This window comes from Equus przewalskii, chromosome 15 (genome assembly GCF_037783145.1).
Source record: "Equus przewalskii isolate Varuska chromosome 15, EquPr2, whole genome shotgun sequence".
NCBI classification, from domain to species: domain Eukaryota; kingdom Metazoa; phylum Chordata; class Mammalia; order Perissodactyla; family Equidae; genus Equus; species Equus przewalskii.
Window position 1 is genome coordinate 53,224,474 of NC_091845.1, and position 60,948 is coordinate 53,285,421.

The following is a 60,948-nucleotide window of genomic DNA, read 5'->3' on the forward strand; positions in this document are numbered from 1 at the left end:
CAATCTTCCTCTATCTTATGTGGGATGCTGCCACAGCGTGGTTTGATGAGCAGTGCTAGGTCTGTGCCCAGGATCCAAACCTGCGAACCTGAGCTGCTGAAGCAGAGTGTGCAAACTTAACCACTATGCCACCGGGCCAGCCCCACATCATTTTCTAAGAAGGTTCTGAGCTTCTGAACAAGCTTACCATTACATTATAGGAGGTTGCATAATTGTAGAAAACTAGTGGACATAGGATGTACCCAGCTGAGGAGAAACAGCAGGGTAGAGGGGATGGTACACAGACAGGAGAGGGATATTTTTTAACTACGTCCCATTTTATATGGGCTCAATAAATGTTTATTTGAGTTGAAAAGAAAGCCTGGATGGAACAAGGCTTTGTGAGGCCCTAAGAATAGGGTGATCCAGGACTGTCCAGATTACACCTGTCATCCCTGTGTAACTATTAATAGCATCCTCTTTCATTCTCAAAAGTGCCCTGGTTTGGAATAAATTATATGGACACACAACCGAAGAGTGACAGTTTAAGGAGGCAACTGACGTGCTTAGCACTGTCTATATATGTATCTCCGGGGTAGCTTTTACTGCTCACTGTCGGCCCAGTTCTGCGAGCGCATCCAGAAATCACTCAGCCTTTTACTCCTGATGTCTTGCAAATGACGGGTGTATGAAGACGTTGGTTGAAGGGATGGGAGGAAGCTCTCCCTGCTGATGGTAATTGGGCCCTAGGATCATAGAGTTAGAATGGGAAGAGACCTTCAAACTCATCTTATTTTGTAGGTGAGGAACTCAGCCTGAGAACTGTGAAGTAGCTTGCTGACTTAAGGTCTCAAGACTATTACTACTCAACGTGTGGTCCGTGGACTAGTAGCACCAGAGGTACCTGGTAGGGCTTGTTAGAAAGGTAGAATCTCAGGTCCCTTCCAAGACCTGCATCAAGGTCCATGAAAGACCGAAGATTTTACTGTGCTCGCAAGCCTGTTACTGTTTCGTTGACATTGACAGAGAGCATAAGACTCATGGGTCAGGTACAAAGGATTTTACTACTCATGGCACAGCAAGCAGCATGAACCTGATGCTGGTTTGCACCCATTCCTCATGCCTCCCAAGTCCCACAGGGAAGAGGTGGAGAGGTCCAGGTGATACTGTTTGCATCACAGCTGAGGAGCACTGAGCTTGGAGAATTCACTGCTTTTATAGTAAGCAGTGAGCAAGCCTGCTTTTTTGGTCTTTTTTGGGGGGGCTGGGGAGAAATGTTACTTCATTCCTCAATGTTGCTCACTGCAAAAACAACCCTAAGAAAAGGCCCAGCTAACAAATGGTCAAGGCCTTGCATTCTTGGCATACCCAGCAAGACCCTGCAGGGACACTCAGGGCCCATGGTGCACTGCTTCTCCCAACAACCTACTGAATCCGAAACTGCATTTTAACAAGATCCCTTGGAGATGTATTTGTACATTAAAGTTTGAGACGTGCTGCCCTGGACTGCTTGTCCAGAGAATCTGGCGTTAGTAAATAAGCCGTCACATACATACAATCAGTCTAGGATCACCGCCATTGTTAGAATTCGCGCCTCTTCCTCTCCCATCCCTAAGGTGGTGTCTTGCCTTTCAGTTACTCTTTTTCTGGTCATGTCAGCCTTCGTTATACATTTCCATCAGATCTGATTTTATAGTATGACAATATGGGGGAGGTGGAAAGGGGAAGAATAAAGAGTGGAGAAGAAAAAGTGGAGCACACACAGTAAGTCCCAAATAGGGAATTATTTTTCTCATATGTCAAGAAGTCCAGAGGCACATAGTTCAAGATTAATATGGAAAGTCCACAATGCCATTCGGAACCCAGATCTCTTGCATCTTTCTGCTATTGCATCCTTACCATTTGGCTTTCCTCCTGTTGGCCAGGGAAACGACTGCTGCACCTCCAGGCATGACATCAGTAATCAAAAAAGGAAGCCAGAAGGGAAAAATCCAGGGTATTGGATGAGTCTTTCCCTTTCTATCACTAAAATAATAATGTTGCTATCTATTTTGCATTCTGTCATTAAAACAATACTTTAGCCCCATCCAGCAGTCTTCTGTCCAAATCCCCCTGGCCAGGTATGGGTCACATGGCCTGCCCCAAGCTATAAGGGAGACTGGGAGACCGTACATTTTAAAGGACACATTGCCCCTGAGACAAAATTGCAGTTTTGTTAATAAGGAAGAAGAGAGGAGTGGGTATTAGACAACGAGCAGCTCACTCCAGAGAGCCCACCCAAGCAGGTTGGGAACAGGGAGGGAGGGTAGGTATGTGGTCCCAAAGCTTCCCAAGGTTTATCACAGGGAGCAAAGAGGGCCACTGATTTTGACCTTACAGCCACAAAGAGCCTCACATTTTGTCTTTTGACCTTAGTCTTTATGACCTATGTTCAATCATTGCACTTTGTATACATGTTAACATAGGCATTTATTAAAAATAAATATTTAAGATACATAGTGCATTTTTTACAATTCTCTTTTGACTTTTCTTCGCTGAAAACAATGTTACCAGAAATTTAATACATTGAAGTAGCCCAGGTCTCTCTCATTATTTGATTCTGTTGCAACGGCTTAACTAGTAAAAATGGGTAGTTTTGGAATGGAAACTTGGGCCCCCACATACAACAGAAAGAATTACCCTCTGTGATCTGGGGAATTCTGTTGGGCTAAGTAGGAGCAAAGCAAAGCAAGAGATGTTTGATGCTGTGGTTTTGGTTTTTCCCATGGGTGGCATGGTAGTTATTTTAGGACCAGGGGCTATTTTGATGGCCCTGACCCTACCCAAGGGACTTCCACAGGCACTTCTCAAAGCAGTGCAAAGTTAAATTCCTGCCTCAATATAGTCAAGGTCTGTCCTCTCAAGTACAATAGACAATAAACTGAATTTTGAATGAACACCATGACATCCCAGGGTGCCCCCTTTCCCCTGACTGCTCTCACTCCTCCTTTCTCAGCTCTCTCCTTTAGGAAATCTCAGTCTGTCTGCATCCAGGGCAGATGTTCTGAAAGGAAAAGCTGCTGTAGCAGGTTCAGTTGAAGCAAACTGTGCATTCAGCTTCAGCCAGTTCCTACTCGCTCCAAACCCAGACACCAAAGGCGCTCCTAGCCCATAGATCCCTGTGTAATACTCTGGCTGCATTAGCCGTTATCCTCCGACTGTTGGAGAAAACACTAGTAATGTTGGGAATGATGCTTTAGGCGCTTCTACTTGAAGTGCAGTCCAGAGACTAGCATTATCTGAGAACTTGTTAGAAATGCACAATTTCCATCTTGACCTCTGATATTCTGAATAGGAATCTGCATTTTAACAAGATCCCCAGTGATTCAAATGCACCTTGAAGTTTGAGAAGTTTACCCTTAACTATTAGCCCCTTAAGTCAGAAATCACGCTCTCTTTGCTCATTCATTCAGCATGTTATGGCTATAATTTGGCTGCTACAGAAACACCTATCCCAACATCCTGTTCCTGGCCTTCTTAATAACAGAACCACAATTTCTTTTCTTTTCTTTTGAGGAAGATTAGCCCTGAGCTAACATCTGCCGCCAATCCTCCTCTTTTTGCTGAGGAAGACTGGCCCTGAGCTAACATCCGTACCCATCTTCCTCTACCTTATATGTGGGACACCTACTACAGCACGGCTTGACAAGCAGTGCCATGTCCGCACCTGGGATCCGAACCAGCCGAACCCCGGGCCACTGAGAAGCGGAACATGTAAACTTAACCGCTGTGCCACCAGGCCAGCCTCAGAACCACAATTTCACCTGGGGCTGCAATGCACCTGCCAAAAGGAACACACTTCCCTACTGCCCTTGCAGCTGGATGAGGCTCTGGGACTAGATTCTCACTAATGAAGCGTAAGTGGAAATGTTCACGGGACTAATGGGGAGTCTCCTAAAAAACACGTGGTATATCCTTCTTTCCCTTTTTCTCCTAACTGCTGCCTGGGACGGGGACTCATGACTGGCCTTTAGCAGTCATCTTGGACCATCAGGTGACCCTAAGAGTGGGAGTCACAGGCTGAGGATGGCAGAATGGAAAGAGAAAAGCTTATTTCCCAGATGGCACATTGAAACTGCTACCTCAGCTTGAAGTTGCATATGTCCAGACTTCTTTTGTGGGAAGGAGAAAGTTCTTCTATCGTATTTAAGCCACTGTAATTTAAGTTTTCTGATATCTATAGCTATTATTTGTGTACGTGTCTAGAACCTACTGGCAGGAAAAAAAGCAAATGTTCACCCCCTCAGCAGTTAAATCTCTCCTTGTAAATTAATAAAGTAAGATTCTGATTTATACGTCAGTCTCTCTGAACTGTGATAATGTGACTCTGTCCCTGAGAAATGACCTGGTGACTAAATGTTGCAGGAAGGACAATAAGGGTGCCAGCGGAGGAGGACCATCAAGTGGCCAGCTGGTCTCTTTCCAGGCAGCACTCCTCACTCTTGCCTTTCACTTTCTTCTAACCTTAATATGTACTATTAGTCAAAAAAGAAAGGCGGGGTGGGGGGGGTGGAATAAAAGGCTTAAATAATTCCAGACTGAATAATCCATTGTTTAATCTCTAAGAATCTATTGATTTAGAAACTGTTTTCTGAGTAATGGAAAGTGAATTGGTCCTTGTATATTTTGTATACACATCAATGTTCTAGACAGACCATTCATCTCTTTTGAACACTATGTTCTAGTCTTATTATTAAGCATGGAGAATTTCACTATAAGTACGACATCTTAAATTATTTTCCAAAATACAGTGATGAGTGATAATAATTAATATTTGTATACTTTCTACCTTACAAAGCTCTTTCACCTACTTAGTTTTACTCAGTCCTCAACAGCCCTGTGAGTGGGTATTCAACCCATCTATTTATAGATGACATAACTAAGACTCAGAGAGGTTAAGTAATGTGCCCAAAGTCACACAGCTAGGAAGTGGTAGAGTTATTCCACCAGGCTCCTTGCCACCGTGCCACACTGCTCTAACCCTGTGCAGGGACTCACTTAATGGGGCCAGAGGATTTGTGGAGGGGATATATTGGAGAAGTGGCACATGGCATCCTCTTCAATCACACCACATGGACTTTGCATATTTATATGCGCAACTGTCTTCTTACAGCTGCAGGTTACACACTGGCTGCAAGCTGTTTTAATTTTTCCTTTGTTTCAGAGCTAGAAGGGACCTGAGATTATCTATTACTACCCACCTCATCCCTCAAAGGAAGACTCCAAGACCCAGAGAAGTGAGACAATTTATTCCAAATCTTAGAGTGAGTTAGTTACAAGTCCTAGACTGTACCCCCAAACCCCTTACCTCCAGGAGCATAAATACTTCTCCTAAAACAGCACCATGATTCTCAGTAAATTCTGAGTAGGTCATGTTATCACAGCAATGTTTTGACCAAAATAAGGAAGTATCCCTGGCTTAGTGTATCAAGATGCAACTCTGGCCGCTAGTTAGATCTGGCCCAGACTTCCATTGATTAACACCAAAATCAATCACTGCTGTTCTGGGACCTGCATTATTAGGACAGGAATTAGTCCACTTAGAAGCCACAGCTTGCATAGCAGTCATGGTCTTAAATTAGCACGCAATCACCTTTGAACTACCTTGAACTGATATTTGAAAGAAGCCTGAAATCAATCACTATGTAGTTGTAGACATAAATATGATTCCTACGGAGCTATGGAAACAAAACCAGTTTTCTATGTAAGCCCAAAACAGCCAGCTTTTCTTGAAGAGAACAGCCAGCTGTTTCTTCAACTGAGCACCAAAGTAGCTGACTTGCATTTAGACTTATGTTGTAGGAAAGAAATCCATACCTCTAGTACTAGAAGCACATTCAGTGTGACAAGACGTCCCCACCATGAGAGGAGGTAAGCAGTGATGTGCTGGTAAGCCGGCTCTCTGAAAAATAAACCAGCCCAATTTGTAGCATTTGCTGATATCCACGGTGCAAATACTCCCACCATAGCAATTTCAGGCTATCAATGTGATGTCACTGAACACAGAGTTGGGAAGAGATGCGGATGTGGGCTCCAGCACTCCACTGAGAGGCATGGACTGAGATTAACTTAGAAATCACTAGATTGACATCTCCCAATTCCCTTTCCTTAGGACATATGCTTCATGTCCAGAACATCAGACACAACTGGCTGCACTATTTAATATTTTTGTTCTTTTTGCATTTAGTTTTTTGGGCAAATGCATTCAATTGAGTTAATGTGAATGAATTGTACCTCTGATTTTTCTCTCCCTTAGTTGGGAAATGTAAAAATCCTATACATTTTCATGCTCAAAGAAAGCTGATCAGTTGGATGATATTCACACATGTCACCTGTGATCCAAAGGGTTCTTGTGATGCCCAGGTGCAACTTATAAACAAAGAAGAAAGTGTTCTCCCGTGCCCACCTCAGCCTCTGCAATACTCCCAGATACTTTGCTGTCTTGGTCTCTCTGGGCAAACAGGATGCGAAGCCAAGTCCCTGCTGGCAGCAATTTTAGTATCTCCTACCTACACAAATGTGTGGATGTTAAACCTTTATTTTCTATCACTTTTTATTTTTATTACATTGGTAGATATTATTTATGCAAGGGAATAGAATAAAATTTCATTAGCTGTATCACACCAAATAACAATTAGAATTAGTGTAAAAGCATTTTATTTTTGACAAGAAGCATATTCTTGACCTTTTTATTGAGATTTATATGCATATATTAACATGTATGATGTACATTAATCTTAAATATACAGCTTGATCAATTTTTACCTAGGTACACACACATAAGATAACCACCAACCAGATCAGGAACTAGGACATTTCCAGCATCCCAGAAGGCTTCCTCCTGTCTCTTCCCAATGTGTGCGCCCATCCCCCACTACCCGCCCCCCTGCTCCAGGCATTTTAATGTGTGTGTGTGTGTGAGGAAGATTGGCCCTGAGCTAACATCTGTTGCCAATCTTCCTCTTCTTGCTTGAGGAAGATGGTCGCTGAGCTAACATCTGTGCCAATCTTCTTCCATTTTATGTGGGATGCCACCACAGTGTGGCTTGACGAGCTAGGTCTACACCTGGGATCCGAACCAGGAACCCTGGGCCGCTGAAGCAGAGCACGCAAACTTAACCCCTACGCCACTGGGCCAGCCCCTTAATGTTGTTTTTTAAAAAGAGTTCTTAATCATAGACTCATAAAATGGTAGAACTGATCCAAAATGCTTACTGTACTGATGAGGCAATGGAAGCTTAGAGGCCAAATGACCCTCCCAAGGTCATCAATTTGTTGTCTGGGTTAAGTCTAGGACCCAGGACCTAATTCTAGTCCAGTGATTCTTTTTTTTTTTTTGAGGAAGATTAGCCCTGAGCTAACATCTGCCGCCAATCCTCCTCTTTTTGCTGAGGAAGACTGGCCCTGAGCTAACATCTGTGCCCATCTTCCTCAACTTTATACATGGGACGCCTACCACAGCATGGCTTGCCAAGGGGTGCCATGTCCACACCCGGGATTCGAACCGGTGAACCCCAGGCCACCAAAGTGGAACACGCGAACTTAACCGCTATGCCACCGGACTGGCCCAGACAGAATAGTTTTAAGCGGTACTTAGGAAGTATAGATGTCCATCTATACTATTTAATCAGTAAAAGATACCCGCTAGTAGCATGGTGTGGAAAAAGAACATGGACTTAGTTCTGCCATTCATTAGCTATGCAGTGTGGGTAAGACACTCAATCTCTTTGAGCTCTAGTTATTTTCAAGTGTAAAATGATTGCTCAAGGATGTTAGCTCCTGGATTGGAGCTAGACTGCACTTGTATTTTGTTTGATGTGCCCAGAGATTTTGCTGGTTTGTCTGATTGTTTGTTTTGAATTAGTTGTTATAATAGGAGCAATTAGTGGTCATCAAATATCAACTGCTCCCCTTCATTTCCTTGCCTTCTTTGGGATCAAGCAACTCCATCTGATCAATGGACTGTGAATAGAAATGATATGTGTCATTTCCTGGCCAAGGCACTTAAGAGCTGGTGTGCATCTTCCATCTCTTTCTTCCCTTGCAGTAGTGATCTTGGAAACTATATGCTGAGGTGGCAGCATCACAAGATAAAGATATCTTGGTTCCTTGAGTCGCCAGATGGAGAAGAACCATGCTGACATGCACCTGACTTTGCCCAAGGGGCTAACCAGTGATATTTGGGGGTTTATCTGTTACTACAGCATAGCCTAGTCTATCCTAATACAGTTGATGACATTTAAAGATTGGGAAATTTTACATGAAAAATCTGGATTCCTGACTTGTCTTAAGAGAGAGAAGATCTAGCAAAGTTATGCTCAATTTTTAAATGGCAACACTTGTCTAGAGCTGAGTGATGCTTCCCCATCTTGGTGGGCATGCACTCTATTTCACCACAGTCCTCACCATTCCCTGTAGTAACCCTTGACAATACAGCTGAATGTCAGTTGCCACTTGACATCACTCTCATGTAGTTCTTTTCTTAGAATCAAGAGGAAAGGGAAATATCTCTGTATGCACATCCCTAACAAAAATGGGAAAATTAAATATAGATCATGAGGGCTATGTGTTTAAAGAAAATTATAAGAGAATAGTGTTCTTTGTGGAAGCGAAGAATATTTCTAAATGTTTAACGTGCAAAGTGGGGTCTATGTCAAAAGAAGACAATGTAACAAGCTATTCTGAAGTGGCCCATAGGAAGAGCTATGACAGGTGTAGAGCAAAGAAGCTTGCAGAAAAACTTATTAACTGAAAAATGGGGCCTAAAAATTTCAACAGAGGCTCCTTTTGATTGTGAATAAAAGAAATAGTACTACGGTAAAATGCAATTACATCCAAAGTGAGAAAATTATATCCCACTCACTTCACTCATTTGTCTGCCTAGTCTCCAGATGCATTTGATCTGCAAGGATTCAAAGAGACAAGGTATGCAGAATACCTAATATGGTATGAAGAATATCTAGCTTGGTGCCTGGCATGTAGTTGATTCCAAAAATGTTAGTTTCCTTTCACTTAGTTTATTTATCTTGATCCCAGAAAAGGATATTGGAACCTGTGTATTTCCAACTTTACTCTGAAGCCCAACAGTTCAATATATACACAGAATCAAGAAGGCCAACAAAATGGGTCACATTTAACAAGGTGAGTTGACCAGAAGGGAAATTAATATTTCCCTATCCCATGGATGTTGGGCTTGGCCATGTGGCTTGTTTTAGCCAATGGAATGTACCCTCTGGACACCTCTAACCTCCACCAGGAGAAGAACATGGCCCAGGTGGCCACCATCCCTCAGTCTGGACCACAAAATGAGCCCCGTGGAGCAGACCCGCAGTCTGGAACCAGTTCCAGCTGACCTGCAGACCTATAGCAATAAATCCATGCTTAGTGGTGTATGCCACTGAGTTTTGGGGTGCCTTTTTATGCAGCATTATTGCAGCAAAAGCTGACCACTATGGAAGGTATATCTGATGAAGAACTTTTCTAATTCTCCAAATGCCAGGACTAGGCATCCAGATATTGCTCTATATACAACTTCAAAAGATTTTGGCACCTCTTCTTTAAAGCCCCCATTCTTACTCTAGACATCCCTTCCCTATACTGTCCCCAATTGTTGGTTTCAATCATACACTGTGGGTAGATTTTCCCCATCTCATTATTCTCTGAAAATGAGCTGTCCTTTGGGCCGTTCCTCCAGGGTTTTGTTTTCTCTCTAGTGGTAATCATAATTAAGGCTAATAAGAAATAGCACTTTCTATGTGGCAGGCACTGTTCTAAGTACCTGACAAAGTTTAACTCATTTAATCTTTACAACCACCCTATGTGGTAAGTATTATTAATACCTCCATTTTATAGATGAAGAATCTTAGACACATAGAAGTTAAGTAACGGCCCCAAATAACAGAGTTAGTAAGTGGAGAAGTGAGGCTGCAACTCAGGTAGTTTGACCCTAGACTTCAAGCTCTTCCCCCATTGTCTTCTCCTTGATAGCAATGGGTTAAATGGATAAACTAATCTACATTAACATTAATTTGTTATCCAATATTAGTTTATTGTTTCCTCAGATACATAATAATTCATTACATGTGTACAGGGCCCTGAGGAAATGAATCTAACGATGGAATTTTGCTCTTACGACAAGCCACTAAGGAGATAATTTGAAGGTGATATTTTTTCTCATGTCTCTCAGATCACAAACACTCTAATTTCAAGGAAGGCAAGAATTAGCAAACTCAAAACTTGAAGGAAGAAATTTTGGGGGAAAAGTGCGTGAATCCTGTGTTTTGATGTGTGTACTCCACATGGGGAACATGCAAATCAGACGGCTGTCAATGAAAACCCAAAAATCACTTAGGGGCTTTCCTACCCTTAAAGGTTTAGGAAACTTGGCTTAAATTCTCCTTCCTGAGGCTGGGCAGCTCCAGCTCCTCTCCAGGGTTTCAGACTCCACTTCCTCTTGCCTGTTTGGATCCTGGCTCCAGTGGTTACAAGGTAGCTTTGGTTTTATCATCCTTTCATCAGGTCTGGATACAAAACCACCTCCTTAGTGGTTCCTGCAGAAATATCAACGAGACCAAACGTGATTGTTTCCCATTTTCACTAAAAACATGTTCAGACACACAGGAGGGGATCCCATCACAGATATGCAGCCATCTGCCATCTCATGAGGCCCCAACCAGTTCCTCAGGTCACACCCCTTTCAGAAACCATTACACCCTCCAAACACGGACAGTCCCTGGGTGGGCAGTCCCCCACCTCTGGCTGTTTGTCTCAAAAGGAGCAGTCCCACCAAGCCATCTGTTTCTCTAGCTCTCAGCCACCCTTTCCCCTAGAATTCTGATAAATCCAAATTTCTCTATCTTGTTACAGAAAGAAATATTAAGGAAAAGGCTGAGCCAAGATAACCTGATCACCATTCCCCTGCAAGAGAATCTGCTTACAGATAAGTTATCGCAATGAAGAAGATAGTTCAGCAAAATTGGTGGATACAGGATCAATATAAAACATCAACAGCATGCCAATACACCAGCAACCAACAATTATATAGCCTTAACTTATTATTACTACATTAGTAAATAACAATGAGTAATAAATCAGTAAATTAAAAATGAATCAACACATATTTACACAGATGTCATTTAGCCTATTTGCAAAAACAATAAGGTACTTAGTGATAAATCTAACATAGCAATTAAAACGAATGATCCAAGTCTACCTATATATCTGCATGGCTTAATCTTGAAAAGGTAATATTGAGTGAAAAAAAGCAACTTGAAAAATGTACACATAGTATATAATTTACGTAAAAATGTAAAAGATACAAAACAATTGACTGTATGAATATATATCTACATGAGAATGAAATTAACCTATTTTTGAGATTAAACACTATCTCCAAGGAAAAAAGGATTGGAAAAGGATGGGAGTAGAGTGGGTTTTCTTTAAAAAATTCTAAGAGGGGGCCGGCTGGGTGGTGCAGCAGTTAAGTGTGCATGTTCCGCTTCGGTGGCCTGGGGTTTGCCAATTCGGATCCCAGGTGCGGACATGGCACCACTTGGCAAGCCATGCTGTGGTAGGCGTCCCACGTATAAAGCAGAGGAAGATGGGAACTGATGTTAGCTCAGGGCCAGTTTTCCTCAGCAAAAAGAGGAGGATTGGCAGATGTTAGCTCAGGGCTAATCTTCCTCGGAAAAAAAAAAAGAAAAGAAAAAATTCTAAGAGGATTGCACATCTTAAATTTACACGATGTTATGTCAAATTTATTCAATTAAAATTCTAAGAGGGAAAGACTTTCTATGGTGGTATTACATTACTTTTATATAATGTATATATTATATTATTAATGTATATTAATATGTCAATAGCTATATACGATTTTTTTTTTTGATATTTACATATTTGAAATATTTTCTCTTTTTTTTGGTGAGGAAGATTCAGCCTGAGCTAACATCTCTGCTGATCTTCCTCTATTTCGTATGTGGGTTGTTGCCACAGCATGGCCACCAATGAATGGTGTACGTCCACACCAGGAACCAAACCCAGGCAGACAAAGCAGAACGTGCCAAATTTAACCACTAGACCACGGGGCTGGCTGCTGTAATATTTTATAATTTGAAATTGAAATAAAAATTTTATATAAATTCAAGAAGGACTTCAATGAGATAACATAGAAAAGCCTTTCATCTTCAACACCTTTTTTCCCCTTCTAATCATGTATATTTCTAAATGTCCAAGACCAAAAAAAAAAGAAAGAAAGCTTAGCCCTTAGCAGGAAATCAGAGAGACTAACCAATGTTGTAAAATGAGAGATCAAACTCTTTGATGGAAATTTTACCATCTTAGAAAGGTCAGATTAGATCTGCAATAATTTGCCCTTATTCTGAGAGGTTTTTAGGTCATCATGAGACAAGGCAAGTCACTTAACATCCCTGCCCATAAGTTTTCATATCTAGTGGCTGAACGAGGAAGGCCTTTCCAGATCTAAAAGTTGTATGAGGTCCTAGAACTCGAAGTTCTTTGTGAGAACTTAGAACTCACATCAGCTTGCCAGGAGTGGCTGCTCCTGGCAAACGTTGAAAGCAGTCTCCTCTGTCAACTGGAGAGAATTAAGCAGGGAAGGCTTGGGATACAGAGGACAATGAGGAGAGGAAATTGTCACCTAGACTTGGCGGACCAGTTAGGAGCCAGCTGGAGCAGTGAGAGGAGGGATGCTGAGAATGCCAGGCCTGCAGATAAGATGATGATTGTTCTGCCCTCTCTGACAACAGCATATTTAGGGAACAAGTGTATTTACTTCATTCTTAAGCATTGTTCTATTTTGAATTCTACTTTAACATGCATAGCTCATTACCTGTAGTAAAAATTGGGTGATAATTTAAATATATATTATAAACTCAATAGTTGCACTTTTGTTTGAAATGATTATTATAATGGTATAATGGTTATTTTTTTAAGAAAAAGAGTCTTGGGGCCGGCCCAGTGGTGCAGCACTTAAGTGCGCACGTTCCACTTCGGAGGCCCGGGGTTTGCCGGTTTAGATCCCCGGTGCGGACATGGCACTGCTTGGCATGCCATGCTGTGGTAGGTGTCCCACACATAAAGTAGAGGAAGATGGGCAGGGATGTTAGCTCAGAGCCAGTCTTCCTCAGCAAAAAGAGGAGAGCTGGCAGCAGATGTTAGCTCAGGGCTGATCTTCCTCAAAAAAAACAGAAAAAAAGAAAAAGAGTCTTTATTTTTTAAAGATACATATTGAAATATTTACGGATGAAATAATACCATGTCTTGGATTTGCTTTAAAATAATTCAGAGATGGAGGAAGAGGGTGGGAATCAAACTAAAATAAGACTGGCCCTGTCCTCATTACCACTGAGGCTGAGCGAGGGGCATGTGGGGTTCATTATACCTTCTCTCTATTACAATGTTTGTTTGAAATTTTCCACACTCAAAAAAGGTAAAAATAATACTAATAAAATAAAATCCTTCATGAGCTAGCTTCTTTTCTCAGTTATCTACAATTGCGGAAATCCTACCTACTCTGACTTTAGGCCTCACCACTTGCCTGGGGCATTTTCCCCATCTGTTCTCATGACATCTGGTATGAACTGATTTGCTTATCAAGCAATGACAAATTTTTAAATCAATATTGAAGCTGATTTCATAATGAACGAATTCTAAGAAGTTTTCAAAGAAAATTAAAATTTTCAGCTCTTTCAAGAAGGGAAACTATGGGAGACGTCGGTGGCCGAGTGGTTGGGTTCACGTGCTCCACTTTGGCAGCATGGGGTTTCGCCAGTTGGGATCCTGGGTGAGGACCTGGCACCACTCATCAGGCCATGCTGGGGTGGTGTCCCACACAGCAGAGCCAGAAGGACCTATAACTAGAATACACAGCTATGTCCTGGGGGGCTTTGGGGAGAAGAAGAGGAGGAAAAAAAAGAAGATTGGCAAGAGATGTTAGCTCAGGTGTCAATCTTTAAAAAAAAAGAAAAAGAAGGCAAACTATCAAAATCTCCCATACTGGATGGACCAGTAAAGCTCTTCTTATAGAAAAACTGAACTTAGATTTGTTAAGCGCCTACAATATGCCAGGTATTGTTTGAGTACACTATTTTTTATTTAACGAAAATTGATTTAATTAGAAATACACATTATTATATCCATCTTGGAGATGAGGAAGCTTGACCTTGCCAAGGTCACATTGCTAATATGTTTGGAGCCAGGATTCCACTCCATAGACGGATAAATCCAAAGCCTGTGTTGTTTCTACTACATAACCTTGGTTTGTGGTCCAGCAGTATGGATATCCACCCGGAAGCTTGTGAGAGATGCAGACCCTCAGGTTCCACTCCAGTCCCACTAAATCTGAATCTGTATTTCCACAAGGTTCCCAGGGAATCCATGTGCACATTTAAACCATTGAAACATTGAGAAACCCTGTGCTACGAAACACCTTATAAATTTATCTTAAATAAAAATAACAGTAAACATTTCTGCTAATATTTATTGAGGCCTCACTATATGTCAGATTTTATTTGTTTTCTCCTCACAACAACTCTATCAGGAAACTGAGGAAACTGAGGCTTCAGAGCTTAAACAACTCCAAGGTCACACAGTCCATAAGTGGCAGAGTCTAGATTTGAACTCAAATTGATCTGATTCTGGAGTCTGGACTGTAATCCATTACCCCATGCACCTCACTCCAAATGTTGAACCCAAACATTTTATTTCATCTGAATGATACAAATTAGCTGTCTGTATTATTTGATTTATAATTAACGTAGTTTAATCTAATACTTAGGTTTGATGGTGTGGACAGAGTCTAAAATGTCAGACTCAATATAATATTGCTGCTACTTAAAATAAAATTTTAAACCATGAGATCATATGCCTAATATACTTCTTAGACTAGAGCCAGTGTATCCCCATCCAAAAATCTATCAGGGTGAAAATTCTAGTGGGTTATCTGGCTGTCCCTCATTTACCAACGGATACACTGAAATATGAGGTTGACTCTTGAAAGCAATCCTAAGATTTCCTGGGGAAGGATCAGAAAGGACATTCTGCTCCTCGATTTCACTTTTACATTACTAGGCAACTCTACGTTTTCTAGCAGTAAAAAGTCTAGGGTCATTAGAATCTCCTTAAACATCTTCAAAAAACAACTTTTTTTATCTTACGTGGTGTAAAATAACTGATCCATTTTGCTTATAAGAAATTTCCCACTGGGCAACTCTTTCATCTTCTTTCCCACGTGGGGAAAAAGAAACATGTTTTTCTTGGTACAGAATATAATAGGTTATATTTCTAGGCTTACTTTAGCAAAAGCAACAAGAAACCACAATTAGCTCTAGACCAAAGTAGACTAAATTGTTATGAATATGAAATCACCTGCAGCTACAAAAGAGAGCACATTTCTAAAGATACCAGGGAATTTTACATTTTTTCCATTTGGCCTCATGTAGAGGCCCCAACGCAGAAAAACTGAATGACATCTATGACCCAGTGTTGGCAGATCTCAATCTATAAACTCAGTTATTAGACATCTTCTCCTTCAGGAAGTAAGGAGGGTGGCAGAGTGTAAGACTGGAAATCTAAGAAGTAACCGGCATTAAAATCACTACTTTTTAAAAAAGGTAATGGACTTGAACTTCAGAGTATTTGATTACAAAAAAATGAGATTGTCCAAAATATGCGTAATAAATATCCAGCCAACCATATACTAATCAGCGAACCTTTTTCTTTCTTCTTTTCAGTGGTAAAGAACAGATTAAAACAACGATGACAACTAAGCATTCTAAAAATCCTATCTATTCTGTATTTAAAATTATGTAAGTAGACAATTAAAACACTGAGATGAAGAATAAACATTGTTCCAGCCTAAAAGATAAGTTTCTTTCTCTTCCCTGTGCATTTCACTGATTGTCTACTCAATGTGAATGTGAACTGATTTATAGGTTGTTACCCTTTCATTCATCACCTATTGTCCAGGAATGGATATGGATATTATGATGAGGAGCTCAGTCTGAAATGAAAAGACACTTCTAATCGTTACCTTATCCTGGAACTTAAAAAATGTTCAAGGGGTATTATCATTATTATTATTTTATTGAGTTCATAATCGTTTGTACCATTGTGAAATTCCACTTGTACATTATTTCTTGTCTGTCACCAAATAAGTGCTCCCCTTCACCCAGGGGGTATTATTTTTCAATGATATATTTCTAAGCAAATGAAAAAGTTTTTCTTTTTGAACAATTTAATCCTAAAGTATGCTTGCATACACAAGAATTAATTTTTTTAAAAAGCATGCGGGGTGGATTTCACTTTAGACCTAGAGAAAGAAGAGAGTCTTTTTCTAGTGTTTTCTATGAAGGAAAACCAAAACAAAACCACCAAGAAATACTCCTGTCAGCTATTTCCCTATCTCTTTCTTTGTCTAAAATAGGAAGTTCTGTGCGGGCTCACCTGATAAAAATCCTTGGTGAGTAGTAGGAGAGAGGTTAGGTCTGTAATTAGAGGGACTGGTAACTGAAAACAAATTAGACACCATCATTTCATTCATTCTAAGGAGGTACTTAGAATGAAATAAACATGACTCAGAGGAAAGCAAAAATAAGCAACATTGGGCATCTGCTTTCCCTCTAATTGGATCCTTGGATCTCCTGCTGGGAGACCTTGTAAGCAAGGACTCTGCCAATTCATTTCGTCTCAAATGTCAAGCATGTTACAAAAAAAAAAAAAAAAGATTCATATATTCAAATAGGGGAGGGGACTATTTAACCTCTGAAGTTCTTTCCAACAGTATTATTTGAGTTGCTCACAGAGTCAGACTTTAAGGGTCCACTCATCTCCTTGCCCATTTCCTTTTTCTTTTGGTTTTGGCTTTTCAGCTGGTATTAATATCAACTGTAATTGCCAGCATTTGGCGCAGTGGGTGCAGCAAGCCTTAGCTGAAAATCTGCCAGAGGCAGCCTGTGGAAGCTGGTACAACAGGAAGTAGCTCGAGGGGTAGCTGCCGTGTCCCAGTTCTCAAATACAGAGAGAGTCATCCGCGACAGAAGGAGGAAGTGGTCTGTATCCCCCACCTCAGCCCTACAGAAGCTTCCCCTCCCAAACTAATTTTCTGCAGAGCTCTTTTGCCTGCCAAATGATCACTTTTCTTGATATAAAGAAATACCCAACTGTGGCCTTGAGGAAGCTGATGAGTAAGCAGGGGATGATTCATTGACAGAGAGAAAAGAGAGCTAGATAGCATCTGGGAGATGGAAAGCTGGAAAGAGGAGGAGCTGTCTCTTTTCTGTCTGGTGTCCCATTTCCCACTTCCAGGCCCTGAGGCTCAGCTGAATTAGAAATCAAACTAAAAAAAGACATCTCGGGTATACCCTGGGGCTTCCCAGCAGGATCTAAACACTTCCCCATATAATAGCAGGGTACTATTATTGATGAATCTAAGGAAGCCCAGAGCCTCCAGGAAAAGGTAAATCTGTATTCACATAACCTGTTAAAGTAGCAAGAGAATGTGTAATGTATTTTAGAAGGATTTATATCAAAATAGATAAAATATCATAAAAGAGAGCTCCTGCTTCCAAATGTTGAAGAATTTTTTTGTCCCCCTTGGCCTCTTAAAACACACACACATCATCATCATCATAATCATCATCCTGAAATTTTAGACCCCTGGTGACAAGGAGAAAATCTGTTCACTTATACATACCTTCAACAAATCTTTACTGAATGTCTGCTATGTTCTAGGCACAAAGTGCTTGGGGTACATTAGTGAAGCCATCACAGAGCTTAAGTTCTAATAAATAAGTAAATTCTATACTATGTTAGAAGGTAATAAGCGTTATGGAAAATAAAAGGGCAAGCAAGATAAGAAGAATCTGGAATTCCAGGGGTGAAGGTTCAAGTTGCAGTGTTAAATGGGGTAGTCAGGACAGAAGCTGAGAACTGAGCAAAGACATTGCAGAAGGCGAGGGAGTTAGCCAAGTGGCTAACTGGGGGAAGATATTGGCTTGGACAGCTCCTTACCTTCTTCAAGGCAGAGGGAACAGCTAAAGCAAAGGGATAGACAATCTGTTTAAAGAACAGCAGTGGGGCCAATGTGGCTAAATGGGAGAAATTGAGGGAGAGAGGGGAGCAGAACAGTTCAAAGAGGCAATGGGGGCCAGATCCTGTATAGCCTTGTGGGTCACTGTAAGAACTTTGGCTTTTACTCTGATTAAAATGAGAAGCCACTATAGGGTTTTCAGTAAAGGAGTAACATGAAAAATATCAAACTGACTTATATTTTTAAAGGATCCCTCTAGCTTCCATGTTGAAAAATCTTTTATAGTATTTCAGGCAAGAGATGATAGCTCAGACCAAGATGGTATCATTGGATGAGTGATAAGAAATTGGATTGTGGGTATATTTTAAAGGTAAAGACTAAAGGATTCTTAATGGATTCAATATGGGGTGTGAGAGAAATAAAGAAGTCAAGAATGACTTGGGCAACAAGGAGTTGCTACCTAGTGGCGAAAGCCATGGGCAGAGGAGATTTTTGGGGGAAGGTCAGAAGTTCAGTTTGGAGCATCTTGAGTTTGAGATGTGCTATTAGAAATCCAAGTGGAGATGTTGAATAAGCAGTTGGGTGTGTTAATCTGGAGTTCCAGAAGGAGCTCTGGGCTGGAGAGATAAATTTGGGAGATTTTATCATATTGATAGGTGAGATCACCAGGGAGTGAGCTTAGACAGAGAAGAGGAACAAAGACTGAGCCCTGGAGTCCTCTAACATTAAGTGGTCAGGAAAATGAGGAAAAGGTGAAGGAGACTGAGAAGGAGCAGCTAGTGAGACAGGAAAACAAAACACCCAAGAGAACACGGTGATCTGGAAGCCACATGAAGGATATCCAGAAGGAGTGATCTGCTGTATCATGTGCTGCTGATGGGTCAAGAAAGACAAGATGGAGAATTTACCATTGGATTTAGCAACAAGAAGGTCATTGATGACAAGGATAAGGGCAGTTTCTGTGGAGTTATAGGTGTAAAAGTCTGATTGAAGTGCATTATAAGGACAAGGGGGAAGAGGAATTGAAGGCAGCAAATAAAGACCACTATTTTAAATGGGGCCAGCCCCATGGCTGAGTGGTTAAGTTCATGTGCTCTGCTTCAGTAGCCCAGGGTTTGCCGGTTCGGATCCTGGGTGCAGACCTATGCAGTGCTCATCAAGCCATGCTATGGTGGCATCCCACATAGAAGAACTAGAATGACCTACAACCAGGATGTAAAACTATGTACTGGGGCTTTGGGGAAGGAAAAAAAAAAAAGAGGAAGATTGGCAACAGATGTTAGCTCAGGGCCAATCTTCCTCACCAAAAAAGCATACCTGAAAAAAAAAGACAACTATTTTAAAGAGCTTTGCTGTTAAAGGGAGGACAGAAATGTAGCAGTAGCTGGTGAAGATGGAGGGTTAAGATAAATTTTCTTTCTTTCTTTTTTTTTTAAGATGGGAAAATTAATATCATGTTTGTATGCTAATGGAAATGATCCAGAAGAGATCAATAAATAATTATACAGAGGAAGAGGGGGGACCATTGTTGGAGCAGTGTCCTTGAGTTGAGGAGAGGAGATGGAATCTAGTGCATGAATGGAGAGATTGCTTTAGTCTAAGAGTATGGATTATTCTTCTATGATAAGTGGCAGGATATTTGGTGTGAAAGTACAGATAGTGGATGGGTGGTAAATGTGTTAGTGGAAGTTCTCAAGGCCTCGAAGGAGGGAAAAAAATAACACATAACAAAGGATTAGGAATCAGAATGGCTTTACATTTCTCACTGGTAACAGCAGAATCTAGCAGACAAGTGCTCAAGGCCTTTAAAAATCTAAGGGAAGTTAATTTGCAATCTAATAATTCTATATCCAGCCAAACTATCACTAAGGAGTACAGACTAAATGCATTTTCAAATGTACAAGTGTGCTGGATATCTTCTGTTTGTGTTTCCAGATCCACTTTCCACTCTTCTCTATCTTTCTTTGTGCTCAGGGAAGAAGACTTGAATGGACTGCTTCACTTGAGTTCTCTTGCCCTCTGGCTTCTGGTTGGGTTTGGCCAATGTGAGACACTGGTAGGACACCAGGGAGCAGAAAGAGAGAGGTCAGTGTTGTCTTCCTTTACTGAAAGCCACAGATTTTGCTGGGCAGCCCTTTCCTATGGCTGCAGCTTTCTCTGGTTTCCAGTAAATACTTCTTACTCTTTCCCCTTCAGGCCTAAATCTTTAGGCTGTTGCTTGCCCCATCTCTTAATATTGTTCACATCTTTGTAAACAGTTTCTTTGTTAAGCTTTCATCTAGCACCCCCCAAGAATGCCATTTTTTCCCTGGCTGGACCTTGTCTGGATACACAGGTCTCTAAAAATGTATCCATACACCCTTTCTCATAAAACTATTGTAGGAAGTTCTCCACTAAAATAAGAAGAAAAAAGAAGACACAGGAATGAGGCAAAAGGAATCCAGAACGATGGTGAAAGGAGATCCCAGGATGAAAGTTTTGTATCAGGAGTACAGAACAACCAATTCAAATTGGAGCAGGCTAGAATGTTCTTAAAGATGTCTTTAAGAAGATTAAATTTTTAGAATACCTAATGAGGAGTTTTACATAACTGGGACAAGAATTTGAGACTGAATTAGAGTAAAGGACATAGAAATCTAAGCAAATAAAAATCAAAGCAGTTGTTACTTTTAGAGATAACAGAGTTGGGCATGAAATCATAGTATAGGAAATAGCTCAACTGTAAACAGCATTTTAGCAACAAAAATTTTAAGGGACTGATGAATTCTTTCCTTTTATAGACTTCCTTATAATACACAGGTTCTCTATTTTTGTTATGTATAGATTTCCATAGACGGTATTTATCGTAACAGCATCTAAAGTTGCCAGGACAAATATACACAATGGAATACTACTCAGCCATTAAAAAGGATGAAAGCTGGCCATTTGTGACAACATGGATGGACCTTGAGTGTATTATGCTAAGCAAAATAAGGCAGAGGGAGAAAGTCAAATACCGTATGATCTCATTCATAAATAGAAGATAAAAACAACAAACAAACACATAGAGACAGAGATTGGATTGGTGGTTACCAGAGGGGAAGTGGGGAGGGAGGACGGTGAAAGGGGTGATTAGGCACATGTGTGTGGTGATGGATTGTAATTAATCTTTGGGTGGTGAACATGATGTAATCTACACAGAAATCAAAATATAAGGATGAAAAAAAACCCTGAAATATCTCACTATATGCTCTTATACAGTTTCCCTACAAAATATGATTATGTTGACATAATATTTATAAATAAATATATTACAATCTTATGTAAATATTACATTTCATTCATTGTCCATGTTATTATAGAGTATTATATACAAATAAATATATAACTGATTAAAAAATAAATAAAGTTGCCAAGACATTTATTCTAACATGATTTGACCCACGATTTGACAGAGTGGAAAGTCAAAATCTCAGTTTATCACTTGTGTGACCTGGGGTAAGTTACTCAATTTCACTGATCCCTTTCGAACTATGAGGATTGCAAATCACAACACGTAGAGTGCCTGGCAGATAGTGGGCACTCATAAATGACCTTTTGTCAGCCATCTTAATGGAGCAATGCTGGACAGAGATATTTTAAAACCACAAAGAATACAACTTTGACCTCAATATAAGTGGGCAGTCGAGCATCTAGAAGTCATGGGACATTAGACACTATTATAAAGTGTTATAATACGGTGTTATAAAGTTATAAAGCCTGACACTATTATAAAGTAAATATTTTCCAAAGTAAATATGATACAGAACTGACAACTCTGTACATAAGCCAAATTGAAGAAAAAATGCTCTGAAGGTGAAAGATGACTGAGGGAACAAAGTACAGAGAGTGAATCAACACTTAGAAGGGCCAAATGCAGTATACAGCTCTCCTCTACAGCAGTGACTTAAAGATCCAGTTTCCCCTTGGAGTCCCTGTCCTGCTCGTCATCATACAAAGCCTGGGATCCCAAGACAGGGTTCTGGTCCCTTTCCTAACCAGATAAACAAGATATGAAAAGATTTAGCTGCAGGATTTCATTAGGTCTGTCAATTTCAGGGGTTGGTCAGATCCGAATGTTTTGAAAGGTAAAGGAAAACATGAGTCAGTAATAAACATATATCGAGCACTTAAGATTTGTCAGTCACTGTTCTAAGCCATTTTACATGAATTATCCCATTTAGTCTTCATAACAATTCTAAGTCCTTTTATCCCCATTTTACAGATAAGGAAACTGAGACTCAGAGAGGTAAAGAAAATTCTCTAAGGTTACATAGCCAGTAAACTGAATGAGCTGGATCTAAACTCAGATTTGCCAGCCTCCAAAGCCTTCTAACCGCAATGTTAATGTATAGCAAATACAGCCTTTAGCTATGGATTTTCTCACTAGCCTAACAGCATTGATCAGGTCATATATTAGCAAGTGATCTTCAAATATGAAACGATAGCAACAATGTTGCCAGCCCTGCAGTCTAGTGGTTAAGACTTGCTGTTCTCATCTCTCCTCGCTGTGGCCTGTTCGGTTCCCAGTCAGGGAACCACACCACTGATCTGTCAGTTGTCACACTGTGGTGGCTCTGTAATGCTGAAAGCTATGTCACCGGTACTTTAAATATCAGCAGGGTCATCCGTGGTGGACAAGTTTCAGAAGAGCTTCCAGACCAAGCAGACTAGGAAGAAGGACTTGGCCATCCTCTCCATGGGCCATGGAAACCCTATGAATAGCAGCAGAGCATTGTCTGATACAGCCCTGGAAGATGAGACGATGGCACAAAAGACCCAGCAGGGTTCTACTCTGCTGTACACAGGGCCACTAGGAGTTGGAAGAGATTCCACAGGCACTAACAGCAAAGTGATAATGTACAAAGGCCAGACTATTTTAAGCAACTGCTCGTACAAGGTGTACTAGGATAGAAGCTTAAAACCATCAACTCTTTCTGGACGTGGAGCTCAGACATTCAAACATATTTATATATTTAAATATATATAGTAAAGTTCTGATAGAAAAGAAGCTATTTTAGGGCTATCTGAGGTCCGTTCTTTTCCATCTGTGTATTCCCAGTGCCATAACATAGTTAAGTGTTGAATAAGCATCTGTTGACGGGATGGACGGATGAATGGATGGACGAATGATTCACCTAGTGGGTGATTTTAAATCTCACGCGGAGTCTCATACAAAACATCTAGACCCTTAAAACAAGCCCCGTCAACACTCTTTGTCAGGCAGCTGCTCAGAGGCTGGGGGAACCTATTTCTGATGTGGGACCAAGGTTTGAGGAACACGTCATCACCTGAGAAGGCAAAAAGCCCAGAAATCCAGGACTACAGTAACACTTCAGACCGGGGCTGCACAGCACCCTCTTGCAGCGCGGCGGCCCATTTCCATCTTGGAGCCGATAAGGCGTCGGTGTAGGCGAGGGAGTGGCGCTCAGCCTGAATGCTAGTGGGACGGCAATGACAGCGCAGGAATTCCACGGTGGCTGCGGGTTTTGTGGACCCAACTGAAGAGTGGGAGGGAGCACTATTCACCGGACACACCCCAACCTGCCCTGCTGCAGCCCAGGGCTGCGGGTGGGGCGGCGGGAAGCGCTTCAACAGGTTCAGCTCAAGAAGCCTGGAGCCGCAGAAGAGTAGCCTGCGCGGCCGCCCACGCATGCGCACGCGCATCCTCCCCCCCCCCGACAACGCGCTCCCGCCAGCCTGTAGCGCACGCGCAGTCCGTCCTCGCTCGCTCTGTCAGTCCCTGCAGGGCCCGGGGCGTCACCCCCGCAGAGCCCGCCCCGCTCCCGTGCGCCGAACGCTCCATATCCGGGTTCCCGCCGCCCCGCTGCCGCCGCCGCCGCCGCCGCCGCCGCCTCTCTCATTCAGCCTTGCCGGGAGTGGTGTGGTTCCCCAACAAGATGGCGGCCGTGGGGCGAGTCGGCTCTTTCGGTTCCTCTCCGGCGGGATTAGCCTCGACTTACACGGGCGGCCCCTTGGCCAACGAGCTCACATCGGGCAACGGCGGCGCCGCAGCCGGCGACGACGAGGACGGGCAGAACCTTTGGTAACGACCCCACCCCTCCCTGGGTCCCCGCGGGCACTCCCGGCCTTGCAGACCCCTCGGGATCCCGTACCCGCCGGAGCTCGGCGCCGGGCCCAGGCCACTGCGCTCTCGGCAGCCCCCTCCCGGGCGCGTCGAGGCCGGCTCCGTCCCTCCCGCGCTGCGGCCCCGGCCCCCGTCTCAGCGTGCGCCTTGCTCCCCGTTAGGTCCTGCATCCTCAGCGAGGTCTCCACCCGCTCGCGCTCCAAGCTCCCCGCCGGGAAGAACGTACTGCTGCTGGGTAAGTGTCCCCCGCCTCGCTCCGCCCCGCCCCGGCCGGCCCACACCCCGGCCCGGGTCCTGGCCCGCCCGCCCGCTTTGTGCCGACAGCGGGTCCTGCCCCGCCCCGCTGCCCGGCTCGTCGCTGACAGCTGGGGAGGAAGGGGAACGGGGACCCCTGCCCCGGGACCTGCAGGGACCTGCCCTCCCCAGAGCCCTTTCTCCTCCCCTGGATGTGGGGGTGGCCCCGACAGCCTTCCCAGAGAAGGACCGAGTGCAGGAGCCCATCTGAGGGATTCCTGTGGTTTGGGGTTTACGTAGAAAAGGACACTTTTTCTTTCACGACAAAAATTGATATCAGAAGGCTCTTCTCAAGAGCTCCAGTGCAAATGGCATGCTATTAATATTTAATAGCTGATTCTGTATAGTTGACAGAGAAGCTAGAAATGAGACCTGGTAGTCGTGATAAATGTTCTTGTTTGATTCAGCTTTTTCGGTTACAGTGGGCTCGTGTTGCAGCTGCCTTTTTAACTGTCACTTATAATTCTGAAATTTGTGAAGGGCAGTGGAACACCTTTCTAGTTCAATCCCTTCAGCCAAATGGATGTAATAAGGGGAAATTGTCTAACGTCTCATTTCTCCTGATTGTTCTGTATCCCCTTCTGCTCTCTGGAAGTTATGTATTTTGTTTCTTTAGTGATTCTGAGGGCGGGCGTAAAGCGCGGGGAGGGAGAGCAATTCACAGGTTCACATTTTTGCAGGCTTAGCTCCTGAGTCATTTAGAGGAGAGATTTCTTCCATATTCTTTAAATGTGAGAGATTGAAGTTTGACTTAGAAGATGATGGTTAAATTTTAAAACTTCAGTGTTGGTGTCTCAAGACTATTTTTGTTATGTACATCTAAAAACATAAGGAAACAAAGAAGTCAAGTGCTACTTGACAGCGTCTACTTTTAATAGGAGTGTTTCGATAGAAACAAATTACTTTTTTTGCATGAACTGCTCCCAATCTAGAATATATGATTCTTGAGTTTCTTTAAAGTTACATGGAGCTAGTTGAAAAATTAGTTTTTGCCTTTGTTTTTAATGTGATTAAAAGCATCTGCTGCAGCTTGACCTGGGTTCAGTCATGGCTCTGTAACATACTAGCCGTGTGATCATAAGTGAGTTCCTTGACATCTGTAAGCCTCAGTTTCTTCATCTTTAAAATGGATATTATAGAAATAATAATGTCTGCCTCCTAGGGTGTGGGGAGGACTGAATGAGATGATGTTTGTAAAGTGATAATAGCACAGTGACTTTTTGTGATAGATTTCTTTTAACTGGATTAGAAAATAGTTTTTTATCAGAACTTTTTAAAAATTGAATTACTGGGGCCGGCCCGGTGGCCGAGTGGTTAAGTTCGCGCCCTCCGCTTCGGCCGCCCAGGGTTTCACTGGTTCGGATCCCTGGCGCGGACATGGCACCACTCATCAGGCCATGCTGAGGCGGCATCCCACCTGCCACAACTAAAAGGACCCACACTAAAAATATAGAGCTATGTACTGGGGGACTTTGGGGAGAAAAAGGAAAAAATAAAATCTTTAAAAAAAAATTGAATTACTGCCTACATAAGTGATATTTATAGGGCAGAGATAAGCAAAAAATTTTTCAGAAAATGTTTTAAGTTTACTAATTTAAACAAATTACTATTACTCACTAAACTAAAATAAACTTAAGACAGTGTGACCTCCTTGAAGTGGATTATATTTTAATTAATCTAAGTTAAATAACATTCTTTTCAAATACTGTCATTGTAAAGATAAGATTCCATAACTTTGTTCTCATTTTATAAGTTCCTCCCAGTTATTCATGTGCATTAGATATTGCTTAGATGATTCTGTTTGTAGTGAAACAAAAGTGACAGTTTTCTTCATTTCTTGATGTTCCTGATCTGCACTGAGGTCGCACCACACTTTTTTTGTCCCCCCCCCCCCCCCTTTTTAACCTTCTTTTGACACTGGGTCAGTGCTTGCGACTGAATATACTTAGAGGCCCCAGGCTCTTCCAACCTTTCATACTTAGAATAGATTAAATTTCTTTTTTTATGAGCTTAATAGTTCATAAATCTTCATCTGGTATCAAGCTATATGAGCTTGAAATTTAAAATTTTTCTTTGAGTACTATTAGGATTTTTATCAAAGTTCTTTTCAGCTGTGGAAGACTAATAGCAGATTTTTATACTGGTTACATAAATAGGATTAATTTTCTGAAATACTTCTAAAGATTGCTTAAAGACATTTTATCACACATTATGGCGGCATTCAATCTATGCTGGTGGAGGGAAGAAACAGAAATAGGGATTGTAGTTTTCTTTGTTATGAGTTTGAAGGTGCTAGGCAGGAAGATGCTTGGCTCTAACGTGTCTTTCATGAATTATGGTCATCTCTGGAGTCCTGTATTTAAAAAACCAAGTCTGAGAATATAACAAACTTTTGCATTTCTGGAGACAACCTAGAATAGGAATGATGATTAAGGCTTATGTACCCTGGACAGAAATTGCCGTTTAACCTTTGCTTGCTGCATGGCCTGCTCTGCCACTGTTTATGGGAGAAAAGGGTAGGGACTAGCAATGTATGCATGTGTATGAGCCATTCTCAAAGCATTTTCTTCGAAATCTTAGTGCCCCCTCCTCAAGTCTGGGAGGTAGATGTTAGCACCAATTTATAGATAGGTAATAAATTTTTGAGACCTGTTAAGTGAGTTTTCCAAGGTTACACAGCTATAAGGGCCCCATGTTTTGTGATTCTGACATGACTTTCCAACTTGTTAGAAGTCCCTGCAAGGGAGAGTGCGCCATATACTCTTCCTACTGCATAACTTTTTAAGAAGGCTATCTTTGAGTCAAAGTACTAGGAATTGCTTTAAAGTAAAACCGGAATATTTGTTGGATTCTAGGATGTAACGTATTGAGGGACACCACTGTGGTCACAGCACTTATGTTTGAGCAGTCATTTAATCTACCTAGGCCTGACCCCTGGTGAAACCCAGAAACACTGTGACATTAGTGTTTAACCATTCTCTTTCTTGAAAGATCTTGAGAATGAGCTTCAGTAAAGTTTATGTTTAATATTAAAGGCAAAACTTCTTGTGCATGTATTTTAAATATTATTTAACTTACAAATTGTCCTTTTAAGAACTGTTTTTTCCTCTTTACACTGTATGTTTAAACAATTTTTACTACAGTAATTGTAATTATAGTTTAATAGCTGCTTTTAAGAGTACTTTCTCCGTATCTTGGTTACTTTCCCATGTTTTGATAAGAAAACTCCCTAAGGAAAATGACAGTAGTGATACCTAACATTATAGAGCACCTACATGTACCAGCCATGTAAGGATTGTTTACATACTCTGGTTATCCCCTTAAAGATCAAGGAACAGAGTTGTTAAGTAAATTGCCGTAGGGTTACACAGCCAGAAAGAGACAATGTCAGGATTCTAAATTGTACAGCCTGGCTCCAGAGCCAGTATTCTTAACCTGTACACTGGACTGTCTCCCTAAAGGAAAAAGAGAGCTTTCTTTGTAGGAAAAGTAGATGTTTAGCAGTTACTAATTAATTTTATATGATTCCCCTGATGTATCTGTTTCATTGAAAAAATCTCGTTGATTTAGATTAATTGAATTCATTGTCTATTAATATATATGTGTACTCCTGGCCCCCAGCACAGTGTCTGCCTTATAGATCAGACATAAGTATAATTTTAGGAGTTGAGGCCCACATGAATTAATGAAAACTAGTTGGCTCTTTGGCAAATCACGTAAGCCTCATCTTTCTCTTCTGTAAATTGAGATGCGGATTTAGTGATCTGTGAAGCCTTGTCTGATCTGACATTGTCATTTGTTTTTATTCTAAAAGTTGTGAGTTATTAAATATTTTTTTTATTAAGATTATGATAGATTACAATCTTGTGAGATTTCAGTTGTACATTATTGTTAGTCATGTTGTGGGTATACCGCTTCACCCTTTGTGCCCTCCCCCACCCCCCCTTTTCCCTGGTAACCACCCATCAGTTCTCCTTGTCTATATGTTAACTTCCACCTATGAGTGGGCTTATTAAATATTTTTAAAGAAATGTTTTGAAGACGCTGCGATTGGGTTTAAATTAATAAACTTTGCGCTGTAGATGTGGGCTCTTTGCTTCCACCCAGGGAAGAAATCTAGAGTCTCTAGTTTTCCCTGAAGGCGCTAGTCCAGGGTATTGTGCAGCCAAGAAAGTCCCACACAATGCTGAGCATCCTCAGGAGGTGTGTTTGAACCAGTCTTCTTTCTTATTCAGGAACAAAACTAGCTTCTGTTATGCTTGAATTATTGCGAGTAGGAAACCTCAAGATACACAGTGGAGCTAGAGATCTGGTCAGAAAAGTAACTCGTCAAGGAAGTGAATGGTTTTCTCTGGGAGAATTGACTCTAAAAATAATGAGATTGTTCAGTCTGAAACTTCTTGTGAGAAGCTGGGATTAAAGATCATCAAGGTACCATGACTTGTGGGAAACAGATTTTTATCAGTTGAAGTATGTTAATATTTTTTGGCGTAATTGGTTATGGGAGTGTAATGCAAGGAATAGAGTGTTACTGCATATATAATACTGGATTGGTGATTTTCAAAGGATTAACATAAAATTATTTATTGCATGTTATGTGTTACTGCTACTAAAAATACACCAAATATAAAATGTTTTGAGAGTCCAGTGGCATATTGGTATTTTATTCATCAAGGTCAGCAATTTATTATATAAAGGGCCAGATAGTAAATAATTTAGCTTTGTGAGCTATGTGTTCTCTGTTATAACTACTCAGCCCTGCCCTTGCAGCTCCAAAACAGCCATAGCCAGTACATAAATGAATGGGTATGGCAGTGTTGAATAAAGTTTATTTACAAAAACAGAGATTTGGCCTGTGGGCTGAAGTTTGTGGATCCCCTACTTTAGGTTATTATGGACATCAATTTTATCAGTAAGCATGGATGCAAGTTAATAGAAGTTTCTGGTTAATCGAATGTGATGTTTGGCACATAATAGGTGCTCAGTAAATAAATGTCTGAATGATGACCAGCTTTTACTCAAAGTATCATTGTTATTCCAGGTCAAAATATAGCCTGAACGTAGGTTTAAAGTGTTAAGAGGAGCTCATGTATTTACTCCAATGTTTGCCTGTCAAAAACAGAAAAAAGAGTTGGTAGACCTGCAGGTGTAGGCCAGTAGAGTGTTAATTCGGCTGGTATGAAGTCCATGTGAGAGAGAATGTCAGCAAAAGCACTTTGAAAATGCAAAACAAAGAGAAGACTTGAATCAGGAAGAAGAAAGGACCAAAGTCCAGCATTAGACTGTTATTAATAAGTGCATGGCCACGTACTAACCTTTTTGGGCCTTATTTTCCTTACTTGTAAAGTCAAGGCAGTGGCTGTTAGAAAGACTTCACAGATTACCTCCTCTGTATTCATTCGTTCATCAGACATTTATTACAATCATGTGATGCATAAAATACTTTGCTGAGTCATCTGAGGAAAACAGGGCTGACTAAGACTCAGTCCCTGCCCTCCAGGAGCTTATAGGTTCTGGTAGGAAAAGACTCGAAGTAGTACAAATCAAATATGAAATAATTGATAAGTAAGTCACCTAAGATTTTGTGGAAAAGGTGGTACTGAGCAAAATTTTGCTGATTAGGTTGAGGAGAAGAACTCTACAGGCTGCAGACTGAGGGAATGTGTTGCAGTGGTTAAAACCCAGTGAAAAGGGATGAGGCAGCTCAGGTATGGTGGAAGGAGTCCTGACCTGCAGGCACCAGGTCTGAGAATCAGCCTGTACTACCATTTGAAGCTGTGGGATTGTGGGCAGATTACAACCTTCTGACCTGTAAATGGAGATTCTTTCATACTCCATGGGGTTAAAAGAAGTAAAAGAAATTATGTCAAAAACACCTTCATTTCAGAGCCGGCTTGGTGCTTAGTGGTTAAGGTCACATGTTATGCCTCAGTGGCCTGGGGTTTGCAGGCCTGGATTCTGGGCACAGACCTGTACACTGCCTGTCAAGTCATGCTGTGGCAGGCGTCCCACATATAAAGTAGAGGAAAACGGGCACGGAGGTTAGCTCAGGGCCAATCTTCCTCAACAAAAAAGAGGAGGATTGGGGGCAGATGTTAGCTCAGGGCTAAACTTCCTCAAAAGAAAATACACCTTCATTTCAAAATTGGACATCACTATTTTAAGTTATAAAAGTACTACATGTTTTCTTGCTAGAGAGAGAGAGAAAATTTACAAATATAAGAAAATGAAAATAACGTATGATCTTACCATGTAGAGATAATGAGTGTTCATTTTTTCTATGTGTATATTTGTGTTTTTAGAAAAATAGACTCATCATACCTTATGGAGTATTTTGTAGTCTGATTTTTTTTTTGTTTAGTGTATCAGGGGGTTTTTTAAATCAGAATAGATAAGGATTTCTCCCTTGTAGTGACTGAATAATATGTATGGCTATACCATGATTATAATTGATTGGTAGACAGATCATTATTGTTATACCTCATTTTCTGGTTGCCCAGTATTATCTTTGGGATAAATCCCTACAAGTTGACTTGCTGAGTCAAAAGTATATGTTTTTTCAATCTTTCTATCTATTGCCAAACAATCTTCTAAGAAAGTTGTATCATTTACATTCACACCATCAGTATTAGAGTACTTATTTGTCTAGCACCATTGCTGACACTAAGGATTATTCATTATAATGTTTGCCTGTCTTGGTAGGTAGGTTAAAAATTGGCACCTTAATTTAAAGGCAATTTAATTGTATAAGATATACCATATTTGTTGACTAAGATCTATTGTTTTAGTGTCACTTTGACTTTCTGGAACATAGGAACTGTTAATAACCATCGGGCTTAGCATTTATTGGCCTTGGTAAATGTTTATTGAATTACACTGAGTGGTTTTTGGTTTGTGTCTAGTCAGTCTGTGAGAGTGAGGGAGATGTTAAAGGGTAAATTCTCTTTTTTACTGTAATATGGATTGCTGAATGGTGAGATCCAGAGGTAGGGCTTTGGCCAGCCCATGGAATGGGAACGATCGTGTATTTTGCCTGTTAACTTGCGTGTTCTGCTAGGTGCTTTATTATGTAGCATGTTCACTGCGTTACAGAAGAGGGTTTTGAGTCCCAGGTTACACAACTGAGTTAGAATTCAAAATTGGGTTTGTCTAACTTTCTATTCTACAGGCACTGCTGACATATTGGAGGGATGTGGTCTTGAACAGGCATAAATGTTTACTTAAAAGCACCAGGGGCAGCTGATTAGCAGCTTCTCCTTGCTCTTGCCAGCTGAGGCAAGGAGGAGGTGCTCCCTGTGAAACAGGGAGCAATCCAAAGGTCCTCCCCCGACTTGGATCATCCAGATAACCTGTGGAAGAACATGCTGAAGGTCTGAGCCCAAAAGTAGTTCCTCTGAAGACCCTTCATGACTCTTGTCACAAGAGCTTTCAGATAGAATAGGATGATTTACTTTACATCATGCAAGGCCAAATCAAAAATGTCAGCTTTGCAATATTGATATCTCACTTGGGTAAAGAAGGACAATGGCAGGCTAGAATTCTCCTGACCTGATTATCTTGATGCCATGGACCTAGTGTATCCAGCAGAGGTGTGGAAATGTGAAACAAAGCTCTGCATAGAAAGCAGATGTCAGGTGCACAAACCTGTGCTTTAGCCTTCCACAGTAATAGGAGAGGAAACTCGGAGAAAAGGGAGGCAGCATACTGCTTAATTTTACCTATTGTCATCGCTGTTTACCTTGAGCTGGATGGAGAAGACTAGGCGATCGATGTCTATAGTGTTTAGGAGTGCTGCTGGATTCAAATCCTGACCCTTCTCTAGCAAAGTGCTTAATCTTTCAGATTACACTGTTTACCTTTTAGGATTATTTGAGGATAATGTGAGATAATGTTTGTAAAACACTTCAAACACTTCAATTGGAAATGTTCAAGATAGCTGTTATTAATGTGTTAGTGTCCTTAGGTGTTTTTCTTTGCTCATTTTCGTTACTCATGTTTTTATGTTATCTTTTAAAAATACAGTTGATATCTTATAAAGGAATTTTCTAGTGTATCACTGAAGAAGTAATGAATGATAATAGTCAGAGAACTTTAAATTCATCACCATAGAGATCGTCTGGTTTTTACCCCCTGTATTTAGAAGATAGAGAGCAAGCGGAAATACTTGGCTTGTCCAGGCTCACACTACTAATGGTGACAGTGTTGCAGTTAGAAATCACATCTTCTGAATCTTTGCATTTTTCCTCTCAATTAAATTATCATTATAGAGTTTATGGACATTACATCCTGTTGTTGGTTTAGAGATCTGTTGGGGAGATAAACAGTATCGTGGACACACCTTTGTCCCTATACAGTCATATGTAGCTTAACGATGGGGATATGTTCTGAGAAATGTGTCGTTAGGTGATTTCGTCATTGTGTGAACATCATAGGGTGTACTCACGCTAAACCTAGACAGTGTAGCCTGCTTCACACCTAGGCAGTATGGTGCTAATCTTATGGGACCACCATCGTTGATGCAGTCCGTCATTGACAGAAGCATTGTTATATGGCACATGACTGTATGTTTTCATGACTGTGGAGTTTAAGGAGATTTTCTTTTGCAGTCAATTTGGTTTTCAAATCTGAACTGAGAAGAAGTGAGAATTGATGGCTGTTATTGCTTTATAGTAAAACCAAATTTCTTTTAAGTGCTTGGATCTTATATTTGGCTCACAGAGAGTGACTTATTTGGACAGAGTTCAGACAGATAATTTGGAATGCAGGCTTATTTGCTGTGGATAATTTCACTGTACTCTGATCAATAAATCTTTTCTGCTTTGGTTCATTCATGAGGACAGAAGTTGGTTGTTTTTATATGGCCAGCAAGCTAAGAATGGGTTTTTGTTTGTTTGTTTTCATTTTTAAAGAGTTGGGGGGAAAAACAAAGATGAATGTGTGCCAGAGACCTTATGTGGCCTGAAGAGCCTAAAATATTTACTATCTAGTCCTTTAGAGAAAAAGTTTCCCAGCACCTGCATGAGGACATGAAAATAGCTTTATTATAATAAAATTTGATCTAAATGAAATGTTTTGGTTTGTTTTAAAAACACCTTTGAAATATGCCCTCTTTAAGAAAATCTAATATAAAAATGCAAATTTCGATAAAATATTTAGAGACTAATTTTAACATCATCACCCTAAAGTGTTCTTTCTTTATAGAAGGGCTTTCATCTTAGTGTGTTTAAACAGGAACTCTCCTTGTGTAAGTGTATGTGTACAGATCATTAACTGTTTGGCTGGCACACTTAAAGCTAGTGTGTCTGTTTCACTGCCAGCTGAAGGCCAGGGAACTGAAGATAAAGCTTTCTTACAGTTTATAGATGATAGGGAGATAATTCTTTCAGATTGTTTGAAACTACGCGGACCACTTTGCTGTACTTGTCACTTTAAAGGTGTATTAAGTCCATGGAATGAAGTACATGTGTAGGTATTTTTATTTTGTTTTATTTTACACCTCAAATTATTAGGCTCTGTGTTTTGTTTTCCAAAAATAACTTCGAATATAGTGATTTCTTTCTTGAATTGTTTGGCCATTAAAGATGATCTTAAATGTCTATCAATGCCAAAGACAAGCATCCTGAATTTTAACATCTTCTAATCCTTCTAATTGCCTAATAGAATAAAGAGAGAGGGTTCAGATGGACTTTTTAACGTCTTCGAACATAGTTCAGCTTGGCTGTGGCAAGGCAGCTAAGGACCAACAATTCAGTCCAATGACTAGAAAGCTTTCATAAGTTTAGTAAAGGACGTGTGTGTTATGAGCTTACACTATTTATTGATCTGTAATTGATGAGAGGTAGCTGCGTGAGTTTTAGAGATAAGAGTAATGAATTATTTTAATAGATTATGGTAAAAGCCCAGGACAAGCAGTTACAGATGAGATATAATTATGAAAATAGAGACTGTGGTTGGGATTAAGAGATATGAACATTGGTAAAGGATCTTCTATGTATAGGACAGGTACTATAGACTGAATGTGTACCCCCAAAATTCATATAAATCCTAACCCCCCATGTGATGGCATTAGGAGGTGAGGTCTTTGGTAGGAGACTAGGTCATGAGGGTGGATCCCTCATGAATGGAATCAGTCCCTTTATAAAAGAGACGTCATGGGCTGGCCCAGTGGTGTAGCAGTTAAGTTCCCACACTCCGCTTTGGCAGCCCAGGGTTCGTGGGTCTGGGATCCCAGGCGTGGACCTGCGCACTGCTTGTCCAGCCACACTGTGGCAGCGTCCCACATACAAAATAGAGGAAAACTGGCATAGATGTTAGTTTAGGGACAATCGTCCTCACCAAAAAAAAGGAAGAAAGAAAACAAAATTTAAAAAAAGAAACTGAGGACAGCTCTCTCACCCCTTCCGCCATGTGAGGACAGAGTGAGAAGATAGCCGTCTGTGAGCCAGAAGTGAGCCCTCACTAGACATTGATTGTGCTGGCACCTTGGTCTTGGACTTCCAGCCTCCATAACTGTGAAAAATAAATGTCTGTTTTTTATAAGCCACCCAGTCTATGGAATTTTTGTTATTGCAGTCTGAAGAGACAATGACAGCCGTGGTTTCACTTTTTGGTAAGCCAGCAAGGACAGTGGCTGTTAAGAATAGGATAATTTCTTGTCTGTAAGCACGTTAAAAGCAAGAACTTTATATCCTGTTTACTGTTAAGAAAACCTGCCCAAAGAATATTTGTTGAATGAAGAGGACAGACTTGACACACTTATAGTCTGCTGGAGGAAACACGAATAAACTGACACACTGCAATGAAGTGAAGTGTTGTAAGTGTGCGGTGTGCTCTTGGGAACACAGAGGGCACTTAACCAGACTTGCGAAGTCAAAGAAAGCTTCTTAGAGGAAACTAAATTGTGACTGGAAGGATAAGCTAGGGTTCTGCTAGATGTGGGGAGGGGAAGGGAAGAATATTCCAGAAAGGAGTGATGTCATGTGTGAAGATCTAGGATTGGGAGAGACTGAGGCCTCTCTGCTGCACTGGAAGCAGTTGTGGATGGTTGGAGCCTAGCATATGGGTGTGGGACATGGTGACAGATGGGCAGGCAAGGTAAAGGGCCTTTTTAAGGAGTATTGGCCCTTATAGTTTGCCCTTTACCACAAGAGCAGCAGGAAGACCCTGAAGGGTTTTTTTTCTGACATCTTATGGAAATTCCAAACATACAGAAAAGTTGAAGGAATTTTGCAGTTAATACTCATATACCTAAACTTAGATTCTACCATTAATATTTAACTATATTTGCTTTATCACTTGTGTCCCATTTCCCTCTTTTTTGATGCATTTCAAAGTAAATTACAGTTATCAGTATACTTCCTTCTAAATACTTAAGCATTCATATCAGTAACTAGAATCCCCTAATGTGTCCTAAGGGCGAGAGTGGCGTGATGAAATTGTTTCTGGAAGATCACTCAGCTGCAGGATGGGAAATGCATCAGAATACAGTATGAACTTAATGAATGTTCACTTTTGACTAGTACGTTGGTATAGTGAGAAGAGAACTAGCAGGAGGCTATGGATTAAATGCTTGAAGACATAAAAAGAGAAAAAACGGTCTAACAAACTGTGTGATTTGAAGATATGTATAACCCTAGAAAGAGACTACATCTTTGCAAATACCGCACATAAGATTTCTGGAAATAGTAGGTAACAAATGAGATTTTGTTTACAGAATATGTCTTCATTGGCCTTTTTAGACCTTTTATGAAATAGGCCTATTCACATGTTCACATTTGCCATCAAGACAAATCATATCAGAGTTCATTTAGGTGTAGAGAAAGTGAAAGCTACAGAAAATGATCATTATAATTGAGGCTTAGGACTTGGGCTTAAAATATGTGTAAAATGTGCATGTTCAATTTCCAGCTGTAACTTCCACATCTTATTAAAGTTGAAGAGAGGAGAAGAGTAGTTGATATAAATTTTGTTCCCAGAAAAATTTCGTTTCAGGAAGCAAAATGCTTCCTGAAACATGTTGAGAATCTTCTCTGTGCCAGGCATGGTTAAGTATTAGAATATTCTTGGGAATAGGATATTCTGTTTTTTTCCTTATTCTGTTTTCTCTTGAGAGCAGAGAGGAGTTTGATTTGGATTCTCTTGGCAGACTTGGATTGTTGCCATACTCCCACAATCTCTGTGACTGTGGCCTGCCCTCAGTTTCCTCCTGTGTAAGTAGAGAGGGTTTCATTGGAGTTCCTTACAGCCTGTGCTAAGTTTATGAAATGTCTTTATTCTCAATGTGACCACTTCTCGTTTGTTACCAGAAGTGAAAAATTTAGAAATCACAGGGTAGGATAAAAATCTCAAACTACGTGTTTGCCATATTAAGTTTATTTTACATTATACTCTTTTTCACTTTTAAATGTTGTAAAGTGTATCTTTTTTAAAAAAATTTGTTTTAAAGATTTTTTTTTCTTTTTTCTCCCAAAGCCCCCTGGTACATAGCTGTGTACTTTTAGTTGTACTTTCCTTACTTCCTGGAATGCCTGTCCCTCCATGGTTCATTAACACTGCAAGATTTGGCTAAAGTATTATTTTCTCTACAAAGCCCTTTCTGATGTCCAAGCAAACCCAGGATCTCCGCTTAGGGCTGGCTTCCTGGTTTGTTGCATATCTCTAGTATAGTCCTAATGACAATATCTTGAAATTGTCTCCTGTTTGTTTTCGCTCTCCAATTTAATGAGCTCTTTGAGGGCAGCAGCTTTCACATGCAGGTCTTTGTATTCCTAATGCTTGGCTTAGTGCAGTAAACGTCTAATGCAGTGGTTCTCATAGTGTGGTCCTTGGACTAGCAGCATCAGGAACACTGGGAACTTGTTAGAAATGCAGATTCTCGGGCCCCACCTCAGACTTACTGAATCAGAAACTCAGGAGGTGAAGCCCAGCAATGTTTGTTTTCACAGGCCCCCATAGGTGAGTCTGAGACATTTTTTGAGAACCATTGTCCAGTGAAATGAATGATGGACAACATTCACTCAAAGGAGTAAACTCTGGTCTCATAATCATAAGTAGGGGAGAACCCTTCCACTTGTATTCAGTCCTTAGAAAAAGAAAACAGCTATGTTCTGGTGATGGATGCGAGAACTTAAAATAGTGAGCATAGATAGTTACCACTGACAGTATTTTTGATGTCATGAATTTGGACTCAAAATCTGTTCTGAGCCTATTGACTTACACCTTTAAAATTGTAGTTGGAGCAACTAAAAGGAAGGCATAAACTTGTTATTTAAAGAATTACTCATAATATCACCATAAGAGATAACCAAATTATCAATGATTATTTCTAGCTGATATTATCGATTTTATTTTGCTTATGCTTAAGATTATTTACAAGTATGTATTTTTATTCAGAAAGCTTTATATTTCAGTAATTTGAAATATTGAAAACAAGTTAAAATAAACTCATCTGAATTTTTTGACTCACTTTAAGGTATCTTTTCACTTTCTAACATCTAAAGTGGAAATTAAAGAGATAAGATAAATCCTTGGTCATATTAAATGAAGTTTTATCTGACTACTGCCTATTTTTATGGATCTGTATGTACTTTAGAGAATTCTTGTTGAACGTTGTATTGTTGATGTAAGCTTCTATTATAGGTCTGGGCGCTAAGTTTTTGTTTATAATACGTAACATTGTTTCTGTGGGATAATCAGTTTTCAGTTGTTGTTTTGCCTGTCATAAGAGAAATCTTGATTCTTTCCTTTCTAGTTCTAGAACAGACTCAGATTCCTTTTCTTTTTTCTTTTAAGTTAATGAACTTTATTTTTCAGACCAGTTTTAGGTTCACAGCAAAATTGAGCGGGAAGTACAGAGTTTCCAAATATCCCATCCCCATATACGCACACCCTCTCCTGCTATTGACATCTCACAAGGTGGTACATTTGTTACAGTTGATGAACCTCTGTTGACATGTCATTATCACCCAAAGCACATAATCTACCTGAGGGTTCATTCTTGGTGTTGTACATTCTATGGGTTTTGACAAATGTATAATGACATGTATCTGCTGTTATAGTATCATACAAAATAGTTTCACTGCCCTAAAAATCCTCTACTCTGCCTATTCAGACTCTGTTTTTTTGATGTCAGAGTTTTCATAGATCTCCTCACACAGTGATTTAAATTATTTTTATTATGTCTAATGCTCATGCCTACTTAAGTGACTAGATAAAAATTCTTTGAATTCTTTTTGTTTATAGTTCTTGAACATCTACCAGACTTAAAAAAAATACAAACTGAATGCTGTAAAGGCTACAGAACTGATGAAATTCAAATTAGCAATCAATATAACACATGGTATTTTGCTGAAATTAAATGCCAGTGTTGGATTTAATAGTAGCCAAAGTACCTATTTTATTTTTCACTGGTTAACTTTATTATTTCCATTTTAAGCATGGTGGATCATCATGGAAATCATTGTCATCATCATAGATATTACTATTTTCAACTCAATTTGTTATTTTTAAACCAGTTTGATAGTACACTGCAAAAATAGTACTGAAAAATAAGTACTCATTTAATGTCAAGTTCTTTATTGCCTGTTTAAGGCTACAGTTATTGCTATGAAGTGTTGGAAAATAGTTCATAAAAAGAACCAGCCTGACCAATACAATTGAATATGATATTGACTGCTCTGGGACACTTTCTTTTGAGTTTGGCATGCCTGTGTGTCTACTCTCTTTCTTCTGTCTTCTGTCAGCATTACTTGGCCTCAACTTGGCACCAGTAGGATTATAAACATCTATATAGAGGTGGGTGCTGCAATCTTGTGGCAGATTTTAGATATAAAGATGGTAATTCAGAAGATCTAAGACATATGTAATTTTTTTTAAAAGCTTAACATGAAAATGAAAACGATTTTTAAATTCTTAGAGAACTCGTTAATCTCCAGGAATAAGTCCTTAGATCCAAGAAATTCACCTTTACAAATACTATTAACATGGTACTGCTAATAACTAAAGAAGTCCGTGAAACGGTAACATGTAGTATTTAAATAAATTCACAATACAAAAAAATCTTCACCAAAACATTGAATAGCTAGCCTAGTTTTAAACTCTTTAATTTTGTGCTAGGTTTAAATCACATGATTTCTTGCTATTAATATCTTTTTTAAGTTTATGTTTTATTTTTGTCTGTTCTACATTCCTTCTACCCTTGTTCTTGCTCAACTTACTACCTCCAGCTCCCACCCTCTCCCTTGCTACATATTTCTTATGGTTTCATGATTTTACTGAGGCTCTAGTCACAACTCCCTGCCCTAGTTAGTTTTGGTGTACCCTCCATCCTCCATGCTTGGCCTGTAGGTGGGCACATGACCCTAACTAAGCCAATTAAGAGTCTTTACCTGAGAGTCTTCAGACTGAAAGCCAAGAGAGAAAGTCTTTTGTTCCTTGTAGATTAAACTGGCATGATGTAAGAGTTGAGCTTCCTGAAAAATACCCACAGAGGAAGCCATTTGTAATAGGATAGAATGAGACTTAACAAGAGGAGCAGAGACACTTGGGGAGAGAATCCTGGAGGTGAAGTCTGCATCTTCAACTGTGTAGTTGCCTAGTTATCATCCATCAAATTACCCTTTTTTATTTTACTTTTTCTCCCAAAATCTCCCCGGTACATAGAAGGACCCACAACTAAAATATACAACTAGTTGTGACACGTGGATCGCTGCCTCAACATGACCTGATGAGTGGTGCTGTGTTTGCGCCCAGGATCCAAACCAGCGAAACCCTGGGCTGCCGAAGCGGAGCGCACGAACTTAACTGCTCAGCCACGGAGCTGGCCCCCAAATTACCCTTTTGATTGAAGCTAGTTCTAGTTGGGTTTTTCACGTGGTACTGGAAAGCATCCGTAAGTAATCCGTATTGTAATTTAAGGGATTTGTCCTTTTTTATAGGTGAAGATGGAGCTGGAAAAACAAGCCTCATAAGAAAAATTCAGGGAATAGAGGAGTACAAGAAAGGAAGAGGATTGGAATATTTGTACTTAAATGTTCATGATGAAGACAGAGATGGTGAGTGTGATTTATTTGTAATGTTAAGTTTCCTGAAGCCTTTCCAAGGTGCAGTGCTGCACATGTTAGTCTTTGACTTTTCTTACTGTGTCATTTTTCACCAGGAGTCCTACTACATCATGCCGATCAGTAAATCGTTATGTTTAGGCATACTTTTATTGATTTGGAATTGGGATTTATGTAGTGATATTTTTAAACGTCTTAAGATATCTTGGTGTGGAGACTTTCGCTTTCATGCTGTCCTTGAAGAATCTCAATTTTTCAGTTCGTTTTCGCTCAGATAGTAAAATAATAGGATCCTATGATTGTTTTGCTAACTCTTTTCACCTTCTCATTTTTTGACGTAAAAATGTCATCTACTCCCCAGCTTTTCTCATCTGATCAGCCATTTTTTTCTTCTATAGATCACTTGCCTTCTCGTTTTTGTATATAATATCTTGAATTTGCATGGTTCTATCTGCTGATGGTAAGAATAGAAACATGTTATTCAGTCTGTGGTTTGGGATTGAGAAATATAAAGTAGAGGATGCTGGTGTTTTATGTTGGCAGTTAAGTCATTTTCAGGAATATTCATTAGGCCTTTACTAAAGTGGTAGATGTGACCTAAATAGTTGATCCTTGTCAAAGCCAGGAGACATCTCCTGTGGAGATGTCCTAAAATGCCAAGTAGTATTGTTAGTTGGATGATGAAATAACTTAACCCTGTTGCGTTGGTAACTTTCTTTTGTCTATTATAGATCAAACAAGATGTAATATATGGATCTTGGATGGAGACCTATATCACAAAGGCCTCCTTAAATTTTCCCTGGATGCCGTTTCTCTGAAGGACACTCTAGTTATGCTGGTTGTTGACATGTCAAAGCCTTGGACTGCTTTGGATTCTTTACAGAAATGGGCAAGTGTTGTTAGAGAACATATTGACAAATTAAAACTTCCTCCTGAAGAAATGAAAGAAATGGAACAAAAGTGTGAGTAATCTAGAAATATTAATATAGATTTCAAATACAAAATTTCTTAGCTGACTACCATATCGTTAGGATTTTTTGACTATGAATAAGGTTTAATGAAGAAAACATAATGTGACTACTGTTTTTGAAATTTGGTTTGAGTGATGTGCTAGGTTTTAATATAGTTTTAAATTGGAAACGTATACATGATGAAGGTGCCTTTTCTCCTTTGCCACAAGGCCGTATGTGTTCATTTTGGGAAGTAGTTTTTCAGGATAAAAAAAATTTGGATCTTTCTTCAGCTGCTCATTTTCAGCAATTTCATTTCTTGATAAGTAAAACAGTCTTAGCAACTTTGTCAAAATGAAATACGTCCAAAAAGATGGTAACAACATAAATGTAAAGATGTTTAAGGTGGTTTTATGATTTCAAAGTACATAATATATTTTGTACATACCCATATGAATTGGAAATTTTCGTGGAAATTGTGAAAGTGATATGGATCATTTCTAACAGGTTGTAAAGCAGTTGTCGCAGTTCTTAATTTCACCAAGCTCTTCATTTGCCAGTGTTGTACTTGGCTTAAGAAAATATACAGATGGAATGCTGCTTTTCTTTGTTATTGGTGGCTGAAAATAACTTTTAGGGAAAAATTGACAGCTTACTTGAATTTATATGCAAGGAAACAGTAAAAACTTAAGAGAATGTATATCCTAAATCATGGAGAAAGATATCTGTTTTTAATCTGAACCTTTCTTTCCCTGTTGGCCATTGCCTGTAGGGTTTTTATTTTTCCTCTCTAAGTTTGTACTGCAGCTGTGGTTCTCAATGTGTGGGCCCAGGACCAGCAGCATCAATATCAGTACAGCGAGGAATTTGTCAGAAATACGCGTTCTCAGGCCCCACCCCAGACTACTGAATTAGAAACTCTGGGGCATGCTAAAATTTGAGAACCACTGTTAGATTTCAGCGTTTGATCTTGAGAGTAGTAGCTACCAGAGCTGCCAAGGGTTTATGCATGCCCCTAAGTTCCTGGAGGAACTGCAGTCAGATGTTCAGGATTCCCTCTTCCTCGACCCTATTTAACTTTAGGACAGTTCTCCTCCGAATGAGTCATATTCCAAAAAGGATCTGGCTCATAATTACTTTGCTTAAAAAATAAGTAACATTTTTTTCTAATTTGTAGGTAATATTCTTTATTTTTCTTTATTTTTTGTTTATTTATTTTTTTGCTGAGGAAGGTTTGCCCTGAGCTAACACCTGTACCATTCTTCCTCTATTTTGTATGTGGCTTGCTGCCCCAGCATAGCGGCCAACAAGTCGTGTAGGCCCACACCTGGGAACTGAACCTGTGCTGCTGAAGTAGAGCATGCCAAACTTAACCAATAGGCCATAGAGCTGGCCCCATACATTCTTTATTTTATTTTTTTCTTTTTCTTTCTTTCTTTTTTTAATTTAATTTTTTTTTTTTTTGAGGAAGATTAGTTGTGACCTAACATCTACCACCAGTCCTCCCTCTTCTTGCTGAGGAAGACTGGCCCTGAGCTGACATCCGTGCCCATCTTCCTCTACTTTTTATATGTGGGATGCCTGCCACAGCATGGCTTGACAAGCAGTGCATAGGTCTGCACCCAGGATCTGAACTGGAGCACCCTGGGCTGCCAAAGCAGAACTTGCAAACTTAACTGCTGCACCACCGGGCTGGTGCCTGCCTTTCTTTTTTTTTTTTTTTGGTGAAGAAGATTTGCTCTGAGCTAACATCTGTTGCCAATTTTCCTTTTTTTTTTTTTTTTGCTTGAGGAAGATTAGCCCTGAGCTAACATTTCTGCCAGTCTTCTTCTATTTTGTATGTGGTTCACCACCACAGCATGGCCGATGAGTGGTACACCCAGGATCCAAACCCTTGAACCCTAGGTCACCCAAGTGGAACGCACCAAACTTAACCACTATGCCACAGGGACAGCCCAATACATTTTTTATTTTTAAAAATTGAAAATATATTTTAGCATATTTTTCCCAGTACGTTTCATTTCTAAGCTGGAATCATACTTTGGTTTTCCTCATTTTCTTTTTTCCTCTTACTGTTATTTTTCTACAGCATTAAATATTCTTTGAAAAGTTGATGTTTTATGTTTCTGTATAATATTCCCTCATATGCTGTCTTAATCCTATACTGTGGATAATTTATTTTCAGTTTTGTTGTTTTGCTTTTAAACATGAAAAGCAGTCTTATATGGAAATCCCTGTGTGCACATCACTGGTTATTTCCTTGGGAATTCCTTGAGGAGTAGTAACTGAATGAAAGTATACATTGTTAAGGCTCTTGATACATTCACGTTAACTTTTTTTATGTGAAGCTTTTGACAGTCTTGCAAATGAGTTCTAAAAATTTATTATCATTGGTAATATCTCTTTAATTCTTACCAGGGTTACAGAATGAATATGGCCCAAGGTTGCGCCTAAGTAAAAAGGAGAAGACCTGAGTAAAAAGGGTTTAAAGAAAGGACATTAATATTAGAATGTCATCCAAGACCGTCTTTTAAATTGTGAAATCCATCCCCCCCGACACATACACTTATTTTTCTTTTAACCTTTAAGTGCCCTTTGTGAATTAGAGTTAGAGAGGCTGGATTGTGACTTGTCCAAAGTAATTTGCACAGACTGAACCAGGCCTCCATTGACTCCCCTCTTGGAGCCATTCAGTTCTGTACTCTGCCTCCTAGTAATTAATGGCGGTCCAGTGCTTTTGTACTGTCTTTGAAATAGATGTCTCAAACCCTTTTTGTTTCTTCTCTTAAACAAGACTAAGTATAAACTCTAGCAAAACATATATTTAGATTATGCTAGAAAAAGGTGCCTGGTGAAATAAAGTAATTTCTAAACTATGTATTAAATTATTTACCTTGATTTTCAGTGATCAGAGACTTCCAGGAATATGTAGAGCCAGGAGAAGATTTCCCAGCTTCTCCTCAGAGAAGGAACACCGTGTCGCAGGAAGACAAAGACGACAGTGTGGTTTTACCTCTCGGTGCGGATACGCTTACACATAACTTGGGCATTCCAGTACTAGTAGTTTGCACAAAGGTTTGTTTGCTTCCTAGAGATTCTGCTACTGATATTAACCGAGGATGAACAAACTGTTTTGTTTTCCAGGCTCCTTTTGGAGTTGACACTTTAGTTTTCCTAGATAATTTTTCTTAACAAATGGAAATAATAGTTAAAAATATTGAATATATTATATTCACATGTTGGTTTTAGATCTTGTTATAGTTTTTTGGAAAGAAAATGTTATTTCAGATATTCTATTTGTGATTGAATTTCATTTTCCTAATTCCGGTTAGATTTCATTGTACAATCAGTTTAGTAGAAATAATTACAGATAAAATAACTTAATTATTAATTTTTATAAAATAGAATATTTTCCACATTAAATTTTGATATACTAATCTAACATCAGAAGAATTATGTACTTAAACTTTTAAACACCTATCAGCACTCATTATGTAAAGTTGATATGCAGTTATAAAGGCCTTTTTATTTATCTATTAGAGGTTCTGATAGGATTGCTATTATCAAAATTCTGTTAATTTAATTCTGTCACTATATACACTTGATAATAAAATCAAATTTCCTTTAAAAATATTTTATAGTTCAAATTCATCTTTTCCCCATTTGATACTAAGTATTATATCTTTGCTGCTTATAAGTCATGGAATAGTTAAGAAAATGACAGAATATATAAACCTTTTTGAGATCTAAAATTATTGCATGTAAAATTTGTGCATATAATTGAAGGAGGGTACACAATTTCCTTATCTTTGGAATAAAAATGATAAATTTTAAATCTAGCTTGTTTTACTTTAAACACTACAAAAGTTATCAATAACAAAGGAATGGGGGGATAGCATTTAAATAATTAAGGTAAAGTGTTTATCTGCTTTTCAAGTGGTGATTTTGGCATAGTTGTTATTTATACCTTTACTGTAGAACTGTTTTTAAACTCCCACACTAGAACCCTTTTGTGTGTGATTTGTTCTGTTTTGTTTGGCAAAGAGCTGTTTATGGGCAGCTATTTCCTTGTTTTACATCATAGTTTGCCTCATAAAAAGCTATCTTATTTTTCCAAAGGAAAAATGTTAAGCTTAAAGGGACCTGAATCAGTATCAAATGAATAATATATTTATAAAATTTTCAAGCCAGAAGAGATTGTCTGCTGTATTTCATGGAAGCTAAGACACCGTCAGTTGCACTTCAGTTTAAGAGTTTTAAAATGTATAGGGGGCTGGGAGAATGTCTCTCTCAAGATGGATGAAGAATGGTGGTTCAACTCAGGTTAAACACTGGAAACTGAGAATTCAGAAAGACTAAGTTTCTTGCCCTGGGTCCACGTCCTCTTATTTCAGTTAAAAATCACGTTAAGCTACCATGCCTCACCAAAAGTGTTGCAAGTTAACAATGTAATAACTATAAGCATCTTTAATCATTTGAAATAAATACTCTCAGTGTTCTATAAAATGGACGAATGTGCTACATCATGATTATACAAGGAGACCAAGGAGACTCTGTTCTATGGGGGGGGGGGGGGTGTATGAAATATATATGTATAAAACAGAAAATCACATATCAATTTTGACCCCAAACTAATGTTAGGTGTATAATGAACATTATTAAATGTTTACTTTTGGGTTTCACACCTTCACTTAAGAAAGGTTTTGGTGAAGTTATTTGGATAGCATGATGTGTGAACATGACTTTATTTTTTTCCTAACATTTTTTTGTCACAAGCAGAATTCAGAATTGTTTCATTGGTTGTACAGGTGGCATTTCAAAAATAGCCTGTAATTCCCTTTTTTTTTTTTTTTTTTTTTGCTGTTGATAAGAGTGAATAAAAACGCCAGGAAAAAAATGAAGGTCAAATTAAGAGTTATCAGGTAAACAGAGGAACAAAGAGGAAGTAGTGAGAGGTGCAGACTCCCTGGGTGTGAAATGGCTTATAAACCTAGAATAGATGTTTGGATCTTAAAAGCTTTGTTCTAGGACACAAGTAGTTGAGTTAGCAAGTGTGACCACCCATTATAAGCTTGTCCTGGTATTCTTCATTCGTTTATGTACTAAAACTTTCTCTTTGGTGTTCTCACCAGATTCAGTATAACATAGAAGTCAATGCTTTTTAAAGAAATAAAATTATTCATTAGTCTTAAGACTCCAAGTCAGTCTCTACACAGATAGGAGCAGTTGATATTCTAGGTCCCACTGTTCAGTCATCGTATCAGAGTGGTAGTTTCGTGATATTCTTCCCCAAAATTGAACTGTTTAAATCATTATGTTTAATTTTGATTAAAGTTAATGTTGTATTGATCTTTTTAAAATTATTTTAACTCAACAGTGTGATGCCATTAGTGTATTGGAGAAAGAACATGACTACAGAGATGAACATTTTGATTTTATTCAGTCACATATTCGGAAGTTTTGTTTACAGTGTATCCTTTTAATACATTAATTGGTGCAATGTACCTTACATGTTTGTATTTGTTTTTTAAAGTAAAGGAATTGATGGACTTTAGAAATTCCATAAACTTTTTTTCCTGTTAGCTCTGTTTGGAAATGTCATTTTAGTTCCCAAATCATTTATATCTGGGTATTTTGAGATATAAAAGAAAGTATTGAAATATATAACTGATTTGCTCTTTTTTTTTTTTTAAAGATTTTATTTTTTCCTTTTTCTCCCCAAAGCCCCCCAGTACATAGTTGTATATTCTTCGTTGTGGGTCCTTCTAGTTGTAGCATGTGGGACGCCGCCCCAGCGTGGCCTGACGAGCAGTGCCATGTCTGCGCCCAGGATTCGAACCAACGAAACACCGGGCCGCCTGCAGCGGAGCGCACAGACTTAACCACTCGGCCACGGGGCCAGCCCCTGATTTGCTCTTTTTAAAGTACTATGCTTAAGAAAAATAGCAGTCTTATGTGGAAAATTCTAATAAGTTGGCATTGTGAACATTCTGATTAAAAACCCGTATTCAGGGGCTGCCCAGTGGTGTAGTGGTTAAGTTCTCGTGCTCTTCAGCGGCCTGGGGTTCACGGGTTCGGATCCTGGGCATGGACCTACACACCGCTCATCAAGCCACACCGTGGCATCCCATATACAAAATAGAGGAAGATTGGCACAGATATTAGCTCAGAGCCAATCTTAAGCAAAAAGAGGAAGACTGGCAACAGATGTTACCTCAGGGCCGATCTTCCTCACCAAGAAAAAAAAGAAAGAAAGAGGTGGTATTTATTGGGGTAGGTTGTGGGGCAAGATCAATATTTAGGTTTGTGTGTTCTCATTTTTAATGTGTTTTTAGTATGTTATCATTGCCATGTGCAGTCTAATGCAGGGTTTCAAAATCTGGCTGTGACCATAAGACTTACTGAGTTGGAACATTCCAAGGTGAGGCTGGAGATTCTGTACTTTTAAAAAGCTTCCTGGATGATTTTGATGAGCACAAGGTTAGAAAACCTGTCCTAAGGAATCTTGTCTAGTGTAGGTTGCAAAGACTAGATGAGCTAATGAATAACATTTGCAAGTAAAAGAGGATAAAATGAGGGTTGTAAGTGAATGCTTTTAAGAGAATTTATATTTGAAAACTTAGTCACAGTTTGAGTCGGAACACTAAATAGAGCTGGGCTCACCCACCCCTCTTGGATCAAATATTTTGCATTTGCATTCCCCAGCCAATGGTTTTAGGTCTGAAAAGTAAAGAATTAATATTAGAAGTAGATCGTAGTAATAAGTGACAAACACATGTTTATAGTGTCTGCATTTTTTCATTTTCATTATGGGCATTTAAGGACCAGTTATAGAAAGCGTAGTAGAATCCAGTCGCTTTTGACACTGGTAGTTCCATTTCCCCTTTTTTCTTCAGTGCTTTGTCCTCTCCATGGCCCTTTCTCTTCTCGTGTCACATAATGGTTGAGTTGGGTTGAATTAAAGGGTGTTTGTCTACATAAGAGTCTTTAAAAAGAAAACAGCGTGAGTAATTGAAGTAGGTGTCTGTAGCCTTTTTTGTTATCTCTGAAGATTTAGAAAATTTGGCAACAGTCTCTTTAAACATTTATTTAATGCTGTACTAAAAACGTAAATACTATAGAAATGTAATCAGGAAGGAGACTGTCCAGTAAAATAATCACAGATATAATTACATAGAATTAGAGTGGTTGATTTTAAAAGAATACAAATGTGAGAAGTCACTTCAAGATAGTGAGATGTGTGTGTGTCAGGCACCAGTTCAAAATCATCTTTATTTTTAAATTTAAAAAATTGTGATTGCAATTCAGATTTTTCAGCTGTAGAAATCTAGATCATCATAAATTGGTTCTCATTATAAGGAAGATCATTAATGAAAAGTTCACACAATTAAGCTTTTTTAAAAAATTTATTTTTATTTTTATTTTTTTATTTTTTCCTTTACCAAAGCCCCCCCCACCCCATACATAGTTGTGCATTTTTAGTTGTGGGTCCTTCTAGTTGTGGCATGTGGGATGCTGCCTCAGTAGGGCCTGATGAGCGCTGCCATGTCCAAGCCCAGGATTTGAACTGGCGAAACCCTGGGCCTCCAAAGCAGAGCACGCAAACTTAACCACTCTGCCACAGGGCTGGCCCTCACACAATTAAGCTTTTACGTAAGATTATGATGTTTATTTCTACCAGGTTAAGTTTTATACTAAGTTAAGTAGTAGTTAGCAATCAGTACCACTTTTAGGTTCATAAGCCTCAGTTCATGTCCTAGAAAATACCTCAGTTCAAAGTTAGACCATTCCCAGCATTTCCTCATGGCCTATGTCACCGTCTCTCTCAGGACACAATGGCCAGCTAGAGCATGCTCCTCAGCAGTGGTCACTGCTGATAGCCACTCTGACCACATCATCTGTCAGTGGTCACATTGACCCTTTTTCCACAGGCCTCTCTTAATCTTTTGATCCACTATATCTCTTGGACAAAAGGTCAAAGTTAGGATCTGCTTTAATTAATACATCTTCATGTGAGGTAGTCTTATCTCAGGTTTTGGTCATGAAATCTGTTTTGCCTTGGATCATTCCTGAAAGCTTCCTCACTGTACCTGTTGGTTCATCTTCTCTCAAGGGTGGATCTCCTGAGCTTTGTTCCCAAAGTCCTAATTTCTGGGATTAGTAAAAATGACTAGTGACACTAGTGCAATCTGTTTCTGTTGAAAAGGCAAACAAAACAGTTGTTGATAAATAATAGTCCTACTTCATGAGGTTTAAGGAGATTAAAAACAAAAACAAATTGTGTCTTCATGTGCTTTAAACATGGAGGTAGTAATGGTGTCAGTATTAATCAGTTTACCTCTAGTGTCTTGGCTTAATGAGACTTTTGCTAAGTCAGTTATGTACAGATTGTTTTATTTGCATTTTAGCCTGTATGTATCTTATACTTCTGAAATTCTTGATTACTATATAATATACCTTTGGAAATTATTTTTGAAACTAATATGCATGTAAATGTTAAGCTGAGAACACAAAATTTTATGGTACCTATTCAAGGAATTTGTCCAAAAATTCTTTAATAATACTATTCAGATGGTGCAGCACTTATTTACACTTCAGTAAAAGAAAACAAAAATATAGATTTAGTATATAAATACATTGTTCAGAAACTATACGGATTTCCCTACAAGATTCCTGCTGTTGTTGTGGAAAAAGATGCAGTATTTATGTAAGTATACTCTTAAATACATTATTTTATTATGTATTGTGGCTATGATTTGATGGTGAGTTATCATTTTTGGTTTTGAGGTGACACCAGTAGATCTTTCCATGATGACTAGGTGAGAATCTGTTTCTAGATTGTTTTGTGTATAACCTGCCTTATCTATTTATCATTGCCTTGTAGATTTACTGCTGGCCTGAGTCCTTTTCAAAAGGCCTTGCTGTCGTAGCTAAATTATCTTTTGGGTGCATATACCAGTGTATCTACTTACTCTTTAATTGGTTGTAATAAATAAAGGACCTAATGTATAATCTAGACATGCTTTTAAAAAGTTACCAGAATAAAATTGGGAGGTAATAATTAATTACCATCCTCCCCCCAAAAAAACTAATGGCATTTTTAAAATCAGGAAGATTGGTAATCATTTTAAGTAGGCATTAGTAAACCATAACTTGAGCATTATAATAAAAAAGCTGATTAGTTTTTCATACGTTGGTGAAATTTAACTTCATAGAAATGTTCCCTTTGATATGATCATGAAATGCTTGGGAATTAATCATGTGCGTTTGAGAATTTATCATGTGCGTTTCTTTTCAGTCCAGCAGGGTGGGATAATGATAAGAAAATAGGAATACTGCATGAAAATTTTCAAACATTAAAAGCAGAAGATAATTTTGAAGACATTATAACTAAACCACCTGTCCGAAAGGTAACAGTTTTCAATATATAGTCTCAATATTTAGGCTTTTAAACTGAGGGGGAAGTCCATAACTTAAAATTGTAGTTAGAAAGGTAAGGGAGTCCTTTTCTATAATGGGATTTCTAAGTGTGATTTGGGTGTTTTTAAGGCACAATTCCAAATAAAGGTGTTTTATCAAAATATAAATCAGCTGTTCAGTTACTGATCGTTAGTTAGCCTTTAGCATATTTATAGTAGCAAATTTTAGTGCAGGTTCCATTTTCTAATGGAAATCATGGATTGGCATGAGGGAATATGTAGCATCTTGATAGTTTGAATAGGTAAAAGTTGTGAACTTTCCAACCCAGAGCTCAGCCAAAAGCCAAGAAAACATTGCTAGATTAATTTTATTAGCTTCTATCTATTGAGGCAGATCTTGGATCTTCTCCACAGTCAGTAGTTACCTACGCTAGCCCACAGCCATCCAGAAGCTTCCAGTTTCCTGTGTTTGATTTTAGTTTTGACTGTTACATGTCATTCTTATGACTCTGAAATCGGCTTCCAGAAGGTGCTCTTTTTTCATGTGTCTTGATTTCATGTTAAGCAGTATATGATGTTCTACAGTTAAATATTATAGATGTTTCTGGAAAGTTTTGTAAAAATGAGTGCATATAATACTTCTCACTGACTTTTAATTTGGATGTGTTGTAGGAAAAAATTTTGATTTAACATATAGTAAGATTCTTACTTAAGAATCCAAATATTTACATTGAGCATCTGTCTTCTGTTTGTGGGTAATTAGAAATAAGAAAAGTAACATCAAATGAAGAATCAGTTGCTATAGCGTTTAGTTTGGATATCTGTTAAAAGAAATGTGCATATCAAAAAAAGGGCAATTTTCCCATTATCTTTTTTTAATATGTTTTTATATATATATGTATTTTTGTTTTTTAAAGATTGACACATGAACTAACAACTGTTGCCAATCTTCTTTTTTTTCCCTTCTTCTCCCCAAAGCCCCCCAGTACATAGTTGTGTATTCTAGTTGTGAATGCCTCTTGTTGTGCTATGTAGGACACCACCTCAGCATGGCCTGATGAGTTGTGCCCAGGATCCAAACCTGCAAAACCCTGGGCCACCGGAGCAGAGTGCGTGAGCTTAACCACTCAGCTGCGGGGCTGGCTCCCCATTATCTCTTTTACCAACAAAATTGTGCTTTGTTTAAGTTGTCTTTTATTCGTTCCACAAATATTACTGAGCACCAAATCGGGCACTGATTAGGTACTAGGTGCTGAATAGGAGGGTGATGCCATAGTAAATCAAGGGGCCGGCCCCGTGGCCAAGTGGTTAAGTTCCCATGCTCTGCTGCGGCGGCCTAGGGTTTCACCGGTTTGGATCCTGGGCGCGGACATGGCACCGCTCATCAGGCCATGCTGAGGCGGCGTCCACATACTACAACTAGAAGGACCTGCAACTAAAATATGTACAACTATATGCTGGGGGGATTTGGGGAGAAAAAGCAGAAAGAAAAAGAAAGGATTGGCAACAGTTGTTAGCTCAGCTGTCAATCTTTGAAAAAAATAGTAAATCAATACAGAAGCCATCTCTCAAGTGGTGATAAGTGCCGTGGAAGTTAAGCAGGGTGAGGGGAGAGGACTAGGGTGGGGAGAGATGCTGTTTTAGGAGTGGTTGGGGAATGTCTCTGGTAAGAGGGGAGAATGTTGAAGGCAGAGGGAACAGAAGGTACCCAGCCCTGAGACAGGAGTGTGCAGAGGGGACCAGAGAGGCTGGAAGAGAGCCAGGAGGAGGGCCAGAGTAGTAGAAGATGAAAGGCAGAGTTAAGATCTTGTAGGGCCCTATCATTAGGCTGCAGTCAGGACTTGGGTTACATTCTGAGTGGGATGGAGAGAGAGAGAGAGACTGGAGGGAGAGTTCGAGCCGAGGAGTGATGTAATCTGACTTCACCTTTTAAAAGGAGCGCTCTGGGGGCCGGCCCAGTGGCACAGCGGTTAAGTTCACACATTCCACTTCGGCGGCCCAGGATTCGCTGGTTCGGATCCCAGGTGCAGACATGGCACCGCTTGGCACGCCATGCTGTGGCAGGCGTCCCACGTATAAAGTAGAGGAAGATGGGCACAGATGTTAGCTCAGGGCCAGACTTCTTCAGCAAAAAGAGGGGGATTGGCAGCAGATGTTAGCTCAAGGCTAATTTTCCTCAAAAATAAAATAAAATAAAAATAAAAGGAGTGCTCTGGCTACTGGGTGGAAAATAGACTGGGACAGGTCTTGTACTGACAGTAGAAGCAGGAGACATTTGCTACTCTTTTTTCCTAATTATTCAGCAGATAGAAAGAAGAGCCATTATATTTTTATTTCAGGGAAACCAGGGGCAAGCTGCTTTTCCATTCAACTGGGATATTATTGGTGCTTTTAAAACACCTAACTATTGTTTAGTAGATTTTATAAGCATGGTTAATATGCCTATGACTCTAGGATTGTGCTGTCCGATACAGTAGCTACTAGTCACATATGGCTTTTAAATGTAAATTAAGTAAAACTAAATAAAATTAAAAAATTAGTTCCTCACTCACACTAGCCACACTTCAAGTACGTAATAGCCGTAGGTGGCTGGTGGCTGGCACGTTGAGCATCGCAGAGACAGAACATTTCTCTCCTTGTGGACAGTTAGTGGACAGCTCTGCAATAGGGGCTTGGGTAGGGCAGCTCACCCATGTAAATATGGGTAACGTTCATATTCTTGAATTTTTAAAAACTTTAGTCTAATCTTAAAAAGTAAGTTGTAATGGGTTTTAGCATAGTATATCAGACTTATTTATACATTGCTCATTTCAGTTTGTTCATGAGAAGGAAATTGTGGCAGAAGATGACCAAGTGTTTCTGATGAAGCTACAGGTAAGAAATTGCATCAGAAGCAGACTTAGTATAGTTATATTTTCTTTAAAAATATTGCAATACATGCTGTGAATGTCTAACCTAGAATTCTTTGGTGTTTTTCAGTCTCTTTTAGCAAAGCAGCCACCAACTGCAGCTGGAAGGCCTGTGGTCAGTATTACAAATTTTGGCAAAATTATTAAAATGCAGTTCATGTTGTTTTAGTTCTTTTTTTCTTAATCATGTACGTGTCTCATATGAGTGGGCTTTGATATAAACTTAAATTCAGAATTCTTCTGAAATTTGTGAGATTTTAAAAGGTAGACTTCACTCCCTTTTCGAATATTTAAATTGCAAAGATCTATTTTGCAACATTTCTTGTGCATCAGTTGCTACGCTGAACCATTTGTGTGTGTTACTTTATAAATCCTCACAATAGCCTATGAGGCAAGTACTATTATTTGACCCATTTTGCAGATGGGAAAATGTAGGCTTTGGAGAACATCGTCACTTGTCTGAGGTTATACAGCCAGTGGGATGCCAGTCCAGATTGGAACCCAGATCTGACTCCCACACTTACTCATAACCACAGCTCATTGTTCAGTATGTTCTTCTTTTTTCCATTGAGGGGAAAGTTAGTATTCTAAAATATGATGGGTATTTTCTAATAATGAGGACACAGTTGCTAAACGTTTTTGTCAATGGCCTGCGATGTAAAGGTATCAGTAGAACAGATGGGGGACGATTGCAAAGTAATTTCTTCTTATAATAATAACTTTTGTGAAGTTGGAAGTTTCAAGTTTTTATAATTATAGCTTTCCTGTTTTTATATAGGATGCCTCACCAAGAGTCCCGGGAGGCTCCCCTCGAACACCAAATAGATCTGTGTCATCCAATGTTGCCAGTGTGTCACCCATCCCTGCTGGGTCCAAAAAAATTGATCCAAACATGAAAGGTACATTTCTCTCTTTCTTGGAAAAACAGCACAGTACATTTTTTACAGTAGGAAGAAATCTACCTGGAATCCCACCTTTTGCCATAGCTATTTTCATTTTTGTGCAGTAGCTTCTAGTCTTTCTCTCTGTAGATAGAATCTCATGGTTAAACTGTGAACCATTCTGCAATATAGTCTTAATATATCATTTGTGTGATGTGAACTTTATGAAAGCTTTGTGTCGTGTTTAATTATTCTCCTATGGTAGGTAATTCAAGAAATTTGTATTTTTACTATAATAGATTATCTGCAATTACTATAAAGAAGAAAACTATGCAAAATAGTTATTTCTGTAGGAATAATTGCCATAAGTGGGATTAGTAGGTCAGAGTGTGTACATTTTTATGCTTTGTAATAATGTTTTTCGAATAGATTGTTCAGTTCCATCATCAACATTGGGTGATGCAATTTTGCCACAACCTCCTCGGCATTCTTTCAATACGAACTAATAAGAACTTTTCCCCTGCTATTTCCTTTCTCTTTGTATTTCTCTTCTCTGAGTTGTTTATTGCTATCCTTTACGCATTTCTCTCTTGGAACTTCGACTGGTTTTCATATAGGATTAGGTAACTTTCTGTAATACTTGAGGCAAATATTTCTCAACAGTTATATTTTTGAAGAGCCCCTTTCAAAAGGGAGATATATTAGCAGCTAACATCTGTTTGTTTAAAATGCTTTTGGCCTTTTAAAAACAACATTCTAATTTTCTAATAATCTTACACTCTTAGAGGTTGCTCATATTTTGTTTTATATATGGGTAAATTAGAGAAAAAGTGACCCAGCCTCAAAAGATCAAACTGGACTTGACTTGTAATATACAGCTCTTAAATTTTGTCTGTTAATGTTTTCTATATGTGATTGCTATGATAATAATTTATAGAAAAATCTAATGTTTTGAATGAATTTTTTTTTTCTTTAATAGCTGGAGCTACAAGTGAAGGTGTCCTGGCAAATTTCTTCAATAGTTTGCTGAGCAAAAAGACTGGTTCCCCAGGAGGCCCTGGTGTTGGTGGTGGCAGCCCTGGAAGTGGGGCTGCAGGTGGAAGCAGTGTTTTATCACCGTCTGCCAAAAAGTCAGGTATAGTTGCCTGGAGCTTTAAGACAAAAAACAAAGACAAAAACAAACCAGCTTTATTGTGATACTATTTACGTACCATGAGGCTCACTCATTTAAAGTGTACAATTCAAAACTTTTAGTATATTCACAGAGTTGTACAAACCATCACCGTAATCTAATTTTAGAACATTTTTGTCTGCCCAGAAAGAAACCTATAGCCTATTAGCAGTTTCTTCTCTTCCCGCCCAGTCCCTCAGTCCTAGGCAACCACTAATCTACTTTCTGTCTCTGTGGATTTCCGTATCTGGAGATTTCATATAAATGGACTTATACAATATATACTTTCTTTAGCATAAGGTTTTCTGGGTTCATCCATGTTTTAGCATGTATCAGTACTTCATTCTTTTATATTGCTGAATAAAATTCCACTGTGTGGATGTGCTACATTTTATTCATCCATTCATCAGTTGATGGACATTGAGATTGTTTCCATTTTGGCTGTTAGGAATAACACTACTATGAACGTTTGTTTTTGTGTGGACAGATATTTTCATTTCTCTTGCGTATATACCTAGGAGTGGAATTGCTGCATCATGTGGTAACTCTACTTTTAAAACTGCCAAAGTGTTTTGCAAAACGCTGCTCCATTTTACATTCCTAACAGACGAGGATGAGGGTCCCAGTTTCTCCACATCCTTGCTGGCATTGGTTATTGAGAATCTTTTCATGTGTTTGTTGATCATTTGTGTATCTTCTTTGGAGAAATGTCTATTCAAATCCTTTGCCCATTTTCAAATTGGGTTGTCTTTTATTGTTGAGTTTTAAGTGTTCTTTACATATTCTGTTTACTAGACCCTTATCAGATGTAGAGTTTGCAAATGTTTTCTCCCATTGTGCTGGTTGTCTTTTCACTTCTTTGATAGTGTCCTTTGAAGCACAGAAGTTTTGAATTTTGATGAAGTCCAGTTTTATTTTTCTCTTGTTGCTTGTGTAAATGCTGTTTAAGATTTTATTTTTCCTTTTTCTCCCCAAAGTCCCCCAGTACATAGTTGTGTATTTTTAGTTGTGGGTCCTTCCATTTGTGGCATGCGGGATGCTGCCTCAGCATGGCTTGATGAGTGGTGCCATGTCCATGCCCAGGATCCAAACCAGCGAAACCCTGGGCTGCCGAAGCAGAACACGCAAACTTAACCACTCAACCATGGGGCCGGCCTGTAAATGCTCTTTAAACAGACTTTTAACCCATTCTCCTTTTTTTTTTTTTTTTTTGAGGAAGACTGGCCCTGAGCTAACATCCATGCCCATCTTCCTCTATTGTATATATGGGATGCCTACCACAGCATGGCGTGTCAAGAGGTGCCATGTCTGCACCCAGGATCCGAACCAGCAAAACCCAGGCCACCAAAGCGGAATGTGTAAACTTAACCACTGTGCCACTGGGCCAGCCCCCATTCTTTTTTGATCCTACCTTCTTGCCACCCTTTTCACAAATAAAGCCAGCTCCCATTTTTCGAACCTTTTATGGGTTTCTGGGTATAAATTGAAGTACTTCTTGGCTTTTCCCACTGCCAGTTCAGAAGATTAAGCTTTCTTAGAACTGCTAATTTAGTTACCATTCATTCATTTTTCCAGATGCCAAAATTTTATTTTCTCTTTTACTGTCCTTGCTATCCTGTGCCTTTTTAAAAAATACCTTATGAGATTAAATGATACATGCTAGTTTTACTTCCATTTGGTAACAGACCCCACAATTTAAAATGAGGGCATTTATTCATTTTATTTATTTATTTTTTTGAGGAAGATTAGCCCTGAGCTAACATCTGCTGCCAGTCCTACTCTTTTTTTGCTGAGGAAGCCTGGCCCTGAGAGCTAACATCCATGCCCATCTTCCTCTACTTTATATGTGGGACGCCTAGCACAGCATGGCTTGCCAAGCAGTGCCGTGTCTGCACCTGGGATCCCAACCGGCGAACCCCCTCTCCCTGAAGTGGCGTATGCACACTTAACTGCTGTGCCGCTGGGCTGGCCTCAAAGGACATTTATTTTTAAATTAAGGGTGTTTATATGATTTGGTATGCTAGATGAAACCATTGGCAATTTTTAAATAAAGAGAGATTGGTGAATAAGGTAATTTGACATCTAAATCTTGTTTCTTTTACTTTAATGTAGGCCAGAAGCCTGTCCTATCAGATGTTCACGCAGAACTGGACAGAATTGCACGAAAACCAGTTACAGTTTCTTCTACAACATCTACATCTCCTACAGAAGGAGAAGCTTCTTGAAGATACCAAATAAAGCCATTTATTCAGTTTTCTGGGATAATGTAAACTTGCCTCTGCCTTTTCCTTCAAAAGTGGAATTGGGAACTGGAGTGCTTTTTCAGATGGACTAAATTTATGTCTTTTTGTGTGTGTGTGGTTTCCCATTTTTGTAAAAGGGAGCTATACAGAGGAAAAATTAATCTACACTATGTAAGATTGCTGTTTGCATTGCCACTTTGCATAAGGAAGTAATTTTGGGTTTTGAAAAACTGCAAATTTATAGATCTGAAATACAGCCATGTGATCATATTCTAAAGGCTATTTAAAACAAATAGGAGAGTTTAGGGAAGAGCATAAAATAATGTGCTTTGGGCGTTTGACTGACTTGGAAATCCAAGCTTATTTTAATTAAGACTATTAAAATCATTTTTTAAATTATGAGTTAGTTTTGTTGGAAAAGAGAAAATGATCAATGTCAAATTTTCCACACCAACGTAAATATACCACCACACATGGAATATGCGAGAGAACTATCACATAGCATTTGATACACACTAGTCATTGTCTCAATCCATGATCCTGTACGTTGTCATCAAAATATGATTTAGAAATATTGGCCAAGATTTGTTTCTTTAACTGAAAAGAAAGCACACTGTCTAAATGTGTAAAAGAAAAATGCAGAGGTTATTAAAATGTAAAGAGGTAACAGTCTTTGGATTTGTCTATATGTAGAGACAGAGAGAGAGATACCTCTCTCTCTGTCTCTACATATATATGGCTCTGCCTTAATATACCCCTTTTTTGTTTGTGACTTTCAATTGTAATCAGTTAATAAAGTATTTATTCTCTGCATTCAGGTTCAAATAACTTGTTGCATTCTATTTAAATTTGTATTTATTACATAATGAATAAGATTTGTTAGTATTTTGAAGTGTTTGATTTAGTAAGATTGTTAAGCATTCTGGTCTTCTTTCCAAGAAACAAGTGAGTACATGAGATTCACTATCCCGTAAGTTTCCTTAAATTGGGAGTTTACCCTGATCAACCCATCTCCCCTACAAGCATGTCTCGAACTGCAGGATTGTATGTCACATTCCTAGTAGACAAAAATATATAACCTTTTATCATTATTTAATGGGCAGAAGCTGTTTTAAAAGCTTGGCAAATGCACTGACACACAGCTACTCTCTTACAGGTGAGAACACCTGTTAGTAGTTCCACCTTGTCAATACTCAGTTTTCAATGCTTGTTTTAGAACCTTCATAAGAACAGTCTGATCTTGTTGAAATTCAACTAAAAACACATGTGCATTGACCTATTGAGCCATTTTAAATAATTGGAAAAAAGAAGTACCCTTTAAATTGGTCTTTGTTATTACTTTAAAATATAGTATACATTTCAAAGATTTTTTTCAACAAAATGACATTTGTTGTCTACTATGTAACGTAATCCTTTTGTTATGACTTTTAAAATCTGTTTTAGTTTTATATATTTGGTTCCTAATAGTTCAATAGAAATGTAAAAATATATGAGATGGTAATAATTTGTTTCAGGGTGGGAAAAACTTAGGGTGTTCATGGGCATTGAAAAATTAATTTGTAAAGTCATTTTGTTTGATAACAAAGGAGATGAAAAATGCCACTGATACAATCCTTAGTCTAGAAAGGGTTTTGCAGTCATGGTGATGTAAAGACCAACTTTTCTAAACTAGTAGTTAATGAAGTAAGTGAAACTAATGAAAGAGAAAATTGCAGACTGTACATCATGGTGTGCTTGATGTGTCTGCTGTGCTTGCATGTCTAAGCCAACTCATCATTTTTTTCTGTGTGACATTGGAGATGTACTAGAAAATCCTTGGAATTAACTGAGTTGTTACCTGAAATTACTGTAATGGTTCACTTTGTATGGGATTCAGTTTTAACTAATCTAAAAACCTTGTGTTTACCATATTTAGACCTTAAACTTACTTTTGTACCAATTTTTTCAAGGAAATTTGATTTTAAACTACTTAAATTGTTTTTGTTTTTAAGCACTTTTTATTGACGTATTCAATACAGAAAAGTGTACAAGTTACAGGTGTACAGTTTGAAATATCACAACGGGACCATGTGTAACCAGGACCAAGATCAAGAAAGAGCATTACCAGCACCCCAGAGGCTGTGTGAGCCCTCAGTCAGTACTCCTACCCATCAAGTAACCACTGTCTTCATTTCCAAAGCCATAGATAGATTTTGCTTATTTTTTTTTTGAAAACTTTTTGCTTTTATTTTTTTTCCTTTATTTTTTTTCTCCCCAAAGCCCCCAAGTACATAGTTGTATATTCTTCGTTGTGGGTCCTTCTAGTTGTGGCATGTGGGATGCTGCCTCAGCGTGGGTTGATGAGCCGTGCCATGTCCGCACCCAGGGTTCGAACCAACGAAACACTGGGCCGCCTGCAGCAGAGTGTGGGAACTTAACCACTCGGCCACGGGGCCAGCCCCTAATTATTTTTAAGCTTTATATAAATAGTATCTTAGAGTTTATATTCTTTTTATGCCAGACTTCTTTCAGTATTAGGTCTGTAGTTCATCCGTTTTGTTGCATGTAGCAATAGTTATTCATTCTCATTGCACCATAATATTCCATTGTGCAAATATGCTGTAATTTATCCATTATGCTATTGATGACTATATATTAGTTTCCTGTTGCTGCTGTAACCAAATACCAAAGTTTAACGGTTTAAAACAATACAAATTTATTATCATTCTGGAAGTCAGAGTCCAAAATCAGTCTTACTGGACTAAAGTTAAGGTGTCAGCAGTGGTGGTTTCTTTTGGAGGCTCCAGGAGCGTCTCTTTCCTTCCTTTCCGGCTTCTAGAGCTGCCTACGTTCCTTGGTTTGTGGTCTTCTCTC

The 60,948-nt window shown here is 39.2% G+C and overlaps 1 protein-coding gene across 1 annotated transcript; it reads left to right on the top strand.

The window, feature by feature from the left end:
- The first annotated feature begins 23,409 nt into the window (after positions 1-23,409).
- DYNC1LI1 (dynein cytoplasmic 1 light intermediate chain 1) lies at positions 23,410-58,908 on the top strand. The gene is made up of 13 exons (XM_070575894.1): positions 23,410-24,128; positions 24,332-24,405; positions 40,400-40,516; positions 41,254-41,484; positions 44,378-44,547; positions 46,850-46,943; positions 50,044-50,179; positions 50,771-50,882; positions 53,706-53,765; positions 53,871-53,915; positions 54,579-54,699; positions 55,661-55,816; positions 57,965-58,908. Exons 1-13 carry the CDS (start codon positions 23,983-23,985, stop codon positions 58,075-58,077), a joined length of 1,575 nt encoding a protein of 524 aa, XP_070431995.1. The 5' UTR covers positions 23,410-23,982; the 3' UTR covers positions 58,078-58,908.
- Positions 58,909-60,948: the final 2,040 nt, after the last annotated feature.

What these genes read in the sequence shown, in the direction of transcription:
- DYNC1LI1 (XM_070575894.1), top strand. Translation starts at nt 23,983, where the DNA reads ATGGCGGCCGTGGGGCGAGTCGGCTCTTTCGGTTCCTCTCCGGCGGGA. An exon ending in TCGGAAGTTTTGTTTACAGT is followed by an intron (nt 46,944 to 50,043) that starts GTATCCTTTTAA and finishes AATACTATTCAG; the next exon opens with ATGGTGCAGCACTTATTTAC. An exon ending in GAAAAAGATGCAGTATTTAT is followed by an intron (nt 50,180 to 50,770) that starts GTAAGTATACTC and finishes GTTTCTTTTCAG; the next exon opens with TCCAGCAGGGTGGGATAATG.